Source organism: Adiantum capillus-veneris, chromosome 11 (assembly GCF_014529385.1).
Source record: "Adiantum capillus-veneris isolate H3 chromosome 11, ASM1452938v2, whole genome shotgun sequence".
NCBI lineage: Eukaryota > Viridiplantae > Streptophyta > Polypodiopsida > Polypodiales > Pteridaceae > Adiantum > Adiantum capillus-veneris.
The window spans coordinates 162,737,368-162,809,456 of record NC_140941.1 but is presented as its reverse complement, the minus strand read 5'-3'; the positions used below and the strand labels follow the sequence as shown (position 1 = coordinate 162,809,456).

At 40.7% G+C, this 72,089-nt stretch overlaps 3 pseudogenes; 2 read left to right on the top strand and 1 right to left on the bottom strand.

Moving 5' to 3' along the window:
* Positions 1-19,641: 19,641 nt before the first annotated feature.
* On the bottom strand, positions 19,642-25,635 carry LOC147448339 (uncharacterized; annotated as a pseudogene).
* Positions 25,636-29,725: 4,090 nt separating this feature from the next.
* LOC147448338 (uncharacterized) lies at positions 29,726-30,513 on the top strand (annotated as a pseudogene).
* A 212-nt stretch (positions 30,514-30,725) lies between these two features.
* LOC147448337 (uncharacterized) lies at positions 30,726-33,408 on the top strand (annotated as a pseudogene).
* Positions 33,409-72,089: the final 38,681 nt, after the last annotated feature.

Sequence of the window (72,089 nt, the reverse complement as noted above, 5' to 3'; positions counted from 1 at the left end):
CAAACACACAAGAAAGAGAGAGATCTTTGTGCAAGAATTTAGCTTCAATTTTAATGATTGACGTGGGTGTATGAACAGCTTGGAGGAGAGTCAAGAGACACGATTAAGCTTAATGATGTTGCAAACTACACATTATCTTAGGGTTATGGAAGACCTCTCACCATACAACCCTCTTATAATGTTTTCCCAAGCAACAAAAACAAACACAAGAGCTCTTGAGTCACATACAAGCAGATACTACAAAAGAATCTCAAAATGAAAACGCGTCACCTTAAACCAAACGAGATGAGGTTGCCAAGCGTAAATTGGAGAGACTCAAGAGAGTTTTGACCCGCAATTTTCACCCAAATTATTGATTAAATTGATGCACAAGAGTAGGTACAACTTTGATTGGAAGTTATGAATCACTCACTCCCTTGCAATGTTACAACTAGCTCAAAGAAGCTTTCCTATACACCACATGTAATGGTGCATAGAGAGCTCACTCTCACTCCCTAAAACTAAGATGGTGAATGGCATGCTCAAAGTAGTGAGCAATAGTGTAGGGATCCTTGCCATTTACAAAGGGAGAAGATCCCTATTTATAGGTGAGGAGAGCCCTAATTAGGATTATACATAATCAACATTTTCATAGAAAATCATGTTTATGAAATTTTTTATATGTTCTTATGAGAGTGGGGCTCTCTTGTCTCTTGAGTCACATGGATGTGGGCTCAAGAGGAGAGAATTATTGAGGTGAAATAGAGAAGATTCTAGAGAGGTGAGTGATTTTTTGTGTGAGGTTGCCTACTCCACCGTAGAGTAAAGTGGGTGCAATTTACAAAGAAAAGGTTAGCAGTTAGTGTTAGTAGTTTGAAGTCAGTAGGATGGGGTAAAATTACATGGCATATGCACTCAAGGTTCATTATATGATTTATACAATGATAAAAAGTAAGAGAAGAATGAGAATATACACAATTTGGTGGAAACCACAAGATGTAAATGAAATTTTCCACCTTCTCCTCCAGTGAATGAAGCGGTTGTAGAACTTTGTCGGTGCAGTTCTTGTGACCATGGGGAAGTTGAATTCTCCATGATCAAACTCCTCCTTTTGCAGGGCTTGAGATTGGTTATTTGCTGATTTTTTCTCTTTTATGAAAGGATGAAGAGGTTATGGTAATATGAATTTGATTCTAGAGAGAGAAATTGAGCTATATGTGTGTAGAGATGATAATCTTTTGAGCCATGGAGTAAGGAGAGATGGAAATGGTGAAGAAGATGAAGTAAGCCATGAAAGTTGCAGGTTTGAGTGAGGGATGGAGAGGAATGAGTGTATGTGTGTGGAAGTGGGAAAGGAGGTGAGAGAAGACTATGGGTTACTTTGTGAGAAAAGTGGGCAGACTGGGGTCCACTCAAAAAATCATAGCTCACCGCTGGTTGCTCCAAAAATCACCAAAATTTTGGAGATGATTATTCAGCTTTTGTTCAACATTTTCTCTTTTGACCACTGCTTGAAATTCGGAGTGGAGATGGGTGCCAAAAATCCTGTTTTTTATGCCTTCAAAAGTCTTTTAGTGGCCCCCTTCTTTGTTGAATTTCTACAATGCATCCAAGAGTGAGCCTCTCCTTTGTCATATCATGATACAAAGCATTTAAGTTGCCCTTTACACATGCATGGAGGAGGATTATTGGTGAATAAAGAAATATATATATGGTGGGACTAGTGTATGGACTATTCATGGATTTTAGCTCAATGAGCACATAGGGTTAGAATATTGAGTAAAAAATAAATAAATAAATATGGAGGAATTATGGATATGGAAAGATATGGAAATCATATGATATAGTCCCTCATTATTTTGGGTGAAAGAGGAAAAGGTATGCAAGTAAATGAAAATAATATAATAAACATGACTAAGAAAGTAGAAATCAATTTTTTTGTTTTCACGAGGGTGAGGGTGAAAATGTGGGGGTGATTTGTATAAAAGAAAAATATGAGGTTAGAGTATGTACACCTTGGCAAAAAATACACTTATGCTGCAAGAGGATGAAAGAAGGCATACATAAGTTTAATAAAACACACACCTAGGTATAAATATTTAAATAAAATATCAAAATAATTATAAAATATCCCTATATTTAGGCCATATATATAATGAAATATTTACACACAAAGAGGCCATAATATACCTTTTTTAATTATTTTTTTATTTTTTTGGCTCAACTAGCCCAGTGACTAGCTAATTGAGGGTTTTTAAGAAAATACGAGAAAAGTCCCCTAACTCACACACGCCTATATACAGTGAAATGGTAGGAGTAGCCATAGTGTTTGGGTGAATTTGGTAGGATGAGGTATCTCACTATGACAATTTATAATAGCTGAAAAATGGTTATCATTAGCCCTCCCCCAGGATGATGGTATATTCATGTACCATCATAGAGCATCTTTTCCAAAGAGAGTGCTTCAGAGTCCTTGACGAGATCTTCATTGTTTGGCCCCCCAGAATTTTGGTTGGAGTTACACTCATGCTTCATGTAACAATACTTACATGAGACAGCGGCCTTTGGATAGATCTTTGGTAGATCCTTTGGTAGAAGGCGATTCAAATAGGGCTTCAAGCGATACCTGTTTACCTTCCTAGAGTGCTCTTTCCCATTCAAGTCCATAAGTTGATAGTAACTTGAACTTAAAGCCTTCTTAACTATGTATGGCCTCTGCCATCTAGTTTCAAATTTGGCATCAAAACGATTATCGAGTCGATTGTCATACCTTAGCACAAGATCTCCTTCATTGATGCCTTTGTCCTTTAGTTTCTTGTCAATCTTTTCTTTCGCTTGAGTAGCTTTTCTCTTGTAGCACTCGTAAGCTGCTTCTCTTTTCCACTCAAGCTCCACTAACGTAAGAAGTCGATCCATCCATACCTCTTGATCATCTTGTGCACCTTTTCCATGAAGCCGCATTGTTGGAATGTTGAGCTCGATAGGTTGCAAAGCCTCTTGACCATAGACCAAGTGAAATGGTGTGAACTCCGTGGCTTCCCTATATGTGGTTCGATATGCCCACAAGGTACCATCCAAGAAGTCATCCCATAACTTTGTTTTGTTTTGCACCATCTTTCTAATGATGCCTGCAATGACACCGTTAGCCTTCTCCACCAAACCATTTGATTGTGGGTAGTATGGTGTGCTATGACGATGTAGAATGTGAAGCTCTTCACAAACTTCTGTGAGTAAACCCTTCTTGAATCCCGGACCATTATCCGAAACAATCTCTAGAGGTGTGACAAATCTACAACAAATATTAGTGTAGACAAACCTGCTCACTGTTTTTCCATTTACCCTTGCCACACTTTGTGCTTCCACCCACCTAGTCATATAGTCTACAGCCACTAAAATGTAGAGTTTACCATTTTTTGTCCTAGGCAGAGGACCCATAGCATCAATGCCCCACTTTTCAAAGGGTCCATTTGCAAGCACTATTTGCCTTGGGCCGTGCACCAACCTTCTATTTCCATTTATCTGACAATTGTGACAAATTTTACACCAATGTTGAACATCCACATGCAAACTTGGCCAAACATACCCCGCAAGCAAAATCTTCTTCACAATTAATTCTTGGGCAAAATGACCACCATATGCCTCTTCATGCAAACCTTTTAGAATGGCTGGAATTTCCTCGATAGTTGGTATTCTTCTGCACACTTGATCCTTCCCTCTTTGATAGAGGGAGCCTTCTAGGAAGAGATACAAACTTGCCTTCTTCATGAGTCTCATTTTCTGAGCTTTAGTGAAGTCTTGTGGAAACTCGCCCTCCAAAATATAGCCAATAATGGGAGTCAATGACTCCAATCCCTGGTATCTCGGTTGCTTGATAGCTATTGCCACCATGATGACCTGCACTTCTTTCTCAACACGTGTAACTGCTTGTTGTGCAAGTAAATCGGCATCTTCATTTTGTTTCCTAGGAATATGATATAGTTGCACTTCTTCAAACTGATTCAACATCCTACGAATGGCATGAACTTTTGTCCTTAAGCTTTCATTCTTGCATGCCCAAATGCCTAAAATCTGTTTAATAATGAGAAGTGCATCTCCTTTTACCATGAGACGTTGTATACCTTGGCCAATGCACATCTTCAAACCATGAAGTAGTGTGTCGTATTCTGTTGCATTGTTGCTAGTTGAACCTTGTAGATTGACCTTCTCTTTCATGACCACCTCTCCACTTGGGTTGAGCAACACTAGCCCTCCCCCTGCTTTCCCTGTGGCTCGTCGAAAAACTCCATCAAAGAACAAGGTAAAAGCATTAGGAATACTTTTTGGTGGTGGCAATGATAGGGTCTTTACTTGAGGCACCTTAATTTCCTTCTCATGTACCCTATAAGTGAGAATCCCTGCCAATTGTGCACGCACACTATCTTCTACCTTGCAACTCCATAATCCACTTTGAGATCCTAGTACTAAGATTCATTTGAGATGACAACCAAGGGAACAAATTTTCTGCAGTGAGAATTACAAAAGGTTTGGGTAGCAGGTAGGATCTAAACTTTCTCACCGCAAACATGAGAGAAAGCATCATGAGTTCTGCTTCTATGTAGCCTCTCTCCAAAGCATTCATGACCCTACTAGCAAAGTAGATGGGTCGCATCTTGGTACTGTGGGGATATTGTTGTAGCAACACAGCACCAATTGTTTCCCTTCCAACACTAGAGCTAACAAAGAATGTGTACTCCCAACAAGGAGGCATGAGTGTTGGTAGCTCTGACAAAATGACTTTAATGTTACAAAAGTACTCTTCAAGCTCAACAGACCATGAAAATTCTACTTGTTGTGTCAACTTTTGCAAAGGATGAAGCAACTCCGAAGCTAAGTGAATAAAGTGTGACATATACTTCACCTTTTGAATGAATGAGATGACCTCTTTGAGATTCTTGGGTGATGGGAGCTCAATAAGAGCCTTTGTCTTTGAAGGATCCACCTCAATGCCTTTATAGGAAACCTTGTGATCAAGCAAGATCACTTCATCCTCACCTATGTGACACTTGTCAGGGTTGAGTTGACCTCCCATGTCGTAGAGCTTCTTTAAACCTTCTTCTACCCTTTGTAGATGGAGTGATTTTGAGCTATAAATGCAAAAATCATCAATAAAAACCCTAATGGACTTTCCAAAGAATGATTGAAACACCATATTCATGAAGCGTTGGAAAGTTGCAGGAGCATTTGTCAGGCCAAATGGCATTACTCTAAAAGCATAACAACCCCAAGGAGTGATGAAGGTTGTTTTCAATTGGTCCTCCAATGCAATCCCTATTTGAAAGTAACCTGAGTAGCCATCACACACAGTGTACTTCTCATGACCAGCTACCTCATTCAGTATCTCATCCTGAAATGGGAGGGGAAAATGATCTCTCTTTGTTGCCTCATTGAGGGGACGGTAATCCACACACACCCTCCACTTGCCATTTTTCTTAGGAGTGACAACAACGGGACAGACCCACTCTGAATTCTCCGCTGGATAAATGAAACTTGTTGCTAGAAGCTTTCTTACCTCCTTGACTAAAGCCTGCTCCTTGATGACTCCTGGCCTTCATAGCTTCTGAGCCTTAGGTGTGGCCTCTGGCTTCAACTCAATTTTGTGTTGAACAGCATCTACGCCACGCACATCGGTGTAGTCTTTAGCAAAAAGCCTAGGAAATTTCCTTAACACACCTTTGAGCTCCTCTCTTTCATCCTTTGTAAGTGTTGTAGATAACATACCTTCTAGCATTCTTTCATCTTCCACTTTTTGGCTCTCTTGGGAACCTACCTCTTCCAAACCTGGGCAAGAGGTCTCCTGGTTGTTTGGCTTAAACCTTACCCCCATGACTTCGATGGAAGACTCCTCTTCAGTAATGCTGCCGCTACTTTCTCCTTCTGAAGTGCTATCGGTCCAGCCTTCCTCCGTCTCACTTTGAGATGATTCTTCATGGAGCTCCTCTTGGCGTTGCTCCTTCGTGTCAAAGACAACCTTCTTATGATTGTCATTCCTGCAAATTAGCTTTCCACTCTCCCAATCCTGCAAAGCTCGCATTTTCATTAGCCATGGTCTCCCTAGGATAAATGGGTAACCATTTCCTTTGGTAGACATGACATAGAAATCCACTGCCTTCTTAATGCCAAAGGCCTCCACAACTTAACATTTTTACAAATGCCTACGCACCTAGCCTTTCTATTGTTTGCCATCTTCACTTTAATTTCAGGTGTCTCATGGATGTGCATGCCTAGTTTTTGCATGAGTCCCTCTGTCATGATGCAAATTTGTGTACCCCCATCCACTAGACCTTTCCTAACTAATCTTCCTTTGATGTAACAATCTAGCACAGGTGTAATATCCTCATTCATTTCATCATGTGCAATTTTTACAACACGCACACTCTCTTCTACCTTTCTCCTCGTGCTAACTGCATTTGTTAAATCCCTCCTAACTTGTGGACATAATGCAAGAAACTGAGGCCATGAGATATCAGGACCCTTACCTCTCATGTCTTCCAACAGGTTGTATGGAGCCATACCATGTCCAAGAGGGAAGTCTTGGATGTTGATACGACGTCGAGTCCTCTTAGCTTCCTTGGTCTCCTTTGCCTTCTTTTCTCGTCCATGGTCACTTTGTGATGTAACTCTTTCTTTCTCCTTACCTTTCCCTCGGGCACGCTTAATGCCATTTGCTTCCATGTCAACCTCTCTTGAATTTGTCACCTCTACCACGTGCACATTTGGGTCTGGCAAAAGTGGAACTCCTTCCACTCCTTGTGGAGGTGGTCTTGCTCCATTTGGCCTTTGTAGAAGCCGTGGTTGCTGACTAGTTCCTTCACCTGCATTCATCATTGGGTAATTCAAGTTAGGTCTCCCTGGCTCCCCACGGGGCCAAGGACAATTATACATCCCATGTCCAGACTCACCGCAATTCCAACATTGCAAGACTCTCCTAGGTCGTGAATCTCGCTCTTCAGACTTCTTTGCTTGTCCCTTTGGACCTACAACTTGTGTAAGGTGAATTGAAAGGCTGCTTAAAGATTCGTTTAACTTCTCAATCACTTCCGCCGTTACCTCAGGAAGCTCCCTAGATGTTGATTCTTGTGACTTACCTTTGGGTCTAAGACCTTCTATTGGAACCTCCCCCCTTAAGCACTTGAGTTTCCTATATTTCTCAGCAGCCCTAGTTTCAGCGGCATCAAAGGTAGCAGGTGCACCCGCCTCAACTTTTATCTTAAGGTCAGGAAAGAGTCCGGCTATGAACCTCTCCTTCTTTAGGAACTCTTCACCATCACCAGGGTTAGCAACATTTCTCACCCATACAGCCCAAAGACGTAGAAACTCTTGCTTGTACAAGTAGTAGTCATCTAAGTCTTTTTGCTTATGAGAAACAATGTCTTGCCATAGTTTTTGAGTGTTTTGGGGATCAAAGAAGTATTTCTTGAAACGATTCAAAACTTCTGTGTAATTCCCCTTAACTTCCTCAGGCAAAGAGTCAAACCAAGTGCTAGCATCTTTCCTAAGGACCACCTCAAACATTTCTATACGTTCTTCATCAGTTACTATCCTCTTGATACGGCAAGACATCTTGAAATTCGCCAAAAATAATTATGCATGCTGTCCAGGCTCTCCAAAGAAAAGAGGATATCCAGACATTTGGCGTTGGCTCTCCATTGAATTGATTCCAAAGTGACACACGTTTTTGTTTTTTTCAATAATATTTTCTAAATTGCAATCTATTCTACAACAAAATAAAAATATTCACATCAAATGACCTATGATAATCAATAAGAGGTAGGATGAGAGGGTTTGGTGATGCAAGAATTTCTCCTACTCTTTGGGCACCAAAAATAAACACCATACGCTGTTGAAAATGGATTTTTCTATTAATTGCAATGTTTACTCTAATGTGTGGAGTGAAATGGAAGGGGAAAACCTCTATTCCTGGGCCATTATCCATGGTCTATGCATGCCTTAATTCTTAAAACAAAACAAAAATATAGACGTCCAGACCAAGGTCGTACCTAATGACAGGCAAAAAAAAAGGATTCACTGAAGTGTTTATTTGAGCCAACCTACGAGGGCCCAAAATTCTACGAATTACTCGTTGAAATTGTAACTTAGTACTAACAATTATGTGCACCTTTTGCCTTGAAATGGGAATAAAAGGATCATACAAATTCTCGTGATTCATGCAACCTACTTGACTATGCTAAATGTTGAAACTACACAAAAATATACACAAGCCCTCCTCCGTGGGGGCACCAAATTGAGGCGGTCCGGGGTGGGCAACAAGAGAGGCGACCTCTAAACACCCCTCAAGGCTCCCGTGCTGCTCAATTGGGGCTAGGACAACCACAAGCACAACACAACAACCAATCCACAGCCAAACCCAAACAAGATAGGGGCACCACCTAGTTAGAGAGCAAACTAGGACGCAAAAGAGGAGAATCCCTTAGCAATACAAGCAAGAAGGAAGGGTACACTATCACTAATTTAAATGCTACAAATACACACACCAAACACACAAGAAAGAGAGAGATCTTTGTGCAAGAATTTAGCTTCAATTTTAATGATTGACGTGGGTGTATGAACAGCTTCGAGGAGAGTCAAGAGATACGATTAAGTTTGATGATGTTGCAAACTACACATTATCTTAGGGTTATGGGAGACCTCTCACCATACAACCCTCTTATAATGCTTTCCCAAGCAACAAAAACAAACACAAGAGCTCTTGAGTCACATACAAGCAGATACTACAAAAGAATCTCAAAATGAAAACGCGTCACCTTAAACCAAAAGAGATGAGGTTGCCAAGCGTAAATTGGAGAGACTCAAGAGAGTTTTGACCCGCGATTTGCACCCAACTTATTGATTAAATTGATGCACAAGAGTAGGTACAACTTTGATTGGAAGTTATAAATCACTCACTCCCTTGCAATGTTACAACTGGCTCAAAGAAGCTTTCCTATACACCACATGTAATGGTGCATAGAGAGCTCACTCTCACTCCCTAAAACTAAGATGGTGAATGGCACGCTCAAAGAAGTGAGCAATAGTGTAGGGATCCTTGCCATTTACAAAGGGAGAAGGGCTCTATTTATAGGTGAGGAGAGCCCTAATTAGGATTATACATAATCAACATTTTCATAGAAAATCATGTTTATGAAATTTTTTATATGTTCTTATGAGAGTGGGGCTCTCTTGTCTCTTGAGTCACATGGATGTGGGCTCAAGAGGAGAGAATTATTGAGGTGAAATAGAGAAGATTCTAGAGAGGTGAGTGATTTTTTGTGTGAGGTTGCCTACTCCACGGTAGAGTCAAGTGGGTGCAATTTACAAAAAAAAGGTTAGCAGTTAGTGTTAGTTGTTTGAAGTCAGTAAGATGGGGTAAAATCACATGGCATATGCACTCAAGGTGCATTATATGATTTATACAATAATAAAAAGTAAGAGAAGAATGAGAATATACACAATTTGGTGGAAACCACAAGATGTAAATGAAATTTTCCACCTTCTCCTCTAGTGAATGAAGCGGTTGTAGAACTTTGTCGGTGCAGTTCTTGTGACCATGGGGAAGTTGAATTCTCCATGATCAAACTCCTCCTTTTGCAGGTCTTGAGATTGGTTATTTGCTGATTTTTTCTCTTTTATGAAAGGATGAAGAGGTTATGGTAATATGAATTTGATTCTAGAGAGAGAAATTGAGCTATATGTGTGTAGAGATGATAATCTTTTGAGCCATGGAGTAAGGAGAGATGGAAATGGTGAAGAATATGAACTAAGACATGAAAGTTGCAGGTTTGAGTGAGGGATGGAGAGGAATGAGTGTATGTGTGTGGAAGTGGGAAAGGAGGTGAGAGAAGACTATGGGTTACTTTGTGAGAAAAGTGGGCAGACTGGGGTCCACTCAAAAAATCATAGCTCACCGGTGGTTGATCCAAAAATCACCAAAATTTTGGAGGTGATTATTCAGCTTTTGTTCCACATTTTCTCTTTTGACCACCGCTTGAAATTCGGAGTGGAGATGGGTGCCAAAAATCTCACCAAAAATCCTGTTTTTTATTCCTGCAAAAGTCTTTTAGTGGCCCCCTTCTTTGTTGAATTTGTACAATGCATCCAAGAGTGAGCCTCTCCTTTGTCATATCATAATACAAAGCATTTAAGTTGCCCTTTACACATGCATGGAGGAGGATTATTCGTGAATAAAGCAATATATACATGGTGGGACTAGTGTATGGACTATTCATGGATTTTAGCTCAATGAGCACATGGTGTTAGAATATTGAGTAAAAAATAAATAAATAAATATGGAGGAATTATGGATATGGAAAGATATTGAAATCATATGATATGGTCCCTCATTATTTTGGGTGAAAGAGGAAAAGGTATGCAAGTAAATGAAAATAATATAATAAACATGACTAAGAAAGTAGAAATCAATTTTTTTGTTTTCACGAGGGTGAGGGTGAAAATGTGGGGGTGATTTGTATAAAAGAAAAATATGAGGTTAGAGTATGTACACCTTGGCAAAAAATACACTTATGGTGCAAGAGTATGAAAGAAGGCATACATAAGTTTAATAAAACACACACCTAGGTATAAATATTTAAATAAAATATCAAAATAATTATAAAATATCCCTATATTTAGGCCATATATATAATGAAATATTTACACACAAAGAGGCCATAATATACCTTTTTTCAATTTTTATTTTTATTTTTTTCGCTCAACTAGCCCAGTGACTAGCTAATTGAGGGTTTTTAAGAAAATACGAGAAAAGTCCCCTAACTCACACACGCCTATATACAGTGAAATGGTAAGGATAGCCATAGTGTTTGGGTGAATTTGGTAGGGTGAGGTAGCTCACTATGACAATTTATAATAGCCGAAAAATGGCTATCACTGTATCATGACCAGCATTACGTTGTTCTTGACGTTGAGAGTATTCAATTAAAGACATGCAGACTTGGTCGAAATCAAGACCATCTTTATTAGAGAGAATAGTAACAATGTTGTCATAAGAGGAGTCCTTCACCGTATCAAGGAGAAGTGTAGTCAGTTGCTTTTGTGGAACAGGATCACCAGCAGCAGCAAGTTGATTAATAATAGATTTGAAAGACTCAATACGTCCCGTCATGGTAGTACCAGCTTCATATTGTAGTTTTTTAAGCAACCCTCTCAAATAAAGTATTTTTGTAACAGATTTCTTCTGAAAGTTTGCAATAAGGTACTTCCATACGTCGTGGGAAGTAGGCAGTTTATACATATCAAGCAAAAGAGAATCACTAAGAGCAGAAAGAATATACCGACAAGCTGCTTTATCACTTCATTGCCAATCCGTATACGCAACATTCCAATCTTCAAATATAGGTCCTTCAGTGATAAGCATGTTATCATGATCCGTATCAATAGGCTGAGGCAGACAAACATGATTTCCAAGGACAACATCAGAGAGTTCATCGCCTTCAAGAATTAACAACATCTTTTCTTTCCACCCTGGAAATCCTTGGCCTTGGACAGGAGGAACAGAACGCTGGCCAAAAGGAAATCCGTTGATGAGAATAGTCATAGCCATATCTGGTTGCGAGAAGACGTATAAGATAAGATCGCAAAATCTGCACACCATATATGGTGAAGGCTGCAATTGAGAACGAGAGAAGTATGACGACTGTGTTCTATCAACGATAAACGCAAGAAGGATGCTCAATACACGTCCAAAGATTTGAGAGACGTCATTCAAAAAAAGCAGGGAAAAGGAGACGTCAATAATAAAAGAGTCCTCAAAATAGAGTGACGTGAGATGCAAGATTGACGGCCACAATATGAATAAAGCTAAATTTTCTCGAAAAAGTTAATGCCAAAATTAGAAAAACGATTGCGGACGCTTCATGAAGACGCACGACGAAGAAAGCTGCGTCAAGCTCAATTTGCAGTAAAAACAGCATAACTTTTTGCTGCGAACTCCAATTGACGCAAACCTAGAACTCAAATCGAAGAGCTCGAGGAGACGAACAAGTTTTGGATAAAAAGTGCCATTGTGTCATTGCGCTTTTTCCATTTCTCCAAATTTTGAGCAGAAGACCCCCAAAAATTGAGACAAAGTTCAGGGTGTCAAAAAACAAATCAACAAGAAAACGTAATCAATGATTTATTATATCGACTAGCAATAAACACTATAGAAAACACTAATCATATTCTTCTTAACACAAAACAACCACAGTTAAAAAGAATCAATCCTCAAAAAATAAAATTTGTATCAATTTTGAATCTTACATGCGAATCGCATACACATATTGTTTTGTCACCATGAATTGAATCGGCGCGTGATTGTTATCACTGTGATACCATGTTGAGATGTAGAGAGAGAGAGAGAGAGAGAGAGAGAGAGAGAGAGAGAGAGAGAGAGAGAGAGAGAGATGAGGCAAGGAGACACACCATGTACGCTCCCAAAGACTGATTCATATTGAGGACAACATACAAATATATAGGTGAGACCAAGTTGAGTAGAGTAAGCCATATATAGCTCTAACAACATAGACCTCAAAAATGCAAACAGATTTCAAAAAAAGACTTATGTCAAACCCTGATATATAGGCATTGACTAATAAAGACAAGATAATTACCCGGTGGTCTTGATCTCCGTGTACCTTTAGATCGAGGTGTGTGGAGATCGGGCATGGCTAGAGAATGTGAGGTTGCTAGAGCTAGCAACAAATGGTAGAAAAATTGCAAATGGACTTCAAAACTACAACGGTCTTCAAAAACGGCATGTACTTCAAAAACACAAGCAAATTTCAAAAATGCAAATAGATTTCAAAACTGACTTACAAGGAACCCTAATATATAGGCATTGAACAATAAAGACAAGATTATTACTCGGTGGTCATGATCTTCATGCACCTCTAGACCGAGGTGTGCGGGGATCGAGCATGGCTAGAGAATGTGAGGTTGTTATGCATTGACATGTAGTTAGTTTATTTGTTGCATTATTGGTAGATAAAGTATGGACGATAGGATGGCGTGTCCTTGTGTGCATTGCAAGCATCAGATCTTTCAGAACCGAAAATATTTGATCACCATATACACAATAAAAGGTCTCTTTCCCATAGAGCAACTACAAGATCTACGTTATCAATCTCATGATGCGGAGGCAGTAGACCAACCCCTACAAGTAGATATTACTCCAATTTCATCCCAGAGAAGACAATTATCAAAAAACAAATAGCCATCAACGGAGTCCACCCACCAATACCCGATTCCACATTTCAAGAAGTTGAGATGGAGCAGATGTTAGATGCGTCCTTTGACATGGATCCTATCACTAAAAACTATAAGGCAACAACATTCAAGGCAACACTGCAAACCAACCTCAATCATCATGTCCATATCGATGTCATGATAGAAACAATAAATAGGGCGAGATGATGCAGACTCTTGCACGTATGCCTCTTTATAATGGTGCAAAAATCTCAATTCTCCGTACCGCTTTGGTAATGCTTAATCTGCAGTCTGTCTATGGGTGGTCTGATGCCTCCATCACAGAGCTTTTTAGGTAAGTATTGTGTATCCTAAGCATACCAAAGTCCAATTTCTAGTACAATAATATAATCATTGTGTTCACTTGTAGATGTAATGACAGGTTGCTCAACGAGCAAATCTTGTCGAAAGACAATCACATGCCCCCTACCCGTCCAACCGCTAAAAAGATTATTACTTAGGCTTGGATTATCACAAAATACATGCATGTCCTAATGATTGTATACTCTTTCGTAATGAGTATGAAAATTTGGAATAGTGTCCCAAATGTGGATCAAAACAAGTATGGAGAGGACACACAAGGAAAATTTGTCCCTGCAAAGATCCTTCGGTACTTTCTTATGATTCTAAGAATCAAGAGCATATCTAGGTGTAAGTCTATATCCCTCAAGGGATTCACCATTCAGTAACCCCCTATATAACGTGCATTCGCGGGGTATTAAAAAAATCCCTCTTTTAACATGTCTGAATGAATAAAATGACCTCTTTATTTTAGGAATTCTTTCCAAAATTGAATATAAAAATTCCTTATTTTAATGTATCTCTGTTAATTGCCGAAAAGTTTTGCATTTTAAAACCCCTCCTTTTAAGCTCACGTTATACATTAACATGATTACATAGTGCACCCCCGAGCTGTAGCCGCTTTGATGACATGGAACTCAAATACTAGGTGAAGAGTTGATGTGATGCGGGTATCTGTTGACTTCGTGTATGAAATCACATAGAGGAAAGATGGCCTATATTTAAGGATGAGCCTCGATGTATCCGTTTTGGTCCGGCAATGGATGGAATAAACCCATTTGGTTTAGGGAGTTCGTCATGGAGCACATGGCCTATCTGCTTGGTTAATTATAATCTTCCACTATGGCTAGATATCAAGAAGGGCCATTTGTTTTTGTCGTTGATCAGCCCAAAAAAGTACAAAGCAAAGAACATGGACTCCATCAAGCACCACTTATAGAAGAGCTCCAAATCTTGTGGACAGAGATTGATGTGGTTGACATATCACAACCAATCAAATGACGATATGTACATGTGCAAGGCATTCTCATGTGGACCATGCAAGATTGGTTAGTGTACCATGCTTCGGTGAGTGTTAAGGTAAGTACCTTTGAAACCCTCACGCATATGCTATTCCTGGTATGACAATACTTATATTTTAATTTTATGATTTTTTAGGCTTGAGCTACTCGATCAATCATGCATGTCTGAAATGTGGTCCTTGACTTGGCTTCCGCCACTCTGATCATTTCAGCAAGACAAATTACAAGGAGCATGGTATATTTTTGCATGAAGGACATGAGCTACATGGACCAAACATATGCAAACATGAGATGCATCCACTGAAAGCGAGTGATTGGAAAAACATGTCGCTAGAGAGGGGAGATTTCATGCCACCAGCATGAAAAGACTATCTATTTTCCATGAACTCGCATATTGGAGTGACCTACTGATTAATCATCTGCTTGATCCAATGCACATCTTCAAAAATGTGAGGGAGATCCTATGGAAAACCATCAGTAGAAAAAGGGAGAGCAAGGCCCAAAGAGATGACCTACAGTCTATGGGTTGAATGCCAAAAATGTGGCCTCAACTTAAACCCAGTGGAAATTTTTCTATACCAAAAGGTCCATGGGTTTTGAGTTGTGCAACAATGAAAGAAGACTATATCTTCATTCAAGACTCCACTGGGTGCATGTGATGTTTGAAAAGTGATTTTACTGGAGATGAAAATTTTAGTGGTCTTAAGCTCCACGATTGGAACAAATTTTTATAGTTTACCTTATCAATTTTCATAAAGGACTGTCTAACATATGACATTAGAAGAAAAATCTATAAAATCGGTGAGTTGGTACATTGGACCAGTTCAAAAGAGATAAGAAAAGACAGCATAGATGTAGCACGCTTAAATGCTATTGAAGCAATGTGTATGGTGGAGAAGTACTTTCCAAGAAACATTCTCACCATCCAAATGCATCTACTTGTGAATGTGGTTGAAGAAGTTGCAATTGTTGGGGTAGTCCATGGCAGGTGGATGTTCTTCTTGGAGGGATTCATGAAGACTTTAAAGGGTCCATATGTCAAATGGCTCGCCCTAAGGGTAGCATGGCCAATGGATGGCTTGTACAAGAGTCTCTTGTTCTCATCAATGAATTTTTGGGCTCAATTGATAAAAGATGCCCCAAATGTGGACTATTGAGGTCAACGTACTCAAGGTGACAAGGGACAAGGCATCATTAGGAAGATGGATACACAATGCGAGAAAATATTATGAGATTGTGTCTTCTCAACTGAGACGTCATACAAAAGTGGCTAGAGAGGTACAAAGGGGAAAAGCAACAATGCTTAACAGATTGCTTGCAATTCAAGCATAATTGTGCCACTAGAAATATTCCTTTTGTAAACCATCTTCAAAAATTACCTGACTTTCCTATTGGGCAGTGGCTAGATGCAACAATCTCAAAGGCAACGAGGAACGGAGTGTTGATTACTAAAGAGGAAGAGGAGATGTCAAGAGGTTGCAATTGGCATGTAAATATTTTCAGAACTTTCTTTTGCAAATCCACACAATCAAAATACTTTAGTAGCTTTTTCATTTCAATTTTGTGGCTGCAATATCACAAATATGGAGCTTTGAGGTCGCATGGGAGACACTTTATAGTGCAACGGATAGAGTAACAAAGGGTCACCTTTGACAGAGGTGTTAGGGCAAGCTTGATCCAAGAAAGTAGGAGTAGTGCCAGGGATGAGAACACAAAGACTAGCCAGCTTGAATACTTTGGCTACATCCGAGACATCTTAAATATTAGCTATAGGAAGCTTGATATTTTTATCTTTGATGTCAAGTGGTTTAAAGCTATTACCAATGGCCTTAATGAAACTGTGCGCAAAGATAAGAGTGGGCTGATTCAAGTGAACTCTAGGCGGGTCTGGACAGATGCGCGGGATACATCCGTACTTCCGTAGCATTCTGAACAAGTTGCGTTCACAATAGATCCACTATGGAGAGAAAATGATGAAAAATATTTGTCTAAACAGCACTGGCTCTATGTTATTCAAGTTGCTCCATGGACCAAGAAAGTGTATGAAGGATTGGAAGTTGAGGTCGAAGAGCTTCATGAACAAAGTGCACGGCCAACGGATAATGTAAGTGAGGATTTTGAGCTGGAGGTCAGTGGTGAGTAGATACTTGAACCTAGAAATGAGCTTTCAATTATGCAAGTTGATGCAAAGAGTGAAAAATAAGTAGAGTTTGATGACGAAGATACAAAAGTACAGATTGAGATAGACATCTTTGGTGTATCATCTCTCACAGAAGATGAGAGATTGACTACTGATTTTTGCTAGGAACTCTTTTGTAAAACTCTTTTAATTAGTCTACAACACTGGATAGAAATAATGAGTTGCATTGCAGCTTTTTTTTTTTGTTATTTGCATGATGGCTTAAGCTTTTCTTTTGTGAACTAACATATTGTGTCTATGTTATTTGTATATTTGTAGCCATGGCCAATGACGACGATACATACTCTCCTAGTTTTAGTTTTTGTGGCTTCGACCGGCATGTCACCCGAGATGGGCTCCTTTTTGTCATAGTTTACACCAAATAAATTTGCTTACACACAGAACCTTTGGGGAGTTGGTTCCTCTAGACCTACTACAGCCGCCCCTACACCTAGGACTATGGTACTCCCTATGTCTAGGACTAGTGTGTCCCCTATACCGACGACTGTCTCTTCTTTGAGACGAGATAGACGTTGTTCTAGAGGTGGTGGTTGTTGTGATACCGTTTCTATCAATGCATCCATACCACCAAGAGATGTCCACCACTCTCTTCAATAGATAGTTCACCAATAGGCACACCATGTATACCTTAGGGACATGAGCATGATCCTAGCAAGGTGTATAATACTACCCGGGATGGGACAATTGTGGGAAATATGCTATGGATGTGACTTACTATTTCCTACTCACTTTGTATAATTCTTGGACTCATTGGGAGTTCCAAAGCTGTATATTCTAGTTAGAGGACTCAAGCTTAAATCCATAGTAGAAGGGATTGTGGTGAAAGCCTTTAAAAGGAAGTCTTTATGCAAGGAGGCTTCATTCTTGAGTATCCACTCTTGAGGATCCAGTTTTGAGAGCTTTCTCTCTCTTGAGTGTTCACTCTATGGCCTAGCCTTGAGCTTAGCCTTGAGCTTAATGTCCATGCTTAAGAGGCTAATGCTAATCATTGTAGTTAGACTAAGCTCTTCTTGATTAATCTAATTCCTATTTTCTCATTAGTCTACTTCTTCTCTACATTTCATTATGTCATGAAGTAGTATTACACTCTCATTATTCTAGACTTGAGAGAGGTATGTACTTCTTGCTATTAAACACTCTTATTCTTCTATAAGCATTCGATTTGTGATATTTAGCATCACTAATTAGGTTGATTAAGTTGGGTCTTGATCTTGTAATTAGTGTGTGTGCCCTATTGTTTGCTTGTGTGTGGATAGGTTTTATGAAACCCTAGCACCATTCACCTCATGTGTGTAGCTATTGATGAAGTGTCGTGATTGTCAAGTGGTGATTGGAGAGGCCAACACCAATGTAATTAGTGTGTGCTTATTATTAGTGTACTTAGGGTTTCTACTCTATGATAAGTTGGACTTCGGTGGACTTGGTGTGTGTAGGAGTTAGGTCATGAAGCGAGCTCACTGGAGCGAGCTTAGGAGCGAGCTTTTTTTTTTTTTTTGCCGCCCTCCTTAGCTCTACTTCCTCCTCCTTCCTCCTCTTGCCGCCCATGTGCCTCCTCCCCTCCACTTGCTTCTCCTCCTCAGCCTCCTCCTCCAACATCCTCCCTCACCTCCACCTTCTTCCTCCATCACCTCCTCTAGCCACCATCCTCTTCCTCCTTACTTATCCATCTCTTCTAGCTCATTCCTCTCTCTCTCTCTCTCTCTCTCTCTCTCTCTCTCTCTCTCTCTCTCTCTCTCTCTCTCTCTCTCTCTCTCCCTCCCTCTCCATCTCTCTCTCTCTCTCTCTCTCTCTCTCTCTCTCTCTCTCTCTCTCTCTCTCTCTCTCTCTCTCTCTCTCTCTCTCTCTCTCTCTCTCTCTCTCTCTCCCCCCAGACCTTCACTCTTTTCCTTTTTCACACTATTCCGCATACCGCCCCCCACATTGAAAAATGTTTTTTATATAATTGAACCAAAAAGAAAACAATTACTCTGACTTGGGTGCATGTTCACGCTATCGCATGCTAAAATCATTTAGGCTACAATATTCGCACACTCTCTCTCTCTCTCTCTCTCCCTATCTCTCTCTCTCTCTCCCTATCTCTCTCTCTCTCTCTCTCTCTCTCTCTCTCTCTCTCTCTCTCTCTCTCTCTCTCTCTCTCTCTCTCTCTCTCTCTCTCTCTCTCTCTCTCTCTTTGCTCCTCCTCAGACCTTCTCTCTTCTCTTTTTCCACACTATTACGCATACCGCCCCCCACATTGCAATATGTTTTTCTAACCCCTATACCCCCCTCTCTCTCTCAATCTATCCATCTGCTACTACCCTCTCTATTCTCCTCTACCCCACCAATCCCGACCCCTACCCCCACTTTGCCATGTGGTTTTTTATGCAATTTACCAAAAAAGAAAACAATTACTCTGACCTGGGTGCATGTTCACGCTATCGCATGCTAAAATCGTTTAGGCTACAGTATTTGCATTCTCTCTCTCTCTACCCTCCTTTCCTCCCATGTATCTCTCTCTCTCTCTCTCTCTCTCTCTCTCTCTCTCTCTCTCTCTCTCTCTCTCTCTCTCTCTCTCTCTCTGTCTCTCTCTCTCTCTCTCTTCTGTACATATCTAAAACCAAATAAATTAAAACAAAGATAGAGAGTGGATAGTAATAAGTGACCCAAATAACTGTATTTATTTGATGACGTTAACAGCTAAACAATGCTGTGTCCATAATTATCTTGGTCCCTCATCACATGTACATATCTAAATCCAAATAGATTAAAAAAAAGACAAAAAGAGGAGACTAAAAAATGACCCAAATATTTTTATTTATTTAATGACGTTCAGTTACAATATAACAGCTAAACATTGCCGTGTACACAATGTTCTTGGTTCCCTCATCACATTTTAGGATGTGCCATAACCGCATCTCCTCCAAGACCAAATGTCGCATCCATTGTGTGCTCAACTTCCCCACCATGCACTGCAGAAACTACAATCACATTTTGGTTAGGGACAATGCTCTTAGCAAAAACTACATTAATACTAAAAGTTAACTAAGAAGCCGTAGAAGAAATTATTTGAAACCAATCACCTATAAAATGAATCCTATGACACACATTGTGTAGCCTGTTTGAAAGGCATGTTCTTGATATAATCCGTTGCTAACCCAGGATATGCATGAAGACCTTCTAGATATGGGAGTAAATTCATGAGGAGCACATTGTCGTTGCTCGCTCCATCGTAACTCCTTATTGTGACAAGCGTATGTGGTGGGTTTTCAATTGCCTTCTCAGGATTGTCATCTACTAGAATGGTGTCCAGAGGGTCCTTGATGTATGAGTTTACCAATTGAGATCTAAAGTTCTTCACAAACACCAAATTGAATTTTGGATGCTTGCCTTCGCAGTGCCTCTCTTCACAATGTCCTTGATGCAGACAAAACTTGAAAAATGTCTCACCATACCCATCCTCTTTGTATTGACTCTTAATTAAATTGATAATGGGGGTCAGATTTTGCTCTTGCATGGAGCTCCAAATCCCTACATCAAATAGCTCAAACACCACTCTCAGCAATCGCAATATCCCTGGTCGCAATGACACACCCATTCGGCCTACATTTAGAATATTTGTAGCGTGGGAAGGAGCACTTTTCCACCGCCACCGTTTCAACAGGACACCATTAACATCGAACACTATGAGTTTCCTTTTTGCATGGCAAGAAGGAAGTGTGCCTGTGCCTTCACGACGATCAATTACCAAATGGATCTTACTTAGCATCATATTAGGAGGGATACATAATTCAGTCTTTCACACTAATCGAGGAAGAAAGACACTTACCATTACATAGATGTTGCAATTCTTCCATTGACTCTTGTCGATCTAGCAACAGTACATGTCGACCCATTCGTAGCCCCGGACGTGCCAGAAGACCTACATTTGTAATACTACATTACCCTCCTCTATATAGAAAGAGAGTAGCTTCTCGTGTAAAGTTGGACTTCTCTCCATGCCCCCTGAAGAGATATTATCATTCTAAATGTATGTCTGGAAATTTAGATAAGCAAATACAATGGAGGTGAACTTTTTGAAAACTCACGGCATACCTCGCCAAGGACAGCCATCCGTTTTGAGTTGCCAATGACTGGCATTGTAGTAATCGAATCAGGCTTTCGATTCAATCTGTAGGCATCAATTTTGCGGAATACAACGATTTCCAAGCATCGCATCTGTGGGACTTAAGACTCATAATGAGGAGACAATCTATCACACACTAATTTTCCAAAGCAAGCAAGTAGTTTTACCTACCGTAACACCACCATGGACGTTGAATGGAGTAGCACACAGGACGATATTTGTATGGTCAAGATAGTACCCATTTCGATTTTCTAGGCTCGATAATACCCATGCATGTTCTCGACGACATATCAACACTAGATTTCCCTTCTCATCAAGATACTCCCTAGCAATACCAAAAACCTTTTGGATTTGATTTATTTCAAAATGGTTCCATTTGGGGATATTGGGTGATGTTATCCCGACGATGCTTGTGTTGGTTGGTAGATGACAAAATATTGCATCGCAACCTACATTTGTTGTCCCGCCTCGCACCCGAAAGCTTCGCGTAGCTACTATAGCAATTTTTGTGAGTAGGGCACCTACATCTCCCTTGCCCGTCTCGTCAGCTGCTCCCATAGGATCAATAGCTAAAACCGCTGAATTTGATTTTAAAGAAATGAATATCCAGTTAGTAAGGTGAGACAATAATACCAGGAGTACCTCTGGTTGTTAGCATACCAGAGCTATGTGCCATTGAATTCTGCGCTTCATCGTGAGGTGGAGTGTTGCATTGCACCATGACATCTAGGTATAACAAGCAGGTAAGTGACTGTATTTTAGATACTTAAAGATATCGTCTCTTTGTTGCTACACACTTGCTCATCTCCAACAAGAAGAGCAGGCTCTCCGCGATGACGAGTCTCTGCTACAGTAGACAATCCTGTTGAAACTTCGGTTATTGTGACATTCGCATCATCTGCCTCCACCCACTACAATAAATACATTGCTTACTGCACAACACATACCACAATCAATCATTCCATACTTACGAGGTAGACCGATAATTGTTGCCATTTCATTAGAGCGTATGGCATCCTGCAATCCTTCACTTTCAGTGGTCGCCTAGCGGTGTAAATGAGCAGGCTCTATATTAATTACAATCTCTGTGCACTGTTGTTGTGCCTGCTCATGTGCCTCGTCATGCGAAGGAAGAACATGAGGGTCTGAAATGGAATGAGATGCTGGTGGAGCTTGTTCTGGCTCTAGGAAATGACTATGAGCTTGGTTTTTTAGGCTTCTCGGTGTTAATAGGTTCTCTCCCATTGATTGTGTGTCTCCCTCTTGACGTGCTTTTGGACTTGATGTACTTACCTTGTTTAGAGGCATTGGAGTATCTATGTCCATTACTTGACCTTTACCCTTCTTCGCGCTGCTCCCCTGTCGAGAGCATATAAATTACACGAGTACTATTAGTTCAACCTTTCCATTTAAGCAACAACAAGGGTGTGCGAAAACTTGCCTGGGTAGTTTGTGGGGCTCTTGTAGGTTTAGCAGTTGGAGAAGGCGGCACATCACTTTTGTCTTCATCGTCCTCAAACTCCAAAGGACATTCACCGTCACTGTGCCTTGGTTCACGATCCTCCTCCACCTCTTCTTCGTTATCTGTCTCCTCAGTCACAACATCTTTTCCTTTTAGGGAACGTAGGTTCTTACCCTGGCAAAATTAATTTCACGTGTTGCAGTTAAATCCTCACATGACTTGAAAATAGTTTAACTATGGTTTTGTATGCTTTTACCTCTTCTTGCTGTCTTTTAACTCTACCGGTCTCTGCCTCCTTGAACTGCTCCCGCTCGTTGGGGGGAAATGTGTCTTTCGCAAAGTCAATGAAAAGAGGACACTCAACATAAACTTTTTTGGGCCACAATGTTGCACGTTGTTCTACCGTATACATGCATGCAATGTGCTTCACATTGAGCCACTCTTTTGTAACTGAAACTTTATCTGTCCAATCCATGATCCGCACCCATCTGGTATACGTTTTCCAAAATATACTTATTGTCATCCACTCAAATTTTTTTAAGATTTAGAAATCAAGTAGGACAAGATTACATACCTGTAAAATGCCTGTTTGGTGGCCATGTTAGTACCCTCCTTCTATTTTTGCTTATTACCTTTGAGTCCACCTTTCAATCTCTTGCACTCCACTTCAAACAATGTGCCACTGTACCTCGATTGCCACTCCCTTATAGTTGTCACTAGGGTGTCATTTTCAGGGAGGCGGCACGATTTCTTCAGCAACGCATACTGTCTCGTAGCCTCGTTCACAAGTCGATTCCACCATGTCTCTCGACGTAACCAAGTGCGAAATATGGAGTGGTCGTCTACATTATTAAACAACTACGTTATTGTGTACTATACTCTTTTTATTTGAAACATTTATCAAAAAATGACCTTACTTAGCGTTGATTTTAGGCTTGGATATAATGTGGTTGGATCATTGCTAACCAAGGCCCTTAGCACATTGCTACGATGATCGACTAGTAGATCGGCGCATGCAAGACTGTATATTCGATCATCTGTCAACCACTTTGGTCTCCTACTCCAATCTATGTCCATAAGCAATCTAGTAACAAATGTTGAAAATTTTTAAGCAACACGTCAATGTAAACTTAACTCCAATTGAAAGAAACCCCTATTAATCTTACCTCCACCACTCCTCTCCTAAGTTAGGATCCGCAATTGCGGATGCCCGTTGCATATTTTTCGGGCTTTCTTGTCATCCATATAGAATGCGTTACGGTAATGGGTAGTGAACTCCTCCGTTGAGAGCTCATTTCACTTATTACTCACAGATTGCAAATCCTTTGTATACTTTGCCTGAATCGTGACATTAGTTCATTCTTCGTTTGATCCACTACATTGTCATGGTGAGAATAACGTAAAGGACAATGAAACTTACCGGATATAGAAGTTGGGATAGCACGATAAGAGGGACCTTGTACCAGCGTCTTTGCAACCCCCCACGCTTATTCATTTCAGCATCTAATTCTCGTTGCAACCATCCTGGAACATCGTCCTCCAAACCCTTAAGCAATGTATCCATGTTGGCTGTGCCCATTGCTCTTACCATACATAGCATATCTATGAAGGAAGTTTTTACGTAGCCTTTGTCATTAATGCTGTGGAAAAAAAACTTACACCATTAAAAGACTAGGAAGCGATAACCATGCTATAGCTAAGCTTATCAAATTGACTAGGAATCAATACTCATGCTATGGCTAAGCTTATCAATTCGACTAGGATGCGTTAATTATGTTATAGCTAAGCTTACCGATTCAAGCATGCCACCACAGTGAGAACTTCTCCCTCGTTCTCTTTACTGACCTTAACCATGCAAGCTTCCACACAGCAATGGTAATTAGGCTCCTCTTTGTGAACTGCAGAGCAAAATTATCTTGCTTAGTTTCACAAAATTCATCTCATCTTGATATTGAGTCAGAAACATAAGTGTATAAAGTAATCTACCTGTATCAATTTGTGCATTCCATGCCCGAAGACGGTGATTCCCATCCCATGTGTACAACATTTTTCCTTTCACATCCCCCCACCCGGATTTATGCAATTGTTTCTCAAAATCCTCATTAAGTTGCATCCAGATTGGATCCCAGGTTTTTCAAATTGCATGACTAACTTCTATTGAATCTAGATCTGGAGTCCTTATTGAAAGCATGAACCTGGCACGATGTGGAACATATCCATTTCTAGAGAACTCCAAAGCTAGATTGTGCACACGATCTTGCACTGGCCGTACCACTAGATGTGGTAACAAGAGGCACAATGGCACTGGTGGCAGTGGTACTTTGCGAGTATCCTGTATAACCGTACTTGAATAGATTTTGATCTTGTAGTTTGAAACAGGCAATATTAGAGGCGCATACCATTTTAGAAATTACCAACCTGAAGGCGGTGAAAAGTGTCGTCGAGCAAATCCCATTTGAGCGTGGATTTCTCGGTAATAGTAAAAAGACCGCGATATTCATCCCCCGCATCCTCTCTTTCGTCATCTTCTTCACTTGAGTTGTTCGCAATACGGACCTTGTCCTTTGATGGCGCTGGTACCTCGGATTGTGTAGTGCCCTCTGCATTGGCTTTCACTGGCTTTTGAACTACTTTCACTTTGGTGACTTCTTTCTTTGTGCTAGCACCTTCCTTTTTCAAAGGAATTCTACCCTTTTTCTTCGGGGGCTCCCAGCTAGGGTCCTCTTCTTTATGTGCTCGTATGACCCGCTTGCTTTCAACGACTTCACTTGCTTGATCTGCACTTCTTTTCTTGACACGCGTCGACTACTTGGCCGTAGGCAAATAATTATTGGGCTAGGTTACTGGCAAACAACGATTAATTTCATGAGTAAATACTGCAATAACCTCCGGTGTCTTACCTCTGCAACAAGAGTCTTTGGAGGAGGCTTTGAAACGCTTGGTTTGGGCATAGCACCCGATGCTATGCTAGTGGATCTTGGAGCGACAGGTACTGAACCCTTGCCTCCAGAGGATACAGTTCGTTGCCCTTTTGCCTGGACACAAAATGTTCGATGTTGCTTTCAAAAGAGAGCATGTAAGACTGAATAAAATTAAGAGGTCTCATTACCAATTCTCTTATCGGCCACGCCACAATTGTACCCATTGTTGCACCTAAGGTGCACACATCATCGTCAATGGGTGGAACATGTGGCAGCATGAGACCGGGATCTGAGGCCGATTGGACGGCTACTCCCAACGTGCCTCTAGGAAACTCTCTTCCATGTAGCTTTTCGTGGGGTAGAGACTGTATCATAATTCCTTTCCCAACTTCCTTGCCCTTGCTTAAGAGCACCACATGCTCATTCTTGCTAAAAGACAAATTTTTCATAGCCATCTGTTTTCTGCAAGAAACTGAAATTGTCATCAATGCACAAATTCTATGAAGATGGTAAGTTGTAGATTAACTATACTAGATTGCATGTGAATAATGAATCTCAAAAAAATAGAATGCTTCGGCATTTGTTCAAAGTCTGACCTGTACAGCCGAATGTGGATGAATGTCCTCTAGATTTTGTTTTCTCCAATACTGCAACACCTTCAACAAAGTAAAGTGGGTTTTGTTTAGTCTTACATCAACATAAAGAGAGAGAGAGAGAGAGAGAGAGAGAGAGAGAGAGAGAGAGAGAGAGAGGATGGCCGACGGATAGGACAGGGATGGAGAGATGGAGAGAGAAAAGTAGAGGGTGAGGGAGGATGGCCAACAGAGTACAGGGATGGAGATAGAGGACTAGGAGGAAAGGTGAGGGAGAGCAATAGGAAGAAAGAAAATTGGTGGGAGGGATACAGGAGGAGGGAAGAGGAGAGAGGTGGAGAGGATGAGGGATAGAGAGAGGATAGCTAAGAGGGGAGGAGATGGTGAGAAGGTAGGGGGTATAGAAGTAGGAGGATGGGATCAGGTGGTAGAGAGGGAGGATGAGGAAGGAAGGGAGGACCATATCTGTCTGGAGAAACAACATAAAATGGTCCTCTCAATCTTTACTCTTCTTTTTATACTATAGAGAGGGGAGAGAGAGAGACACACATATAAAACACACTCACACAGACACACAATAAAGGCGAACATGCTTTGCTGCAAATTCAAACAGCAGCAAGCGTCGATCTTGATCAACACACTGTGGTCGTGAGGGGTATACATAAGGAGACATTTCACAAGGGTTATACCAAAAATGCCATATGGGCAGCCAGCAGGCAAGGGGGACAAGGTAGGCCATAGTGAATTTTCACCTTGTTACAGAGGAAAAGAGGGCCCTTTTATGAAGTTTCCATCTAGACGGTCAACCCCACATCAAGGGATCATTAGGATGGGAAAATGGCGTGATCCACAATGAAAGTAGCGAGATGTAACTGACAGAAAAAGGGCTTTACAGGGAGTCCTTACCCAAATACATCTCAAACAAAAACATCATACCACAACATAGAGTGCCTTCGTAGTAGAAAAGCACGTTGAGCACCATACAAATGAGAACACATGGTTGAGTAAGGGGGGATCCGGGAGTTCCATCACCATTTAAGGCTCCAAATGCTCATGTGGAGCCAAATTCAAGCCAGAGAAGGATCAAAGTAGCAAGCTGTTGAGGCGAGTCAAGCACCTTTACAAAGATCTGGGACTACGACGATTGTTGCCATCAAGGGGACGACCCCTACCATGAGCCCTACACTCACCACTTGCAGCAACAATTGTCAAGAAGGGCAACACCACAAGTCTTAAACCCAAGCGCCAAGGGCAACACCACAAGTCCACCAATTAAGAACCAAGCACCACATCACACCCTGACTTGCTCTTTCTCCCAAAAGGGACCTTGAGTGTAGGCTTACTCTGCAAGAAAAAAATAATGGCTCTAGCCATGGACAAAACCAATGAATGTAGGGAAATCAGCCAGACAGGCTACCGCACCCAAGGAGATGCCCCACGTCCCCACCTTCACATCCGACCTTGCCACCAGTAGGTCCTAGCTCCTTAACCATCAACCCACCCTACGAGCCTCCCTACTCTCGATAAGTGGAACGAGCAGAGCGGAGTCTACAGATGACTCCCAAAGCCGTCTACCTTGTCCCCCTTGCCTGCTGCCTGCTACCAGAGCTCCCCCTTGTTGAACACGCTCAGCCTTGTCGGCTAAGGCCGTTTCTGGACAGCAATCGTGAGAGAGAGAGAGAGAGAGAGAGAGAGAGAGAGAGAGAGAGAGAGAGAGAGAGAGAGACAGAGAGAGAGAGAGAGAGAGCTCCCCCTTGTCGAACACACTCATCCTTGCCGGTTCGAGAGAGGACCGCTTGGCCGGAGAGAGAGAGAGAGAGAGAGAGAGAGCTTACCAGTGCGCGACGCCTTGCAGGAATTGTTGGCTTTTTTAAAAACACAGGGAGCAATAGTGATATCGCTATTTCTCCCTCTATTTTTGACTTAAAACAGGCAAAAAAAATAAGGGAGCAACAGCGATATCGCTATTGCTCCCTTTTTTTTTAACTTAAAAATTGGGCAAAAAATTCACTTTAACTAGGCAAAAATCCCCAAAGTTCAAGATTACATCATCTTTATTCCCTGTTGACAATTGAGATTGTTTTTTGCGATATTGTCTAAAATTAATGAAGCAATTCATCTTCAAAGCCTACGTAATCCTACGTAAGCTCCACTTTTAGCTCAACTTAAAAAAGCCCAAAAATAATCATATTTTTTACTTTTAAAATGCCAAAAGATCATGTCCACAATTGACATCAGTTTTTGCGATCATGTCTAAAATTCCAGGATCAATTGATCTTCGAAGCCTACGTAATCCTACGTAAGCTCCACTTTTAGCAAAACTTTAAAAAGGCCAAAAAAAATCATTTTTTTGACTTTTAAATTGCCAAAAGTTCAAGTTTTTCTACTCTTTTCCCTGTGGACAATTGAGTTCGGTTTTTGCGATAATATCTAAAATTAGTGAAGCAATTCATCTTCAAAGCCTGCGTAAGCTCCACTTATAGCTCGACTTAACGATAGCCAAAAAAATTCATTATTTTTACTTTTAAAAGTCCAAAAGTTCAAGATTTTCTACTCTTTACTCCCTTTTGAAAATTGACATCGGTTTTTGAGATCTTAGCCTGCAGTTAAATTACCTCACAAAAAGGAAATCATGTCTAAAATTAATGAAGCAATTCATCTTCAAAGCCTACATAATCAACTAAAATTCTAGTTTTATCATCTTGTATTGATAGACATTCGGCCTTCTTATGAAAACCTACAAGTTTTATCATCTTGTATTGATAGACATTCGGCCTTCTGATGAAAACCTACAAATTTTACCATCTTTGACCATCTTTTAGGGGACGTTGGTTCTTACCCATTGCAGCTCGACACTGAAAGCTCCATGTGTTGCAATAGTACCACCACAGCCTTGGAGCAACATCAACGTGCAGCATCAATGAGCGTGCAATCCTTCTAGAGTTTTTACATGTTTAATGGAAGCCACAACCCAACAAGAGCCCAAAGGTGAGGGAAGGTTGCATGAACAAGATATCGTACCTTCACTATGTGCATGTGTGTGTGTGAGGGAGAGAGAGATTAACAAGAAAGAAAAAAGTGTGTGTGTGTTTGTGTGTGTGTGTGTGTGTGTGTGTGTGTGTGTGTGTGTGTGTGTGTGTGTGTGTGTGTGTGTGTGTGTGTGTGTGTGTGTGTGAGAGAGAGAGAGAGAGAGAGAGAGCGAGGACCAAGTTTTAACGTGGTATGAACAGACTCCTCTTGTTTTTTTTTTCTTGTGACCATTTCAAACTCCACCCTCCCTACTCTCAACATTTCACTTGTATCAAGGAGTTATATAAAGAGATGGCTCAATAGAGCTTACCATTTTTTTCCATCTTTCCTCCTCCACCTCTCTACTTACCTTCACTCACCATCTCTACTCCTCTACCTCTCTACTTAGCATCACTCACCATTCCTCATTTCTACTCCAACCTCTCTCTCGGCTCTACTCCAACCTCACCCTCCCTTAACTATCTATACAAACCTCTATCCACTCTACCTCAATTCTCTCCCCCAACCTCTCTGTCTCTTGACTATCCATAACATCCTCTATCTACTCTAGCCCATTTCTCTATCATCTTTCCCTCCAGTTGTCCCTCCCTTCACTACATCCACATACCTCTCTCTCAACTGTACTTACATCCCATGCTCAGGACACCTTCACTACTATCTCTTGCTCTTTCCTCTATCTCCCCTTCTCATCCTCTCCTCCTATCCCTCACTTTTCCAACACATTCCTCCCACCTCCATCTCTCTCTCTCTCTCTCTCTCTCTCTCTCTCTCTCTCTCTCTCTCTCTCTCTCTCTCTCTCTCTCTCTCTCTCTCTCTCTCTCTCTCTCTCTCTCTCTCTCTCTCTGTGGAAAGCTCTCATTTCATCGTTCACGTGGGTGGTGTGGGGGTTGGCAAACCACACCACCTATCATCGGAAGGATCTTTGTTGGTTCTATCTGGAGCTGACATAAATGCACCAGCTGGTTATAATGTGTTTGCCCTAGCAAAATCTCTTGAAGGTGAACCGTCAACATTTCCTTTGCAAAATGCAGGAAAAGGTAATATCTCTCCTCTTTATGTTTTGGATGCTGAGGTTTCCACAGAGTATGTTGTATTCTTGGATTCCCCTATGAAAGCTACTACAACACTACAATCTACCGAAATACTGTTGCTTTCTTCTGATGAAGAGAAAGAAGACATTCACTTTGACCCCACCAACAAAACACCCTAAAATGTGGTGGTCGACCTAGATTCCCACTACAAGAGGGATGTAAGAAGAACCGGGCACCGATCGGTGATTCCTTTAGTATAGTGGAGCTAGCGTTAAATCCCAATATGAGATCTCCAAAGCTGAAGACCTTGATTGCAACATCGGAATGGGAGTGGGTGGAAGAAATTCCATCAAGCTACAATGGAAACATGGTGTTTGAATTTCCACCTCAGCCTAATATCGAGAGGTCAGCTATGGATGGAATGGAGCAATCAGTGGATGGACATGTGTGGACAAAACCAACAACCACAAACATCAAATTTCCAGCAACTATAAGGAAAAGCTATTGCGGAGGTGATTTTGAATATGTGTTTGCAGAGTGCTCGCAAGTGTTATCTACAGGAAAACCCAACCGTTCGTCTTGGACAGGTATTCATTAATTTTTTTTTCATGTACAAGGGAAGAGTGTCAAAATCACAATTGTAGGCATGGAATAACAGGTAAACTAATTGAGAGACCAATGCTAAATGGTGACTTGCAAAAGTATGCAACCTTGAAGTGCTTCTATTGTCAACATGTGCCTGCTATTCAAAAAACCTGTGACTGCCAAGTATACTACATAATGCCAACCAACAAACGCTATTCTCGAGCCATGGTGCACCAAGGCTTCCATGACCATGATGTCAAACTAGGTTCATCCAAAAGTACCATTTCAAGGGTGAAATCTTTGGTGGCTGAGGCCGTTGATTCGCTTGGCATCCAAGCTAGGCCGAGAAAAATCCAAATGGAGGTGGTTAAGCTTATTTCCCAATCTGTCCTTCAACCTTCTTCAGGTGAATGCAGTTTTCTTGGACAAGTAGAGTTGTCAGTTCTACTTCAAGAAATATTTCCTCTTGTTAAAAGCCAAAGGTATGGGAAATGCATTTTAATATACGTTATAAACTTAGAGTCTTATATATTTCTAAACTTTCATGATGTTCTACGCAGAATTAAGAACTGGGTTCATAAATTTCGTGGGGAGTCGAGTGCTCGTGGAGAGGAGTCATTGATAATTAACTTAAAGAGACGCTTGACATTTGTGTTTATCCACGGAATGCTTTTTCCCGGTCAATCTAATAGAGAGGAGGATAGATGTTTTGTATTCAAGATGTCGACAACAGGTCTTGGCTGAGGCATAGATCTTGTCAATAGAATGTGAAGAAATGGAAATGGAGATCTAAAAAGAGTGTGGGTTTGCTTTGATCACGTTAGACAGGTAGAAGGATGGACAACCATGGCAGCCCATGTTTACAATCCAAGGCAAGTTTTAATTTAATTCTTTTAATTTTATGTTCAATGCATCCTACAACATATTCTAGAACAAATTCTAGAATACTAAACACATATTGACACATACTTAAATGGTAATGTGGCTTTGTGTTGATGTTCAGTGTCCAAGAATTAATGACAATTGCCATATGTGAAATGAAAGAAGAGGACACTACAACACAGATAATATTTTGGCAACAAATGATCATCGTGCTAGAGCGCAATGGGGTGCCCCCACCAGATTTTGTTGGCTTTATGGCAGATGAAGCCCAAGCAAACTGGAATGCAGTGTGCACAATTTTCAATGGAGGTCTGGATATGGTGATGAAAGGTAGGGAGAGATCATGCCTTTTCCATTGGGCACAAAGTCTAGGGATCCACACCACAAAATATGTTCTCAATGCATTTCAAGACGAGCACAAATGACTGTGTCGACTGTGGCGGTGCGCGCGTAGCAGTGAAGATGCAGAGGCCCAATATTGGTTCATTCGAGCTTGGTGGGCAACAGGAAATGTGGCAAATGGGAATCTAGGCCCAATGGAGTGCTGGTTGAGTTGGTGGCATGTGAGGTACCCTCATTGGAGGAAGGAAATTGTTGGTGTAAGTTTTCAAATTTATTCTACAATAGTTTGTAGGATGTCCATTTAATTAGACCCTTCATGGTATCAAAGAAGTAAACTTATTTATTTTTTTGTAGGATTTAGATGACTATTGCATCGAGGTCGTCCCTCAAACAAATCTCTCAGAGTCATGTCACGCTTCATGGCTAGCAGGCGAAGGTCACAAGCCTAAAATTTCTTTGTACGATGCAACAGTTTCGGATATTGGGAACACTCTTCTTCAACAATCCAAAAGAATGGCATATACAGAGGGTAAGTATATAGGAATCGGACCAAGCATAAGCAAGATGAGAGACAAGGCAGCTTCACGACAATTTCACACACCTACTCCATCACAGAGTAGCCATGCTATGAACGATGCAATTAGAGGAACTGATCTTCCAAAGGTGCCAGAGTTTTTTGGAGACCGGGTTACAACGACAAGGCGACGCAAGACATTTGGCAATGTTATAGGCGAGGAGGCAAATAGTTCACACAGGCCAGAGTATGTCACTCAAAATGTTTCTCAACAAAGAAAGGCTCGAAAGTTGTCATTTGGAGATGCATCACAGGTAATCCAAGATCACTCTATGGACGAGGAGAATGAAGGGGTGACAATTAGGGCCATCGAGGTTGACATAAATGACACCATGTGGGCAATCCGCAGGTGCAAACCGGGGTCTAAGTTCACTTGCCAAGGAAAAATCAAAGGAGGAAAGTGCAAGAAAAAGGTGAATTTATGCAAAGAGGGAACAGCGGCACCAAGTTTCTGGGGAAACGCAACTGGGAGGGGCGTAACAATGAGACATGGGTATGGTTTTGTAGTGATGATGTCAAACATGTGTGGGATGTTTGTCCATATATTGTAATGCGGCCTCCAAGGCCTCCACTTGAGTGGCCAGTGGCACAGGGCACGAACTTAACAATGCATGAATTAAAGTCTTTGTAGCTAGCGGGGTTTCATATCGCAACAGAAACTATGGAAGTTCAAGGGCAAAGGCGTGCCGGCACGTATAGGACAAGTGTTTTTGAAGAGGCAACAGTGCTTTAGGACTAGAAATGGTCATCGAACAAGTGGAAATGGTAAAGATCGGTAAGCATGAAGTCTTCATTGCAGTAACACCAAACTCGAAGTTATGCGGTGAGAAATATCGAGTCACAATAGCTAGGAATCCTAGTTGTACTTGCAGAGACTTCCAAAGGAGGTCAGGGGAAGGAATGATCTATGTGGCTTGCAAACACTTATATTATATCTACTTGAGAGTGTTTGGAATGGACATAAACAACAACATGTTCATCCATCAGTCTAGTCTGGCTGATAATGAGCTCAAAACTTTACTGAGTGCAAAAAGACTGTTGTAATAATGTAGCATTTGTTGTGCTATCACATTTACCTTGAGTTGTGCAAATGATGATATTTTGTTTTGAGTTTTCAACAAAATGAATTCTTTCATTGTTGTCTTTTGATATGCAATTAGTGAATGTGTGATGAGAGAGAGAGAGAGAGAGAGAGGGTAGAGATAGACAAGTGAGAGAGAAAGAGAGATTAAATCAAGAAAATAAAGAGAGAGACAGATTGATAGAGATAAGAGAGAGAGAGAGAGTGAATTCTATCATTGTTGTCTTCTGATATTCAATTAGTAAATGTGTGATGAGAGAGAGAGAGAGAGAGAGAGGGTAGAGATAGACAAGTGAGAGAGAAAGAGAGACTAAATCAAGAAAATAAAGAGAGAGACAGATTGATAGAGAGAGAGGGTGTGTGTGTGTGTGTGTGTGTGTGTGAATTCTATCATTGTTGTCTTCTGATATTCAATTAGTAAATGTGTGATGAGAGAGAGAGAGAGATAGAGATAGACAAGTGAGAGAGAAAGAGAGACAAAATCAGCAAAATAAAGAGAGAAACAGGATGAGAGAGAGAGAGAGAGGAGGTCCTTGAGTAGCGAGAAAGAAAGAGAGAGGGAGGGAAGGAGAGAGTGCTAGAGAGAGAGAGAGAGAGAGAGAGAGAGAGAGAGAGAGAGAGAGAGAGAGAGAGAGAGGAGGTCCTTGAGTAGCGAGAGAGAAAGAGAGAGGGGGAGAGAGAGAGAGAGAGAGAGAGAGAGAGAGAGAGAGAGAGAGAGAGAGAGAGAGAGAGAGAGAGAGAGAGATAGAGAGAGAGAGAGAGAAAGAGAGAGGGAGGGAGAGAGGTCCTTGAGTAGCGAGAAAGAAAGAGAGACAGAATCAGCAAAATAAAGAGAGAAACAGGATGAGAGAGAGAGGAGCTCCTTGAGTAGCGAGAAAGAAAGAGAGAGGGAGGGAAGGAGAGAGTGTGTTGGGGAGAGAGAGAGAGAGAGAGAGAGAGAGAGAGAGAGAGAGATAGATAGATAGATAGATAGATTTTATTATCGTCCTCGGAGGTCAAATATGACCTATGGGACCAAAGTTACAAGTGATGTAGTATGTGTATGACTGATGAGTGACTCTCGATGCTCCAAAATTGTAGTGATGAGAGTCGCAATGGAGAGCCCACACTTTGGCTGGGAGAGGAAAGTGTGTAGGTCTAAGTTATGGCTGAAAATGTGAGAGAAGCAAGTTCGGATGTGATCAAAAGCTGAGCACTCTAGTAGTGTGTGGTACTCAGACTCTCGAACTTGCACTGAGCATAATGTGCACAATTGATTTGACTCTTCTCCATTGCCCCACGTCCTATCTCGCATCGAAGGAAATGGGAGCTAAGCCGAATTGCTGCGATAGTGCGTATCGCGGACAAGGGAATAGGCTCAAGCATGTAAGTGTGAGTACGGTTTCCTCTCTCAGCGAAGAACATGGTTTTGTAGTTGGGGGCAATATAGGCGGTGTAATGTATGAAGAGTGACCCACCGGATTTCTCCCAAGCCGTAATACATTGGCGTTGTAGAAAAGCTTCATTCACTTGAGAGTCAATTGAAGCATCATGTAGCAAGTGTAATGCATCCCATCTCCCAAACCACTTCTTTATGTCTTGCATCCATCCCGTGCTCAAGATCTTGCTTTTATGCGTCTTTTGAACTTTTTTGCTTGCTTCCCATGCAATTGTAGGAAGTCGATGTAAGGGGTTTTGACGCATCTTTATCATGTACTCCACAACCCTTTCCATGCCCATAACCTCAATTGGAAGAGATCCCGAATCAAGAAGTAGGAGCATATATGGTGTTTGTGTCTTAACTTGGAGAAAGTTTGTAAGAAAACGCTTTTGGACATTCTCAAACTCTTTCCAAGTAGACTTTGAGATGCTCCCGCCCCACACTTCAACTCCATAAAGAAGAACCGGTGTCACCAATGCATCAAAAAGATACTTCTTGAGAACCCAACACTTGATGTTTCCCGCATTACACATGTTCTCAAATGCATAATATGCTCTCTTTCCCGCTTCCAAACGACGCATAGCACATTCATGCCACTTGTGATTGGATGGAACCTCAAGGCCAAGGTGCTTAAATCTCTCAACAACTTCAAGTGTCTCGTTGTTGTACACAATGCATGGATTCTCCTTATGGTTGGTTTTCACAAGCATAACCTTTGTTTTGGATTCATTTACAATCAGCCCACTATGCAAGCAAAAGTTCTCAAGGACAACCATAAGCTTTTGTGCATCTTCTAAAGTGTGTGCTAGAAGCACTACATCATCCGCATACAACAAAAGCATGATTACCGCATTGCAAATAGTGACCTCTTCAATGCCTTCTTCTTGTATAAAGTCAAGTACCATTTGTTCCAATTGATCGATGCATAGACCAAAGAGAGTTGGTGACAATGGACATCCTTGTTTAACCCCAATAGTGCTTACAAAAATTTCTGAAATTTCTCTTCCCATGTGCAATTGACAAATCACCTTCTCATAGATTCGAGAAACCGCAAGCATAAACTCACTTGGCACTTGGAGTTCTTCCATCCTTCTCCACAAATTGTTACGTGGAATCATATCAAAGGCTTTCTTAAAGTCCACAAAACAACAATACAATCGCTTGCCTTTCAACCGACTTTCCTCCATGAGAACACGAAGAGTGACAAGATGATCAATGGTGCTATGGCATCGACGAAAACCTGCTTGTCCCTTTGCACGCTTGTCATTCTCTTCAGCCCAATCACTCAATTTCATCTCCATTATGCACCCAAACAACTTTGCCATAAGAGACCCAATCATTATAGTCCGGTAGTTGCTTACATTCTTTACATCCCCTCCTTTATGCAAAGGCTTAACCCAATTAGTACTCCAATCATAAGGCATACCATGTTGAAGTGCAAGGTTGAACATATCACACATCCACTCATGGGTAAAATCTCCCATCCATTTGATCATCTCCGGCTTGATACCTTGAAGATCTCCCGCTTTGCGAGTGGCCAACTTTTTAAGCCCACCGCATACATCCTCAATAGTAAAAAAAGACGGCATACATGGGAGTGAACCATAAAATGGCATTTTTTCAGTATTTGCTTGCTCATATAATTGCCTACAATGTGTGTACATATCCACTAGACTCAAGTTACCAAAATTCTCAACCCGCTTGCCTCTCAAGTTTCTCCAAAATCTTCCACATGCATGTGCCTTTTCTTGGACTTGAAATTCTTGTTGCTTTACTTCCCATCTTCTTCTCTTCTTTTGAATCAATGCCTTGTATGTATGCAAATGACTTTGATAGTTGTCTTTGTCCATAGTTGCATCAAGCTTTATCAAGGACTTTCGAGCATCTTGACATTCTTTATCAAACCACCTTTTGCGTGATCTATCTTTGTTGATACCATGGAGATGCTTTATGGCAAAGAATTCTTCCGCACAAGAACAAATAGCTTTCTTGAAAGCTTCCCATTTAGTTTTCAATGGTGCATCACATTGAAGCTTTGTCATCCATAATTTTTGCTCAACCATTTCAATGTACATTGGTGCCCATTTGAAATCCATACATAGTGATAACTTCTCTTTCCTTTGGCTGAGATTATCATGCTTGGTTGCTTCTCCACATGAAAGGTCAATACATAAGGTGCGATGGTCAGATTCCGGGGTCCATTGACCAAACATAAAACTCTTTATGCGATACATGATGGCTTCAAAGAGTAGCATATAGTCAATCACACTATCCCCATTATGTCTCCTACATGTAAATCCATTGGTTCCACTCCACAAAGATACACCATTGGCAATGAGCATACCCGTGCTATTACACATGTGTAAAAGTAACTTTCCATGGTGATCCGGCTCTTTCTCATCCATTGAAGTACGATCATACAAGTGAACTTCCTCCAACTCCCTTGAAATGTATGGCATATCAAATTGTTGAGTATCATGTTGCAATGTTTTTGTGCGAGCATTCATATCCCCAAATACAATAACATCACCTTCACCTTTGAAATAAGCAATGTCCTCTTCCAAATCAGAAAATGGTTGATCTCTATCCATGCAAGCATAAAAGGGAGAATCATGATGAGGAATGTAGCAACCGGCTACAAAAATGGGTGTTCTTTTTGGTGTCATAATTTTCAGCCATACATAGCGTTTGTACTTGTCATCTTTCACAATTGATACAAAATCTTCCAATCCTTTCTTAACCATACATGCTAACCCTCCTTGTCCTCTTCGTTGCTTGAGATTCTTTGACCACATCAATGAATGTACATTGTAATCCTCCAAGCCGTTAATCCTTTGTGTATCATGCTCCCAAGTTTCAACAAGAAGTACAACATCGGCTTTGCTTGTTAGTTCATCAATGCCAACCCCCACATTCCATGGGTATCCATTACAATTCCAAAAGCATATTTTCAATTGTAACTCGGTCTCATAGGTCACACATCCCTATTTTCTTGAGAGACTTGCCTCCTCCTTGGGCACATTTTCTTCATGAGAGATCTCCTTGTTTTTATTATTCTTTTCCTCATATGCCTTGCGACGCATGTTTTGTTGCTTAATAGTGCGATCTTCACATACAAAACATTTTGTATCCCTCAAATAGATCCAACTATTATCAAGGATAATCTTTCGCTTGGTCTCATCCGGCATGGTGCATACAATTGGCCGTTCTCCCGAGCGAGGAGCTCCTTGCTTCCCCACTCTATGTGCTCCATAGACCATAACTCCGGACATGCCAAAGTGGGTTTTGAATAAATCTTCAATAACAATGGCAAGAGAAGGAGGTGTCTCTAACTTCTCTTCAGGAATTCCACGAATAACAATGTTCTTGGAACGTCGCTCCCATTCCTTCAACTCCTCCACATCCACATTCTCAACATTCTTTGTTTGAACCATAGATTGCATGAGTGAGGAATTAGAAACCACATTGCTACCACATACATCAGCCCAAGACTTGTTTGTGCATACATTTTTCATGTCGCATACATCCCGGCTCATAGTGTCAAATTTCTCCTCTTTCAATACATGGCCATGCTCTACTTTGCTCATCCGCTCCTTCAAAGCATTCAAGGAGAGAGAGAGAGAGAGAGAGAGAGAGAGAGAGAGAGAGAGAGAGAGAGAGAGAGGGAGGGAGGGAGGGGGAGAGAGAGAGAGACGGGGGGGGGGGGGGGAAGAGTGAGAGAAAGAGAGAGTGTGTTGGGGGGGGGGGGGGGGGGGGAGAGAGAGAGAGAGAGAGAGAGAGAGAGAGAGAAAGAGAGAGAGGAGGTCCTTGAGTAGCCCACTAAAATGAAGAGTGGGAGGAGAACCATCCGCAATGGGCGGTGGTCGTAGGAGGAGGAGTGGCAGATGGTGATAGTGAGCTAACACCACCAACCACCGGTGGTGGACTAGGGTGTTGGTTGTCATGGGTGGTAAGGGGCAGCAATGGGCGGCAATGGGAGGTATAGGTGGTGGAAAGAAAAAAAAAAAGCTCACTCTAAAGCTCGCTCCATAACCACCCCCGTGTGTGTAGGAGTTGTTTGATTAGTGATTAGAGTATGTTTGGGTGAAAGCATGTATAGGTGGCCTGGAAAGTAATGTCAAGGACATTGCTTTTTTGCCCTTAAAAGTGGGTGTTTTAAAAGTGCTTCAAATCTCAAAAAGAATATCACTCTCCTAAGGTACGTCAATCAAGTCTCCTAATGTACCACAATTAATGAGACTAAATGTAATTTACTGCTTAACGTTGCGCCGCTTCTTTCCCAATTCAACCTGTCTGAGCTTTCTTTGTCTCTGAGGTCTCCCTTAGAGCTCTATCTAGCTCCTCTCTGTCTCTCTCTCACAGAGCTCTTGCTGAGATTTCTGTATCTCTCAGTCCCCTCTCTCTCTCTCTCTCTTTCTCTCTCTAAGCATGGCTCCTCTTGTGTCTGAGCTCGCGCTCATCTCTCTCTCTCTTAGCACTCTTTCTCTCTCTCTCTCACGAACTCTATCTCTATCGGTTCCTCTTCTACTTGATGATTCTTGAGGTATGTAAACACTTATTATGCTTTGTTAGTATCTTGCTAATTAGTGCTAGAAGTGCCATGTATTAATTAAAAGTATAGCGTGTAGTTATGATTTGTATTGTATTTCTTGTAGAGCAATCCTTTGAAAGTACTGCAACAATGGAGCACAGTGAAGAACTGTCTATCAGCTCATCGTCATTGAGTAGAGAAGCTCAACTTTAGTGCATAATGGAAAGCAATACAGGGGAGATGGATGAAAGAAAGAAACGAAGGATATGTCAATCTATGGTACAACACTTTGATACATTAACCATGGGAATGGATGCAAGTGGTAGGAAGGAAATCTTTGATGAACTTCTTCAACATCCTTGCTTCCTTACTATGCAGAGTAAATCCAAAGAGTTGGAAGCAATTATGTTGAGAAACATCTGCAACACTTTGAATCATGTGAAGGTCCCAAGATCTTTAGAACGAGTTTTTTGTGAAGAAATCAGCACAATGATGATGTTGGTGAATGGTGGAAGCAAGGAGCAAAACACTGACATGAGCATACCGCAAGCTGCCAAACTTATGGGGATCCACAAAAGAAACTTATATTCAGCCAAACATCACTTAATAGTGTCAAGTGAATCTGATGGTTCGTTCCCTGCATCTACGTGTCATAGAGATGATGCACGGAGAACTCACATCACTCAAATTGTTAAAGACATAGTCTTTAAACTTTTGTACGGATGAGACGAGGGTGTCCCCCAACAAGAAAGATGTTTGCAGTAAGAGACTAGCTAGATGTTCATATGTAAAGCATCCAATCCACCTTCTTGAGGAGCCTCAGGTACGTGATATATTTTTTTAGCACTTTTTATTGGTGCTACAACTCATATTCCTGCTACAACATTATGTTTCTATACCACTTTTTATTGGTGCTACAGCTCAGTACTGCCATACATTATGTTTCTATACTTCTTTTTATTAGTGCTACAACTTGTTTTGGTGTTTTGCACCACTTTCTAATGGTGCTGCAACATTAAAAAGTGGTGAAACATTACTATACTGGTCTCTAATAGTATCTGAACCACTTCTAAAATTTGATCAATAGTTCTAAATGTTTTTGAAGCACTTTTACTTGTGTTTCCACACCACTTTTTAGTGTCTTTGAACCAGTTTTTAATGTTTTGCAGCAGGTTTTAATGTTTAAGAAACAGTTTATACTAGAAATGCACCAACACTTCACCGTAAACCCTACAAAGTGGTGTTCACCCACTAAAAAGTCTTGTTTACCCAATGCTAACAGACGCGTTTTGCAAACTGGTAGGGGTGTTACAGGTGCAAACGTTTTTGGTGGTGCAGTTCACTTTTTCCAAGTGATGTAGCAGCTTTTAGTCATGGTGCAACAGTTATAGTAGTGCCATAGACTTTTTACTGCTGCTGCACGAATGGTGCCCACCACTTTATTATGGTAAACAAAACCATATTAGTGGAGTTTGAACACATTTTGTTAGTAAACACTTACAAGTGTTGTCACACCACAATGAAGCGGTGGACACAACACTTACACGTATAAAAACCACTTTCACGTGGTGTCTGACCGCATTCAAGTGGTGAGAAGCCACTTTCATGTGCTAAGTCACTACGTCAGTCCATCACTCCATGCAAGTGGTGAGGCACCACTCCCAAGTGGTGTGACACCACTTTCAAGTAGTAACTAAAACCTTATCACTACAATCAAGCGGAAAGTTCCCGCTTTCAAGTGGTTAGACACCACATTCAAGTGACAAGAAAACGCGTTAAAGTGGTGACTGCCCACTTTGAACTAGTTTCTCACCACTCTCAAGTGGTCATCAAGTGGTGAGACACCACTTTCATGTGCAAAGTACTACATTAGTCATCACTCCATGCAAGTGGTGAAACACCACTCCCAAGTGGTGAGACACCACTTTCAAGTGGCCGAACACCGCATTCCAATGACTTGAATCCGCGTTCAAGTGGTGACTGCCCACTTTGAACTAGTTTCTCACCATTCTCAAGTGGTCATCAAGTGGTGAGATACCACTTTCAAGTGATAGCTTAAACCTGGTCACTGCAATCAAGCGGCAAGCTCCCGCTTTCAAGTGGCCAGACACCGCATTCAAGTGACCAGAATCAGCGTTCAAGTGGTGACTGCCCACTTTGAAGTAGTTTCTCACTAATTTCAAGTGGTCATCAAGTGGTAAGACACCACTTTCATGTGTTAAGTCACTATGTCAGTCATCACTCCATGCAAGTGATGAGGCACCACTCCCAAGTGGCAAGACACCACTTTCAAGTGGTATCTAAAACCTTGTCACTGCAATCAAGCGGCAAGTTCCCGCTTTCAAGTGGCCAGAAACCGCATTCAAGTGACCAGAATCCGCGTTCAAGTGGTGACTGCCCAGTTTGAAGTAGTTGCTCACCACTCTCAAGTGGTCATGAAGCACTTTTCACAAGAGCTCCTCCACTTCCAAGTTGTGTTGGACCACTATCTAGTTTTGATACTGGTATGTCGCCTAGTATTTTGTCCCTCCTAGCTACTTTTTAAGTGCTAGATTTTAATTGGTGACTGGCCACTTTGAACTAGTCACTCACCACTCTAAAGTGGTCATCAAACACTTTTCACAAGAGCTCCTCCACTTTCAAGTTGTGTTGGACTACTATCTAGTGCTAATGCTGGTCTGTCGCCTAGTATTTTGTCCCTCCCAGCTACTTTTTAAGTGCTAGTTCTGAACTTCCCCACAACTTTCATGTCCTTACTCACCACTTTTTAATCGTTTCCCACCATATTCAAGCAGTGCACACCATTTTTTATTGGCGGTTCATCACCATCAAGTGGTTTGAATTCACTTTTAAGTCGTGCCAAACCACTTTTTAGTTACGCTGAATGCGGTTTCTCACCACTATTAAGTTGTTCTCACACAACCTCTTAATATTCTACCTTTTTGTATGGTTACTAGTTTCTACACTAATTTGTATTTGTGGTGCATTATTTTCACAGGTAAAACAATACTATTGAATGTATCATTACTAGTTTTTAGTGGTGCACACCAGTTTTTAGTGATATAGAATCACTTTTTAATGTTTTGAAACAATTTAACCAGTTTTGAATGCTAAGTTTATTTTTAACATTTGTATACATGTATATTGCAGGTGGAGCTTTATTTAAGATTCAAGACAAAGTATGCAGATATTCAGATTTTGCAACGTTTCTTCGAGTCTATGAAATTGTTCTTTGTCCGAAAATTGAGGGATCGCTACACCTGCTGTTGTATTGTGCATGTACAAATGATTTTCCTTAAAGAGGCAGTAAATCACATGCGGACTCGAAGTTTTGATCTTCATGGTTCTTAATGCATGTGCAGCTGCCCTATATGCCTTCATCATGATGAAGCTGTCAACCATGGATGTCTTGCATACAAAAATGCAAGTATGAGTACCACTTCACTGTTGGAGTCTATACTCTGCCCTATACTTGCAGAACATAGTTTCCATAGCTACCAATGCTTAATGGGAACATGCAATGCATGCGGTGTAGGTAATATTCAGATCTGTCCAAGAGAAGAAGTTGAGTAGAGTAAGCAAGTATCTGTGAAGTTTTTTGAAAATATAGTGGGTGCCACTGGATTAAACAATGAAGCTAGAAAGAGCACTGTGAAAGACATTGTCCACAAGAAAATGCTGCCTAGAGAACTTTTGCGAGTGTACCAAGACCACTTGAAGAAGTATGTCACTCACAATTTTATATTTAGGTGGCAAGCACAACAGTTCAAGGACTGCATTTCTTTGTTTCCAGATGATGTGGTTGTCTCCGTTGTTGACTTTGCAAAGAACTACTCCTTCAAGGAGCAAAATGAGATCCAGTCAATGCATTGGTACACTAAGCAGGTCACTATCTTTGTCCTGATGATTACTTGTTTCCGCATCGCATCAGGTGCAATAAAGAAGACCATGCACTTTTTTGTCTCAGATGATAAACAACATGACACCTTATTTGTGAAGCAAACTTTTCTCTCACATGCTCAATGGTTGAGAGATCAAGGGCTAAGCTTTAAAAAACATTGGGTTTGGTCAGATGGCGCAGCTTCACAATTTAAAGCAAAGCGACTGTTTTACTTTGTTGCTAGATATTGGATCCTTACTGGCATGGAAATGAATTGGATTTTTTTTTGCTCGGGACATGGAAAGGGGGAACATGATGGGGTTGGGGCTGTCATTAAAAGGGCTCTAACTCATGAGCAATTGAAGCAAAATAGCGTGCGGTTGACTTGTGCAATTGAAGTTGTCTCTTTTTTGAGAATGCATCTCAGTACTGGAGCAACTACTATGTATGACAAGCAAAAGAGGGACGTCAGTAGGGTGTTCTGGGAGGTCAAGCTAGGCGATGTTCAGCGATCCCATCAATGGGACTGCAAACCATTGAAGGGCTCAAGAGCAATGCACTGTGTGAATGGGTATTCTGAGAACAACACTTGTGCATTGCGATCAAAACGGTTGTCATGCTTTTGTTTTCCTTGCAGGCTTGTCCATTGGAGAAAGTGTATGAATAGATCACATGTGGAGATGTGGCAATATCACACTTTGGAGCCACTTTCTAATGATTCCCATTCATACGGAGACTCAGACGATGAGGAGTTCCATGGTGCCACTTATGCAGGTCATTATGACTCCTTAAGCGATGCTCTCACACCTGGAGACAATTTTGTTGTCACTTCTGAAGAGAATAATGAGGAGGCTCTTGACTTCTACATTTTGAAGTGTGTAGTAGCTAAGGGCCTAACAACTAACGAGAAAATTGATGCATGGGGCACCAAGCATACTTATGTGGTCACGGGCCATTGGTATAAATCCCTACAAGCAAACTTGTATGAGCTGTGGGATAACAAGCCAGTAGTTTTCATATATTCCCACTTGATAAGGGCAATAAAGTTCCCTATGGAGCCTGTAGTTCTCGATGGCATAGGATAAGTGTTCAAACTTTCCAATGAAAACCATGAGGCAATATACAATAGCATGCCCTTTGAATTGTAAATCAAATCTAATTTTATATCATCTAGTGAAAGATTGAACAAGATGGAATTGGTGTAAACGTACAATGGAATTGACATGTTGGTTTTTAAGAATGCTTCACCACTCCCCCCTCCCCCCCCCAAACATCACCACTAAAAAGTGTTGCAGTTTCAAAAAAACTCAATACAAATTTACCACTTTTTAGTGGTACTAAAGTGGTTTAGCACCACTAAAAAGTGGTTTAGCCCCACTAAAAAGTGGTTAAGAATGCTTCACCACTCCCCCCAAACATCACCATTAAATGGTGTTGCAGTTCTAGAAAAACTGTTGCAATAACATAATAAAAATTTAACCACGTTTTAGGGGTTTAGCACCACTAAAAAGTGGTTATGAGACATTTAGAAGTGTAGAGACATGTATAGTGCAGAGACAGTAAAGTGCCAGAACTTCTGTATATTACAAAAAGTATATTACAACAATTATCCAAAAACGTCTACATATCCATCAAGAATGTACAATATATAACGTTTCTGGCACTTCCGGATGTACAATCTCATTCATCTCCATTTATAACAAAGTGCTCAAAGACTAGACTCGAAAGTTCATCTTTGGGATTGCTCATGGGGTTTGTCTTTGTATACTCCAGGGTATTGGGGGTTAGTGCCCATCTGCACAGCAATGGCAACAGTGTGCGCGTGAGGTAATCAGGGTCTTGTTCTTCATCAAGAGGATCAAAGGTGGGTGGACATACAGTTTTCCCAGACATTGCGCAGATTTTTATATCTGGAGTCATCTACCAGCAATGTCCGAGAGGAGTCGTATTCTGGAAACTTGTTCCAAACATGGTAAAGGGGCTTGAAAGACACGGGTTCACCTACAAGGTCTCTTGGAGCTCCAGCAATCTCTTCAAAATACGACCACTTTTCACATTGCCAGTTTGAGAAGAGATCCCTAAAGTAATAAGTCCTATGTTCCCAGATGTCTTGCCAAAATGTACTGAGGATATGCTCAATGTTAGCAGCATTACAAGTGCTCCAAATCATTGCATCTGCTATTTGCCTCAAATCCCAAACAAATTGCTCAACATCTCTACGGTAGTAGATCCACAACTTCTCGTCCACTCTTTTTAGTCTAACTCTGTCGGAAGCTGGACGTGGAGGGTGTTTAAGTTGTCCAGTCTTTGGATCACGTTTGGTTACATCTCGTTTCACGAATAGTCCATCGAGATCAAGGATGATGAGCTTTTTGATCTTGCAGAAATTCGAAACAAGATATCCCCATCCAGGGCAGTTTGGCGAAATCTCCTCAATTTTGGGGCAAAGTGTTGGTTCCTGGTCTTCCTCTACTTTATCTGGTGTTACATCTGCATCCTGCTTAGTTTCTATGTCTTCAACCTTCTCATCTAGTTCTTGAACATCTCCAATCCAGCTAAGTTCTGCCATAGACAAGTAGCATGCCTTAAAAACCTCAATCAGACTAACATATTAACCTTTTCAAAATACACTTGAAAAGTATACCTTCCAGGCTATTGATTTCCATTTCATTAATTTCCTGAACTTCTATGGCAACAGTCCACTTGGCAGGAGATACTGGAGAGAAAAAATAAGCTCTACTTGAAGATGCTCATGATGATGTCGGAAAGAACAATACAAGTACAATAAATAGACAGTCAATGAACAATATGAGTACAATAAATAAACAATCAATGAGCAATAAACAACTAGTGAACGAAAAATAAAGCCGTCATTTCATTATCATCAAAATGAGGGTACAAAGACAAAATTACAAAGAGGCTACAAAGCACAAAAGGTTAATAGGGGCTACAAAAGTTTCTTGCGGGACTTTGGTTTGGGAGGTTTAAGGTTGGGTGCTTGGAGGTTAGTCTTTTTCCAAGCAGATGAAGGTTCCTTGGATTTTGTACCTCCTGGAGTAGGCTCTGGAGGCTCAGATGCAACCTTAGCTTTTTTCTTTGGTGTGGCGCGCTCTTCAATGTTGCTCCTCTTTTTCCTACGCCCCAAAATCTCTGCACAAACCTGTGAAATAAGAAGTTCTGAGTCCTCATAAGACAAGTTCACTGTTGTATCCTTTTCAATTGGCTTCTCAAATGATTTTTCAGCGTCCTCTACGTCCTTGTTCATTGCAGGTTCTGGCTTCAAAGGCACCTCGGCTGACTCCTTGGATGCGTCACCTTGAGCTCCCACTACATTTGCTCTTTTTTCATCCCTTTTTTCTGCCTTTTGTTGGTCCGGAGTGTCTTCACCTGCTTGTTTCTGGGATGCATTCTTATCCCCGCACCCACCACACATGCTATCAATATTGGGCTTGCGTGATGACCCATCTTGGGAGTGTGCTACATAAAAGACAATGTAATAATACTCAATATTAAGTTATGTGAACATTCAAAGAGAAGAATGTTCCACAACATATTACCAATTCCATCCAACACGAGATCCAAAGATGCCTTCCATTGGATCTTTCTCTGCAATTACATGGAGAAAAGAAACAAAATGGTCAAGAAATGAATCTACAATCAGCTTCATATCATAAGGTATAAAAACATTGATTACCTGTACCAACATGCTCATCCATGTTTGCCTCTCCAGGTGCCAGCAGCTTCAAAGCATCTTTTAAAGGTTCCTCACATCCATGAAATAGACACTGGCCGGCAGACTTACAGGCAGTTACAAAACAAAGTGGGTGATACGGATGTTGACACCGGAGCATGTAGACACCGGTAACAACAGACTGCATGATAGACATCCAACAACCAACACAATCACCTAACTGCACACAGCTATTGTCCGATCCCAAATGAACAGGCGGCCTGACAAGAAGGATAGGCATTCTTGACTTGAACAAATTAATAATCGTTTCCACAAATTGAAGATGCCCTGTCGCCACTTCTACTTCCCATAACAAAGTGTCATGCTGACTCTGTAAAAAAATAGCACTGCGCCTAGGTTATAGAGATTGTGCACTTCAATATCAAGTCCCATGTCTTTGAGAGCCTCCTTTCTGATTTGAATCAAGGTCTCAAGCTTTGTCATTGCTTCCTCGTTTGGTACAAGCCCAGCCTTATGCAACTTGAGTTCCTCGCATCAAACCAACCTGCTCATCTCTCTTTGTCTTTGATTGATCTAAAGCAATTTTTATTGCTTCGAGACATTGCTACTTCTCTTTTAACTTTTCAGCAGCATTAGCCTTCATGTTAGAAATAGCTGCTACATCAGCCGTTGACACAGAAAATGTAGTCGACGAAACATTTGACATTCCAAATGTTCCCATCGAGCCAAAGGCCCGCTTCTTTAGAAATTCCTCCTTAGCCTGCCCTGAAAATTGATGTCCACCTGAGTGATGTCCACCTGAGTATGTCTGCCAGTCAAAGTCTGTGCCAGTACTATCAGTGTAATTAGGCATATTTTTTGCATTAAATTTCCACTCGCTTCCAAGACATGGACCGTTTGTGGACCTCCATTTCTCCAATTTCCTATTTAAAGTTTTCTGTTGGCGTAACATTTGGATAACACCTTCAGCATACACATCCCATGCAACTAAACCTTCAGAATCTTCAGCGGCCTTGCACTTCTGCCAAGTAAATCCATGTCCAAAATGCACGCCTACCTCTTGTTTGGGGGAGCTCCCTGATATACTTTGTGGTATAGCAGGAGACATTCTTCATACATTTCAGGCCTCAGCCCCTTTAAATGCATCTTCTCCTTTTGGTGGTGCTTGTAAAGCCATACACTTAGCCACTCCTCATCTGAGAAATCATCATCACATAGGAGCTTCGGATCCTGGCCAACCGAGCATAGCCCATATTCGGTATGAAAATCTTCCTTGGTGAAGCAAAATTTTGTTTGAGTGGGTAAGGCCACTCGTGGTACTATCCACCTCCCTGTAAAAACATATAAGAATGCATGTTAGTATGTAATGGGCCATAATTAAACTTGTTTTATCAACAATAAGAAGTGGTGGAAATGATTTCTGCACCATTCTCAGTGGTACTGCAAAATTTTTAAGTGGTGGTGTACCACTAAATGATTCTCAACCACTTAAAACTAGTTAGGTAACAGTAAAAAGTCCTGCTACACCACTATTTTCTAGTGATACATCCCCTTTTGGTGTTTCTTCACCACTTTAAAGTGGTGCTCCAGCACATAAAAGTGGGCTGAACCACTGTTCAGTTGTGCTACACCGATGTGAATTGTTGTACACAACTTAAAACTGGTGCTACACTCCTAAAAAGTGGTGCTACACCAATAGAATGTGGTATCTCCTTGTAAAGCTTCATCACTTAAAAGCACTTAACCACCACTTTTAGCAAAGATGCAGAACTAACGATTATTGCACTTTTGTAAAGCATCACTAAAAAGTGGTTCTACAGCACTGAAAGTGGTTGACCATCACGCACCACCACTTAAATGTTATTTGAACCACAAAAAGTGGTGACCACCACTTTATTGGTGTTTACCACTTTATACCAAATAACGTTCAGGTTAAGAAACACCACTTTTCAGTGGTCCTACACACTTTTAAGGTACCGAATAACGTTCTAGTTAAGGAGCACCACTTTATAGTGATGTTCACCACTTTATAGTGGTCTTCACCACTATAAACACCACTTAAATGTGATTTGAACCACAAAAAGTGGTGAGCACCACTTTATTGGTGTTTACCACTTTAAACCAAATAACGTTCAGGTAAAAAAGCACCACTTTTTAGTGGTTTTACACACTTTTAAGGTACCGAATAACGTTCTAGTTAAGAAGCACCACTTTCTAGTTGTTGTTTACCACTAGAAAGTGGTGGTTCTTAACTAGAACGTTATTCGGTACCTTAAAAGTGTGTAAAACCACTGAAAAGTGGTGCACCATTGTGATGCTTCGCTTAAAAGTGATGCTTCACCACAAAATAGTTAGGGTTTTCCACTGGAAAGTGATGCACCCATTGTATCGCCAGTTTTTACTAGAACCTTTCCTCTTTTTAGTGCTACCCAGCACTTTAAAGTAGTCTAGTATCACTTTTAAGAGATGGTGCACCATATCAGCATAACTATGTAGTGATGCAACCATGGTTTCTGCCCAACTTTAAAGGGTGCTGCAGGTGCACCACTTCAACACAGCCTATCAGTGGTGTTGTACCCATAAAAAGTGGGGTTCACCCACTTGATATTTACTAGTGGTGTGCACACTACTTTTTCCTAATAAAGCAACACTTTAATTGAATCCATGGGGGAAATACTTGCATCTAACCTGCTGAACATTTTGCTTCTTAGGTGTACCCTTGGGGGACTCGAAAGTTCTTTTTGAAGCATGCATGTGCAAAAAATTGAGAAATTTTACAAGACATAAAACCAATTTTAGAAATGCATACATGATGCATCTAACCTGTTTTGATAGGGGACTCCTGCGTAGAGCTCTTTCCCTTCCTAGGTGTACCCTTGTCAGAGTCTAAAGGTCCTTTTGTAGCCTGGTTCTTCATCCTGAAAAAATCACAAATGCCACATAGATACAAGATCAATAGTTAAATGTATTCATGCTTGAACCTGCATGATGCATTCGTATAAGCATGCACACACAATTGATAAAATCTGCATTCATGCTTCAAGCTGCATGATGCATTCTTATAAAGCATTCACAAGGGTGATCAATTAGATGTGCACAATGCATATACATTCCAGAAATAAATTCTAAACTTACACATGCATCATTAATAGTTACAATCCATGATTATCTTGCCACCCAACAGGAGGGCAGACCATATCGCCAGGGGTTGAACCTGGGTCCTTACGCACCCACCCATTCACTTTAACCACTAGGCCAAGCCCCCTTTGGTTATCTTGCCACACATTCAGAGACAAGCATACAGCGCTTCTACATCTGCATGAAGCACGTTAAAACATGGATCAATGCTACCTAGAAATGCTACCTAGGAAAACCAGCCACATTCAAATTCAACCAACATTCGAGATAGAATGCTTCAAGCTACATGATGACACATACCTGTTGCTGCTGATTTTTACTGAAGTTGATGACCAGCCCAGCAAAAAGTACTCCTCTGAATTTGCTTGTTGTTGTTGTGATGTTGTTGCTTGTTGCTTCGGCTAGCAGAGAAACACAAAGGAGGGAGGAAAGAGGGAATCAGAAACCTGAATGGTGCTGGCGAGACAGAGAGAGGGGGGAGGAATGAGTGAGACAGAGTGGGAGGGACGAGACTCGAGAGAATATTTGCATTAAGTGCTTGAACGTACCTTGAGGTGATCATTAATGAGTAAGCACTTTCACTTAGTACACGTCAAATTTAACCCTTTTTTTCCATAAATTTTGAATTTAATCCCACTGTTTCAAACGCCCAAACCACCCATTTTCTCAACCCCAAAAACCATATACTATATAGTGGCAAAAGCAGTCCACCTATACATGCTTTCACACGTTTAGAGTTAGTCTTGCCATGGCTAATCTCTACTTGCATTGGAGAGGTGATCTCTTGAATCCTCTATTTCTATTCATCCGATGCTCGTGCTTCCATGCCCTAGCCGAGTTACCGATCCATGGATTTGATAATTTTGTGTGGGTTGCAATTAGGTCATTGCTACAATGCCTTCCAACATTTGGCGCCGTTGCCGGTGAGAAGCGGAAGTGAAAAAAATAAACCCAGTGGCCTCTACACCAAGACTATGCACAATAGCCTCATCATGGGGAATACACAATAGGGGCACCACCTAGCAAGATATGCGGCTAGGACGCATACATATACACAATGAAGCATGCATGGAAAACAATTTCAAGATCCACGCCCAAATGTGGAATGGGGTGGTCGGAGAATAAGGTGAGAGGAGTGGTGAGTGAGTGAGAATGGGCTCGCTACGCGTGCATGTAGTAAGGAAGATAACGAGGTCAGGGATACATGCAAGTATGCTCACTTCTCATACAAAAGGTGGCGAATCCGCACACCTTAAGATGGAAGTAGCAAGATGATAGGAATATGAGAGGGAGAGAGAGTGTGTGTGTGTGGTGGCAATTTGCACACCTTAACATAAGCAAAAAAAAAAAAAGGGCAAGGAACAAGAATATACCATACTCACAATGAGATGTATCCAAAGCGACACAAAGTATGGCACCAAGATGGAGTGTGTTGATTGCTTGCAAAAGATGAATACAATAGGTAGCGTATGGCAGGAAAATGGGAAGGGAACAAGATCGTAGGAGGCATAATGGAGAGATGGGAGTTGATGGCGAGGAATATCATGAGTGTGTCCACCCTTCTTCTTCTTGAAATTGTGCCTTCAACCCTTAATTACAAGTGGTGTGGAGGTGTGGTGCTCATCTTTTGTGCATGGTGATGGTGATGATGATGGTGTTGTGATTATGTGATTAGGGTTCATGCTACAAGCATGTAGCACAAGAGTGTGTATGGATAGGTGTGTGTTTGTGTGTGTGTTCTCTCCCCCAAGTGAGCTCTCATGGCCTCCTTATATAGGGAAGGAGGGAAGGATTTAGCAATATTTCTATTTGAGGTGAGTGTCCCACTTTGGTGACTAGGAAAATGGGGTGCATGTGACTGTGGCTCCCATCTTGTCTCCTCATTATTTAAAATACCAGAGTCAATAGAGAGAGAAGAAGAGAGAATGTGGGTAGGATATAGAGGATAGGAAATATTTACAATAGTCTAGCTTTGGATAGACATAAGCTTATTAGGGAGAGAAGAGAAAGGTAAGAAAATTATAAGAGAGGTTGTCGAAGGTGGATATTTGTTGATGAGGATGGATCCTCCAAAAATGGTGATAGAATTACTCTAGACTAACCAAGACCTCATTAAAAGAGCCTTGTCTCTTGTAATCATTCTTGAAGACTTGTAGAACCATAGCCATTCTAGAAGGAAGAAAAGTGGGGATGGCTTGTGTCACCATTACACGAGAAAACTGGGGTCCACTACAAAAATCATATCTCCGTGTTCATAACTCCAAAAATTCTGAAAAAAATTGAGCTAAAAGTTGAGATCACGGGCTACATCTTTCATGTTGAACACTCCTTCAGATTTGGGGTTCTTCTTTACTTAAAAAATTCAGCCAAATAATGTATTATTTGTGGCTGCAAAAGTCTTTTGGTGGTCCCCTTTGAGTGGACTTCTCTCTTGCTTTCAAGTGTAAGATCCTTCATGTGTATGAAAACATGACCTAGAGTGTTGAAAAGATTGGCAATCATTTAGATGGAGGTATTATTGAAATTTGAAAGTGGGGTTGAGGTTTGAAAATGAAAACTAGTGAATAAAATATTTGGTAGAGTGGAATAATATACATACATGAAAAAAATATATTAAAAAATACTAGAATATATATATTTAATATTTTTAAGGTCAAAAGAGAGATCAACAAAGAAAGCTTACTTATTATGCTACATCGTGATTGATTAGCATAAGTATTATTTATTTAATAAAGGCTAAAACGTTTGTGAAAAAGAAAGAAAAAAATCAAAAGTAACTTATATAATGGGAAATATTTTGATAAAAGGGCAAAAATATATGGGGGGGTTCCCATGCATGGAAAAGCTTTCCTCACCGGGGATCGATAACCTAAGCTAGTGAGTATAGGATGTGTAGAATAGAGTAATTTCCTTACTAATTTCATTGGTTTTTGAGTGTGTGTAACTCAATTTTTTGTTTGATTTGAAGATGATGTGCAAGGAATTGAAGCTAATCTTGAGTTATGAATACCCCAAACCTCCAATTCCACCCCCAATTTCACTAATTTCCATGCTAATTGTACTAATTTCATGATAATTTTTGACTAACTTTGTTAACCTAGCCGCTAATAATTGAAGTGTAATGTATGTTAAATCCCCTTGTAAGAGGTGGAATCATCACTCTAATCAATTTAATTGTGCTAATTTATGCCTAATTTGATAATTTGAGTGTTTGATTTTTGGCCTACAATGGTCAATTTTGGAGCCGATTTGATGGTGCACACATTTGTGTGTGCAATGATGCGTCTTCGCGTGGAGCAAAGGAATATCTTGGAGTGTGATTACAATGTAAGTGAATTCACTTGCTCATGTCAATTCTTGATTGATTAATGTGGTTCAAAGCACAGTGAGAGCTTTCACATGATTAAAGCAAGAAGTGACAATAATTATTTGCTAAAATTAGGTGTGTAATTCAATTGACCTACACTTTGCACCTAATTTGATACACTTGGAATGAAATTTATGGTCAAATTGTGACTAATGAACTTTGTGTGTATCAAAATAATGCTTAATTCTCATCGAGCATTCATGTGTATGCATAAAAATCATTGTGTGTGATGCACCAAAGAGGGAAAAAACTGTCAAAAAATTCAAGTGTGTGTGCACCTAATCTTGAGTTTTTGCATGCATATAAAGTGATGGAATTGATGGTATATGAGTATGCAATCATGTAATTGATGTGTATGCTAGGCTAATTCAAGCAATGGATAAGCCTAATTGCCAACAATTGGGCAAAGATTGAGTGTGTGTGCCCATCCAAGACCACTTGATTTTCAATGATTGATGGTCAATTGGGGCACCTAAATGATTTTTGATTGTGAAATGTTCATAAAAAGTGTGTGAAATCATTAGGTGTTAGCCTAAATGCATTGCCAATTGAGCCAAATTTGATCTTTTGTGCTTAATTTCTGAGTGTGTGCATTGTTTGATTGGGTCAATATAGTGTTAATTTTTTAGAAATTGAGCATGAATTAAATTCATGTATGCTTGATTGAGTTTGCAATTTGAGCATTGTAATGTGGAATTGAGGTAATTTTTGCATAAAATTTTGGTTTAAATTTTAGTGTGTCTCAATGGAATGTGCAATCTGGTGCTTGAATGAATAATTGGTATTTTTTACCAATTATGATAATTGAATTGGCCAAATAGTTGATATTGGTATCACAAATTGGGTCAAATGTAGAGATAGATTGCTCAAATTAATGTCCAATTGTGAAGGATTTTATGTGTTTCCATGCTAATGACTGATCTAAATGATGAACATGGCAATTTTCCATTCATTTATGTGCTTAATTATACTCAAATTCACTCATATATAGCCATGCAAACCATAATGACAAATTCAATTGAATTTGGATGATGAGGGCCATTAGACATGAGCAATTTAAGATTGCAATGATGCCAATTGGGAATGATTTTGCAAATGGGAGAATTAGGGCAATATGTTGTGAGCTATGCTATGCCTCATAGAGTATAAGATGCATCAATTTCATATGGTTTACCCATTTTGATAATCAATGGATCAAACTTTTGATATGCATTATACCAAATGGCTAATAAACGCTCAATGTAGACCAAAATGTGGATATTTTTATGAGCTTGTAACCAATTTTTTGATATCAATTGAGGATTTGAACATAACTTTGAGATATTTGCACTTAATTGATTGAAATAAGCATGTTATGATCGAGATGTTTTTTGCACTTAAAATTCATTATTGAGTGGCATTGGGAGGTTAATTCGAGAGTAAGGACAAGCATGTGTTGGTAGGTGTTAGCTTTAAAAAGATCATGAGCATAGGGGCTATGTGGTAAGAGGGATTGCAAGAATTATCTTTAAGGGAGCCATGAATCATGTCACTTGCACTCAAAGGAATGGTGGGAATGCCCCCTAAGTGAGATTTTAATTAAAAAAATGTTAATTCAAATTCCTCACACAAACCCATTTTAAGGAAATCACCAGCTCAACGGATTCTCCCTACCTGGCTTGGCGCTAGCGAAACGACACACACACTCAACTCCTCATGCACACTATGGCCCGCCACTTTTGGCCTTGGTGCTAGTAGTCGACCCCACACTTACTCTGCCTGGAATAGCGCTCGTCGCTACCCACTTGCTTTCAAGCTAAGACCACACACACACACACGCCCTTGATCCCACAGCTCCCGCCATGCTATTTTTGGCATCAGATTTCGTAAGGCCTTAAAAGGCATTGTGCCTGCTTTATTAATGTTTAGCTGCATGATCTCGCCATGGCAAACCATTGGCCTACCTTAACTGCTCTCTTCAGTGCCCATTTTTGTCACCATCTATGCTTTTTGTGCCGGATTTCAACAAAACACACACACACACACACATAAACGCATGCATTCTGCTACTAGGCTGTAGATCCATTAAAAATAAATCCTGAATCCCCAGCTTCGTCGCTACCCACTACCCACAAGTAGTTGTATGTGGATGTGTTGCCCGCGCTATGCTCCACTTGCAATGCCAGATCACCTTGCTTTGGCTCCTTCATCTGCTCTTTCCCATGTGCCCACACTGAGGTACCACACACAGAACATTAAAATTGAGCCTATTTGATAACCAAAGGCAAATCAAAGAAGGTCATAACAAGCGAAGGGAGACCTTGGGCCGCCACCCAACCCCCTATTCGCCTAGTCTTGAACCCGCTGCAAATGGCGTTCACCAAAGGCATATCAAAAGAAGTCATAACCAAGCGAAGGGAGACCTTGGGCCGCCACTCAACCCCCTATTCACCTAGTCTGGACCCCGCTGCAATTGGCGTTCATACTATTTGAGCCCACTCATTTCTTTGATATGTATGTCATGCGTATGAAGATATTATGAGCACTCCTATGCATAATTGAACTTCACTGCACAAAATGTTTTGACTTATGCATGATCTGGTTCTTTGCTTAATTGAAAGGTACTAACTCCAAAAGTTAATGATATCTTTGGGTATCTTTTGAGAATTACATTGCACATGCAATAATGCTTGGTCAAGACATTCTATGTACTAAAATTTGGGCTTGACATTGGCTATGCATTTTAGTGCTTGCTCTAAATGAAAAATCCTTGCATAGCACTTAAGTTGAGATTCTGTGAATGATCATGGGAGATCAGTAAAATTCAAGCTTGTGATTGTCCTTTAGTGCTTGTGTTGAATTTCCAAATGCCTAAAAGCACTAACATTTGAGTTGTTTTGAAGGGATGTGGGCAGACATGTGCTTTCATTGTTAGGTGCAGCAGGCTATGGAGGTTGCCACCATGGAGCCATGGCGAGGTGCTCGACTTGCAGAGAAACCAGAGAGAGAGAGAGAGAGAGAGAGATCAACACTGCAGTAAAAACAACTCACGCTTGTATATATTGTATTATTATGAAGAAAGCCTTTACATATATAGCTTTAGGCAGCCATGCAAAAATCCATACAAACTCCAGTGGTGCATATCTCTTGTGGAGAAATTGTGTTCCCACGGTATAGACAAACGGGCTTGGAACTCAACATTCATTGATCCAAGTAGGGGTCATCATTGCAAAAAATTGAAAAATTTGGCTACTTAGAGCCATTCCAATTATTTGGATTAAAAGTTGTATACCTGCTAGCTCATAGCTTGGTCTAAAATGAAAATGTTTTCATTGTGCTAGTATTTACCCAGCTTTTTTGAGCTTTCAAGTACATAATTTGGCTATTGAGAGCCATTCATTTTCATTTCATCATGTTGCAATCATCTCTAGCTCATAGATTGCTCTAGAATTGGAAATTTTATATGAGCTAGATGTTAGCCAACTTGTTTGGAGGGCTTCAAATTGTAAAATTTTGCTTTCAAGATCCACTTCATTTCATCAAAGTTGCATTATTTTCAGCTCTTGAGTTGTTTTTAAAATCCATATTCTCAAGTGAGCTAGAAACTAATCAACTTTTGAAACATGCATGAAAGATTGTAAAAACAGCAAAATTTGCTTATGAAGAAGCATTTTTTTCTCTCATTGTTGATATGTATGCATAAATTTGCTATCAAAGAGCATCATGTGCATAACCAAAGGCATTTTTTTCCCTTGGGTTTTTTCCCTTTGGAAAATTTGGGTATGCAAGACCCTAGCTTTAGGTTTTCATTAATGTTTTTGTGTGTTTTTTGTGTGGCTTTCAATAAAAGGGCTTTGGAGCTTGTGTTTACACTTAGCTTCAAATCATCTTGGGTTGTAAATAAAATATTCAAGAGACTTCTCTACAAAGCGGATGCTTGCTCAAGGATGCTCAAAAGAGCATGAATACGTGTAATCCTTCCATGATTTTTCTCTTTTGTTTATCTCTCCATTCTCTTGCTTAGCTTAAGTGAAATTTTGCTTCTAAGCTATGGTTCTTTCATGTTCAAAATCTAGGCATACTAAAGTTTCAACACTTTGCTTTCTGAATATTAACTCATCAAAAAAATATGTTTTATGTGTGCTAATCATAAGTAATTGGCCTTGACCTTAGGTACGGTTAATGTAGGTTCATTTTTCATTAGTCCTAGACTCTTAGTGATAGTCTTAATACTCCATTCATTTTTAACATGACATAGGGCTATAATTAGGCTTTAGTCTCTTTAGTCCAATTGCTATAAACATCTAATATTGGAAGAAATAAAAAAGTGCTAAAAAATGAAACAATGAAGCGAAAAAGTATAAAGAAAAAGTAGCAAAAATGCTACTAGACACATGAAAAGAAAATTTCTATGTTATGTTGTGACTTTGTGAGGCCTAGCGTCTTATTGGCACTTGGCAGGCAAGGGGAATCACCTTGGCTCGCTTGGTCAAGGCCCTCAAGCGATGCCCGAGGCTGATAGGGGTTAGGAGCTGCCTTGGTAGGCTAGTAGGCTTTTGGAACACCTTCTTGAGGGTTCAAGGAGCCAGGAGTCGCACCTAGACTTTCCTTGGGGTGGTAGCCTTGTATTGTGCTTGAATGACAAAAAAAAAACTTCCATGAGCTTCAAAAATCTTTGACAATGTACTGATAGATTAGGAGCTTTTTTATAGCATGTAGACATGATAGACTTGAATAATTTATTAATATTGGTCACATAGTTTTTAGGCTAGTAAGTTTATGAACTTGCATTAACCTAGGGTCTTAATTGATTGCTTGTGTTTCATGCCTAAAACTAAAATTTCAAGTGGTTTAATCTTCACGATAGTATAGGTGTTTTTTTACTTTATGTTGTCTAGTTTTTAACTATGATTCACCCATCTTTTAGAAGCAAAAATTCACTTTCATGATTGTTCATTGTGATTCATGTTTTTATCCTTGTTGGCCTTTGATGCTCATTACTTTTTCTTATGTTTTGCAGCTCAATATTTCTTCCATGTACTTGCTTTCTACCATGTTACCGTGTTTTTCTTCACCGGCACACGAAGACGTGCACCAAATTAGGAAGGGGGTAATGTTAGCAGCGGCTAACATAGGTTACACCGGTTATGCATCAAGCGGGAGATATGCTATGGATGTGACTCACTATTTCCTACTCATTTTGTATAAGTCTTGGGCTCATTGGGAGTTCCAAAGTTGTATATGCTAGTTAGAGGACTCAAGCTTAAACCCATAGTAGAAGGGATAGTGGTGAAAGCCTTTAAAAGGAAGCCTTTATGCAAGGAGGATTCATTCTTGAGTATCCACTATTGAGTATCCTCTCTTGAGGATCCACTTTTGAGAGCTTTCTCTCTCTTGAGTGTTCATTCTATGGTCTAGCCTTGAGCTTAATGTCCATGCTTAAGAGGCTAGTGCTAATCATTATAATTAGAGTAATCTCTTCTTGATTAATCTAATTCCTATTCTCTCATTAGTCTACTTCTTCTCTACATTTCAATATGTCATGAAGTAATATTACACTCTCATTATTCTAGATTTGAGAGAGGTTTGTACTTCTTGCTATTAACCACACTTATTCTTCTATAAGCATTTAATTTGCAATATTTAGCATCACTAATTAGGTTGATTAAGGTGGGTATTAATCTTGTAATTAGTGTGTGCACCGTATTTTTTTCTTGTGTGTGGATAGGTTTTATAAAACTCTAGCACCATTCACCTTGTGTGTGTAGCTATTGATGAAATGCCGTGATTGTCATATGGTGATTGGATAGGGCTACACCAATGTAATTAGTGTGTGCTTATCATTAGTGTGCTTGGGGTTTCTAGTCTATGGTAAGTCAGACTTTGGTGGACTTGGCGTGTGTAGGAGTTTTTTGATTAGTGATTAGAGTATGTTTAGAGTTAGTCTTGTCATGGCTAATCTCTACTTGCATTGGAGAGGTGATCTCTTGAATCCTCTATTTCTATTCATCCAATGCTCGTGCTTCCATGCCCTAACCGGGTTACTGATCCACGGATTTGATAATTTTGTGTGGGTTGCAATTAGTTCGTTGCTACAATGCCTCCCAACATTACAATTCATCTTTGGCCACTCTATGATGAAGATTTGGGATGATCAAGATGATTAAAGAAAAAGGTACATCGTTGAGGCCATTCATAAAGAGTACAGGCCGGCAAAGGGGTACAATCCAATCTCGAATGACAATCTTGAGTGTGGCAATTGCCACAATCTCACACCATCGGTCAAAGGTGAGAGACAGGTACAAGGTTGACGGTCCAAAGTTGGCATGGTTGGATACAGAGGAATGGGTGGGGATTGCATGAGAGACACAGGACAATCCTCAGATATTTCAGCAGCAAAGAAATGCAGCTAGAGAACATTTGGAGTATGGTGGAGCATCACATCTTGGGAGTGGGGGCTACAACACACTTTGGCATGAGTTTGTAAGTATTATACATATGCTTTAAATTGTCAAATATGTATATATTATTTGAAGATTTATCTTATGTTGAATTGTTTATTTTGTAAATAGTTATCGTGAAGCACCCTCTGACACGCTATTTTGTAAATAGTTTCCATGAAGCGCCCTCCGAGACGCTGGGAGGATAAGTATAGGTACAAGCATGGACTTGTGGCCCTTTTGACCCGACTACTGGAGGAGGAAGATTTTGTCGATTGGGAGGCATTACCATGAGGGTGACATCCTCCATATATGTTTTTTTTGTAGTCGTGGTCTTCTTGATACAATTGTGATCATTCATTGTATATATGTACAGTTTCACGCTTATGTTTATGATTTACATTTAGTTTACAATTATGATTATGGTATGGCAATCAAGTTATGGTTATGGTTTTGGAATTATGGTATTGCAATCATGGTATGGTTATGGTTATGGTTATGGTTTGGCAATCAAGTTATGGTTATGGTTTTGCAATGATGGTATGGAAATTATGTTATGGTTATGGTTTGGCAATCAAGTTGTGGTTATGGTTATGGTCATGGTTTTGCAATGATCATATGGCTATTATGGTTATGGTATAACAAGCAGGTTACGGTTATGGTTTTGCAAGTATGGTTTGGCAATCAAGTTATGGTCATGGTTTTGCAATGATGGTATGGAAATCATGTTATGATTATGGTATGACAAGCAGGTTATGGTCATGGTTTTGCAAATATGGTTTGGCAATCACGTTATGGTTATGGCATAGCAATCATGTTATGGTTATGGTATGACAAGCAAATTATGTTTATGGTTTTTCAATATGGCTTGGCAATCACGTTATGGTTATACTTGCGGTTTTCAAATCATGTTTTATTTATGGCTAGAGAATCTTCATGTCCACGTGCATATGGTTTGGGAGTCGAGGTTATGATTATGCTTTTGAAAACATGTCATGTTTAAGCTTTTGATTTTGTGGTTTTGTTAACCTTACAATTTTTCTCATCCGTCCTCACTCCCTCTTCAATGTCAAACTATAGGTGGAGTGCGGTTGCATTTGCACTCTTCTTTTGGGCAACGAGGGCTATTTCCTAGTGCTGCAGTGCATGGAGCATCAATCCCAGCCCTCTCTACCCAAATCTTTTTACAGGTTCTGGCACCGGTACAGGTATCTCGAAATGCACGTCGAAATAGGCATCAGTATTTGAAATTAATTTCTAGCACTTATTCCAGTGTTTCTACGGATGCGCATTTCGTTACCTATTTCAATGATCTTTGTATAGATGTGTATACTGACGATACGATGCCGATGCTTATACTGACACTTATACCAAGGTTTTTAATTTTTAAAATAATCTTTGATTCATCGGTATCTCTGTCAAATTTCACGTGATGTGTTGTAGTGAAAGTGGGGAACCCAATAAAGTACATGAACGCTTTTTCAAAACCCTATTAATCAACATATAATTGGAGATCTTAGAAAGTAGGTTCTAAATCCCCAAACTTTGACAAATTTATAGTTGATTTGTAGAAGTTACGGACTCCCCACCGAAGCTAAAACGTGGGGAGAGATTCCATTTATAAGACGGAGTTGTCACATCCAAAAAAAAAAAAAAAAAACTTCTAGCATATAAGGAATTTGATGGCATGCTATATATCAATGGATAGATCTTAATGAGTACATTTTAAATCCAAAAGGTCCAATAAGTTTTGCTTTCATTCGTAAAAATTTACCGCGCACCCGTTTTGGACAAGAGGGAGAAAATCAAAGTCCTTATAGGGCCCATTTGAGAGTCCAAAAATTTCCCTAATGACCCTAAAGACCAACGATCTTGCAACTAAATATATAGAGGTCCCCAATTGGACGCGTTGGGTGTTATTTATTGAGCCACTGGGGGGGGGGGGGGGGAGAGAGAGAGAGAGAGAGAGAGAGAGAGAGAGAGAGAGAGAGAGATCAACGACCTCCTTTGCAGGTACTTCGAGAGGAGAGAGGAGGTCGTATGGGAGCGTGCTTTATGTTACAGTGCAAGGTGTCAATAGAGTACCTAACCACACGACCCTGATGTGTGTGTGTGTGTGTGTGTGTGTGTGTGTGTGTGTGTGTGTGTGTGTGTGTGTGTGTGTGTGTGTGCGCGCGCACATTGGGAGACAAGTGTCTTTTGTCATATTGCATGGCAATCATAAGGTACCTTATCACACAATGTGTGTGTGTGTGTGTGTAAGCTGTTCTACAATACAATGCTTACCATGGGGGCATCACCTCGGTTACACGGGGAATATGGTGTCCTTGTGATAAGTATTGGCTCACTGTTTGGGTATTACATCGGTAACGCGACAACATTAGTATCATTATGGTGAGTCAACTTCCCTTCCCCTTGCCATAAAAACATATGGGCATCGGTTGATAACGTGGCCATATGATGGTCGTATGTAAACCATTATTGCTCTTTAGATTTGGATGGCACTTGATCCATAACACACCTATAGAGTGTCGTTTGTTAGAAGGATTTGTTTTTTCATAAATGTGTCATTCAAGTCGTTAACCCAACCGTATGAACGCCATATAACTTGTATGTTCATGTGAAATTCATTTTTTTTTAAGTATTAAGTATATGAAATACTTGGTCTGTAACGTGGTCGTGAAGAGTTTTTCATACACGAATGCCTTACCTATCTGTAATTGTTGTTTTTAAGTGTTCTGTGAAAATATATACTATCTAATTATATTCAAAAGAAATTTTTATTCATCAATCATTGTTGCCATTTTAAATTCTGAGGCCAAGGATAAGTTAATGCTTTAATTTAGCTAAGTTATGTGCATAATTGTGGTGCATAAGGCTCTCTACCTTCATTGCATCATCAAGGTCTTAAGGAACACAAAGCTTGTATTGTATCAAGTCTCTCTTTATGGGAGAAATTATAATACAAAAGCCTTTTGGAGGTGGGACCGTCTCCACATAAATCCGGTCCTCAACTATTGTCATGTTCTTTAATTCTCTCTCTTGCAAAAGTATTGTTCATGCCAAGTTAATATTAAGTATAATTGTTATGTTGCTAACCGCTAATTAAGTTCACCCTTTATGTTCTCAAAGTAGTCTCATAAAATTGCTCACTATAGTTCTTTTAATTCCGCTATTCTCAATGTTCATATGACATTTGCATTACAGGTACTGAGTGAGTTAAGATGACCAAAACAACCCTTGACAAAATCTAATCAATCTTTAAATCAATCGGGACTGAGTTAGTTAAGATGACCAAAACAACCCTTGACAAAACAAAACCCAAAAATCTCTTTATGTGGACCTTTTTCAAACTTTGGAATGAACCCTCAATCCGCCATTTTGTATGTTCAATGTACAAAGAGCAATGGGTATCGGATCGTTGTTTATGAATCTTACCATGCTTGGAAGCTTGTGTTGAGTTATCTTGGAATATTATTCAAAATTGTAGGCGACCTTCTTTCTGAGAGTTTAGGCTATGATCACTCAAGGATTAGTTCCCACTCACATTGCCCAATCAACAGAGAATTTTTCACTGGCACATTTGTATTACTATGCTTAAAAAGGCAAAGTTTTCAAACTATGGCAGTCCCTTGCCGGTTAACTTTCTTCTTATCTCTTGTCTGCACCTTGCTCGCCCTTTCATTACTTGTTTCTACATGTGATTCTTTGAGCCTCTGTACTTGTTGTAGTAGTCACAACCTGTCGAGGATTCTAACAATAACTAAGCCTCGTGTGACCACGCCATTATTGACTACGTCTTTAACTTTGAGACTTTCATTGTAAGAAAATTGCTAAGAAGTAACATATTTGCAATAGGATTCATCACATTTTGAATTGCATAGTTTGAGAGCTTATAAGCTTCAAATCTTAGCTCTTGGATTTGCCTTGATGCTTAGCAAAATTTTGAGGATAAAAGCTATGGATTTAAGTGCTATCTTTGATATCCCTTACCCAAAATTGACAAGGAAAGGATTGGTTTCCTTAATGATGATCAACCATATCACATGCTCGGAGTATTGTTTGCTCAAAAATATTTTCTTGAGGGTTGGGATTCCTCTAGCCTTGATGCATTGATGGTTTTAAAAAAATCTCAGAGTCATGGAAGGCTTTTCTGTAGCAGCATTTCTGAAGTGAACAGGTTAGAGGAAGTTGAATCTCATCTCTTATTTTACATGCAATGTCTTTTGGCACTCTCAGTGGTTCTTCTTCTTCAACAAAGACCACAACCATTGTAGAAAATGATCCAAAATCTCCTAAGTGTGGAGATAGCAACACAACCACTCAACCAACATCGTCAAAAACCATGATCATGTAGTACTTGGTATCGTTGCAAGAGACCGTAAACAAACAAGGTGACTACAAGCACTTGCAATGGAGAATTTCATGCTAAGGGTTCTTGTGGTTGAGAACGATAATCTCAAGAGAACACTGGAGATGCAGCAACACATTTGATGCAGCTTGAAGATGAAGTCAAGGAATGTAAACACTCTCTTGTGGACTTGAATGCTTTGAAGGATCGCATGAGCAAAGTAGAGCATGACTATGTATTGAAAGAGGGAACCTTTGACACCATGAGCCGGGATGTATGCAACATGAATAATGTATATACATGCAAGTCTTGGGCTAATGTATGTGGTAGCAATGTGGTTCCTAATTCCTCCCCCATACAAGCTATGGACCAAACAAACAATGTTGAGAATATGGATGTAGAGGAGTTGAAGGAAGAGGAGCGACCTTCCAAGAACATTGTTATTCCTAGAATTCTCAAATAAAAGTTAGATACATCTCCTTCTCTTGCCATTGTTATCAAAGATTTCTTCAAAATCCAGTTTTTCATGTCAGGAGTTATGGTTTATCAAGCACATAGAGTGGGTAGGCAAGGAGATCCTAGCTCAAGAGAATGGCCAATTGTATGCATGATGCTGGTTGATACCTAACAAAAGATTATCCTTGATAATAGTTGGATCTATTTGAGAGATACAAAATGTTTTGTATGTAAAGATTGCACTATTAAGCAACAAAATATGTGTCTCAAGACATAGGAGGAGAGGAATAATAAAAACAAGGAGATCTCTCATGAAGAAAATGTGCCCAATGAGGAGGCAAGTCCCTTGAGCAAATATGAATGTGTGACCTATGAGAAAGTATGCTTTTGGAATTGCAATGGATAACCATGGAATGCAGGGGTTAGAAAAGGTGAATTAAGAAGAAAAGCCGATGTTGTACTTCTTGTTAAAACTTGGGAGCATGATACAAAAATGATTAATGGGTTGGAGGATTACAATCTACATTCATTGATGTGGTCAAATAATCTCAAGCAACAAAGAGGGCAAGGAGAGGTAGCATGTATGGTTAAGAAAATATTGAGATATTTTCTATCAATTTTGAAATATGACAAGCACAAACATTATGTATGTCTAAAAATTATGACACCAAAAAGAGGATCCATTTTTATAGCTGGGTTATATATTCCTCATCATGATTCTCCCTTTTATGCTTGCATGGATAGAGATCATCAATTTCTTTATTTAGAGGAGGACATTGCTTATTTTAGAGGCAAAAGTGATTTTATTGTTTTCAAGGATATGAATGCTTGCACAAAAACATTGCAACATGATACTCAACAATTTGATATACCATTCATTTCAAGGAACTTGGAGGAAGTTCACTTGCATGATCGTAGTTCAAGGGATGAGAAAGATCCGGATCACTATGGAAAGTTACTTTACATGTGTGCAATAGCAGGGCCATGGTCATTGCCAATGGTGTATCTTTGTGGAGTGAAGCTAATGGATTTATATGTAGAAAGCATAATGGGAATAGTGTGATTTTCTATGTGCTACTCTCCAAAGCCATCATGTATCACATACAAAGTTTCATGCTTGGCCAATGGACCTCGGAGCTGACCATTGGACCTTATGTATTGACCTTGCATGTGGAGAAGCAAGTAAGCATGATAATCTTAGCCAAATGGAAGAGGAGTTATCACTATGTATGGATTTTAAATGGGCACCCATCTATATTGAAATGGTTGAGAAAAAATTATGGATGACAAAGCTTCAATATGACGCATCATTGGAAATTAAATGGAAAGCTTTCAAGAAAGCTATTTGTTCTTGTGTCGAAGAATGCTTTGCCATAAAGCATGTCCATAGTATCAACAAAGATAGATCACACAAAAAGGTTTGATAAAGAATGTCAAGAGGCTCAAAAGCCCTTGATAACGCTTGTTGGACGGATACGTCGCGACGAACATTAGCACAGCGAGAACTCACCTAACAAGATTTCTCAGCTAAGGACGAAGCTCGACCCGCAGGCACGTTGAAGCAAGCATAGGGTGTCAACTTACACTCGACCGACTCCTAACTAATTCCTACAGAGGTCTCTACCCAATGTCTAAGCTACAGTCTTCAGGAGTGCATAAGAGGAAACTTCCTACAACGCTTTCTAGAGCCGAATACCCATCAAACGGTCTCAAAACGCCACAGAACTTGAAGGAGACCCTACTAACACCAATAGGTCGCTCTCCCTAAGGTCTATGAACCAAAATCCCAACCCTAAACACACGGTGCAAAATCATGTAGGATGTCTAGCGAAAATTTACAGGTTGTCATTTCCAAAAACTAAAGTGCCTAATGTGTAGCTCTACTAAATGCGAACGCGTGGATATGCTGAAATGCGAAAACGAATAACGTATACTCACCAAATCACCAAATGAAGCTCATAGGTCGAGCTCGCAAAATCGAACCGTACGCGCACAATGTAGGTATTGGCGCATAGCTCTCGTCGGGGGCAACACGCTGCACTCTCCGCACTCGATTCCAACCACCAGTGCGCGCGTAGCATCAAGATGAAGCTCTCACTCTCTCTCGTACACAGTATGCTCACTCACAGACTTCAAACTTTTTTAAAATGACAAAAGGTTTTTCATTAAGGTCAAAAAGTGGTATAAATACCTTACAACCTCAAACCCTAATGTTCAAATTTAACCATCTACTCAATCTTAATGTCAAAACTGGGATACAATCTGGAAACTTCTGTAAGCCCCAATATTTACAAAGGTGAAATGTCGGGTTTTCTCAATAAATGAATAATTATAAAAAATAATAATCCGCCGAGCAGTCATTTTCCATAGGGTGTGTCCAGCTTCTAACACTCCCCCCCTCCTTGTTCATGTTGTCCCCGACATGGCTGTTGAGCTGCTTCTTCATCGTAGGCTTTCTCTCATCTTGAGCAGTGACTCATATCTTGCATGTTGAGCTAGTAGCGTCGGGCTGAATATGTCTCTGCTGATGGTGAAGAAGCCAGTGTAGAAGGCTTCTTCAAAGGCCTGGAGGTGATAGGATGGCAAAAACATGATCCTTTGATACAATGCATGTATCACCTCGTGGGATGGCTGACTAGACAAATCGTATGCGCATCTATATGTATCTTGAAAGAAGAAGATACTGTCTGTCGCCTTGCCTGGTTTGAATGTTTCAAAGACTGCCAAAAGTGTTTTACAAATCTTTCTCATCATGATGCAAGATAGGTCAGGCGAGCCAGTGAACAATTTGATGGCACCCTTTAGGGTTTTCACCATGTATTGCTTACTTATTCCCTCGCCTGCCTTCGAGCCTGGCAGCTTCGGGTAATTTAGCCAAGTAGGTTGGCTTCTCTGCAGCAACTCGTGGGCTTTCCACGTCCGAATCCTTGGTAGAGGGCAAGGTTATCTCTGATGACTTTAGGTGCCTCTACCAGATGGATTAGATAATGTGGATACTTTGTCAGTCATGCCTTTCTCCACCTGGGTTGAGAGTCGACTATCAACTTTACCCCTTCAGGCTTGGAGATGTCTGCTTTGTACATTGCCACTGTTGGCTCCTCTCTGATCCGCTTGTTGATTCTGGCAGCTTCATATTTCAGCAGAGGATATGGGAGAGAGGGCTGTAGCCATTCACGCCGAAGGTTGCTGGCATCTATCTTCTGAATATTCATTGATTTAAAGACCCTTTGCTCCCATTCCAAAGCTTCTCTGGCTGTGTCTTTGACTGTTGCTTCTATTGCCTTTTGCAGCTTCTCTTCTTCTTCTTGTGTCAGATCTTGTGGCTTTTGTGAGGGTCCTACGAGGATTTCCTCTTGCATGGTGGTGTCGATTGGATCTGCCACATTCTCTATGTCTATTCCCTCCATGGCTGCTGTCCCGGTGCTAAAATGCTCTTTTGTTTGCTGCTGGCCTCTCAGCTCTTCTCTTTGCTTTTGAAATGTCTTATTTATTGCTTCATCTTGTTCTCCCATATTCACAAGGAGGTCGTTTAGATCTCCATTTATCTTTTCCAACTCTTCAAGTTTTCTCTTGATGGCTTCTAGCTCATTTTGCATGGCTGTGTTTTCTTCTTCCATACGGTTTTGCATAACCATTGAGCCCTCAGCCAACATCAGTCTTTGCCGCTTCTCCAGGGTTAACTCTTTTTGGAGCTCCTTCATTTGCTCTTCATGTAAATCCGTCTCAGAAGTAGTGTGAGTCAAGCTAGTAGCTTTGACTCTGGCAGGAGATGCCCGCAGCCATTGGATGGTTTGATCTTTGACTTTCATCTGGTCTTTAAGCTCTATTACCTCATCCTGGCTAGCTTCCTGCTCTATCGTTGCCTTCTCTTTGGCATTCCTCAGGGCTTCCACCTCCTTGGATTCTTCAGCAAGTTGTAGGGTTAGGTTGTCCCTTTCCCTCTCTCCATCTGTCAATGCCTTGGTGAGTTTTCTGTATTCGTCTTCAGCTTCTTGCAGTCTTTGAGCTGCTGCCTAATTTTCTCGTTCCATCTCCTTGCATCTTTGCAATGTCGTGGCTAGACTGGCTTGCACCTCTGCTTGTTTCTCTATGTGCTCTTGGTTCTGTCTTTGTAGCGTGTCTACTTCGGATTTGATAAAAAGTTCATTGGCTTTGAGATTGTCAATCTCACTTTCCGTGGCCAATGATTTTTCCATGAGCTCGGTTAGCTTGTGCATCACGACGTCCCAGTCATTCGTGGGTGGATGTAGGTCCACTGTATCATTGGCCATCTCTTTCAGTTCCACTAACCGCAGGCTCTGCTTCTATTCCTTGGGCTGTGTGCTTGCCAAGTCAAATGCTACTGTAGCTACCTGTTCTCGTGAATATCCTGCAGCTAGTAGATCAAGAAATGTGTTAAACCTTCTTTCCTCTAGCTCTGCCTGGCTGCTCATCTTTGGGCTTTGTTTCTTCTTTTTGCTCTTGCTCTTGTCTCTGTTCTTGCCTTGAATCTTCTTGATCATCATATTTGTCTAGCTCCTCCTTTTGTTGGGTTCGTGGAGGGCTACGAGGAGGTGGTGATGGCGGTGGGTTGGACTCCGGGCTTGACGGTGGAGTTGGTGGCTTCTTCTTGAAGTCCCGGTCCGCCTTGGTCTTCCGCTCTCTTTCCTGCTCTTTTAGCAGTTGCCGCCGTACTTCATCCACTTCTTCTTCTGTAAATGGGATGTTAGGGATGTTTTCTGCCGTAGCATCTAAGATCTCAAAAGTTTTGATGTAATCTTCAAACCTATCTCTGTGCACCCTTTGGGATGATCCCGACATTGCTTCTAGTGAGGGCTTCCACAACTCACTCAAATCTCCTTTCAGTACTCTCTCGACTCTGAAGCTTTCCATTAATCTTTCGAGCCGTGCTGCTTTCTGTGATTTTGTCACTTTAATCGGCACTTGTACAGTTTCCTTCTTTCCCTTCTTCAACTCTGGCTGCTCCACTTGCACGGTCTCTAACCGGCACTTCAATCGTGTAGCAACTCTGGGTGCTTTGGGTGGTTCATCCTCTTTATCTTCTTTGAGCCTTAGCCAGTCATTCTGTGATGGAGGGTCAGGCCATCTTCCCTTAGCGTGCAATTCCCCATAAACCACTTTCGTTATCAGCTCACCCGACACAATGTAGGTGGGGTTCTTGTTGCCCATCTTCACCAGATTGTCATGGATATAGGCAGCATAGTTGATCACCTTTGGCTTGCTCTTCTGCATTGCCCAGGTGAAGGTGGTGGCAATGGCTCCCGGCGGCATTCTGTACTTCTATGGCCTCTTTGTACACATATGGAAGTACTGGTTGTAGAGCTGGCTCATGATAGCCACTTTAGGGTTTGCTATATCTTCAAAGGTGTAGTTTCTCTTCTTTGCAGAGTATACCTTGATTTCATCTCTTCTTTTGGTTACACTATCCCCTTTGTTGGAGAGGTCTAGTGCTGCTGCCACTACTCTCTCTGTGATTACAATCATAGTGTCCGGCTTGCTCTGCAGATCAGTGACTCTGGTCACTCCATCTTCTTTGATTGTGGTTACAAATTCCCACACTCTTTTGATGTCGATTCCTACCGGCAAAGCTTCAAAATAGTTATGGAGATCTATCTTCTCCAGGTACTCTACCATCTTGCTTCTGACAAACTCATTGAGCTCTCGAGGTAGCATGGGTAGCTCTATTGCATTTCCTTCAGTATCTTTGAACACGCCTTGGTAGATCTTCAGATCATTAGACTCTAGCAAGTCCTCTTGAATCCACGTGTTGGTTCGCCTCAGAGTTCCTTCTGGGATGACAAACGGCTCTACTTCTTCCAAGTAATCTTTGATTGTCATCCTCTTCTTCTTTGCCGGTGATTTTGATGCTGCCATGGATCCTGTTGCACTCAGTAGTAGTCCGAAGTTAGCATTTTTTCCATATCAGCTCTGCTGAGAAACTGAGTTTTAACTATCCAAATGACTTGAAAATTGAAAATAAAACTTAAAAGGAACTTGGGAAACCCTGCATGTGCTCACAGTGGCTTTCTGGCCAAAATTTATCATTTAGTCATCCTACGCGTAGGATGTCTATTTCATCAATTTTTGGTGAAACTTGGCATGCTAGTGGTCCTTGACCTGTTGAACTTGGCTATATGATTGGAATTGGGGTTGGGCATCAAAAAGTGCATTTTTGGGCAGATTCAGGCTTTAGGCTCCCAAATTGGGTAGGATGTCCACAACAGGTGGCAAATGATGTTCAAATGGGTTGAAATTTAACATATGAGCTCCTTGCACCATGGTAATGGCTCTCCTGATGTCATTTCTTGCACAGAAGTTCAAAATCATGATGGAGACATCCTACGCGTAGGATGTCTTTTTCATCAAAATTGCTTGAGATTTGTTCTGTGGGTAGCTCTTGGCATGTGGAACATGGTCCTGCTCTTGTATTTTGATTTGGACAAGCATTGGTGTTGGTATGAGCATGTGTAGTGTTTTTGGGCTCAAAAAGTGTATCTTGGAGGTGTTGGGGGCCAAAAGTGATGGGAATGGCTTCAAACTTGATATATGAGCTCTTGAAGGTGATATGAAGAGATCTGGAATTGAAAAACACCATCCGTGGGCCAAAAATGTCATTTAGATATCCTACGCGTAGGATGTATATTTCATCATTTTTTGCATGTGACCACACAGATAGCTTGGCAATGTGCTCATGAATGTATTGTGCAAGTTTCATGTAATTTGGACAAGTTTTAGTAGGTCTATGTCCCATTATTGCTTCTATGCCCTGACTTTGCATTTTTTGGTGCATATGAGGTCAATTTTTGTCCAAATGTGATGAAACTTGGTGGCTAGCTTGTACACGCTATTCAAAAACTTTGTGTGATAAGAGATGTTGGGGTTGGTGCCATAAATGGCCTTGAGACATCCTACGCGTAGGATGTCTCCTGATGAAATTTTTGTGGAAACTGCTACTGTTGCCTGCCCTTAGTCCCCTTGAGTCCCTTTTAAGCCCTATTCCAACAAAAAAGTCAAATAGATAGAAAGAAACTCCCTGTGTGGATTTCAGAGTCTCCAAGCCATTTTTTTGACTTTTGGAGTGCTTTTCGGCGATGAAATTTCTTGATGTTGGTCTCCATAGCTTCCCGATTCCTTGGGGATCCTTGCCATATGGTTTTTGTCGACTTTGGCTTCACCGGAGCTCCGTTTGGCAATTTGTCGCTCTAGAAACACCCGTGGTTGAATTTTCATGTCTTCGATGACTTGTGGTGGTCTACCACCATAGGACTTGGTTGTTGATGGTCTAGGAAAGCCGCTCATGAAGTTTGGTGGCAAACGGTCATGCGGTTTGGCCGCAAGAGCTATTTGACGTTTTGTGCGTCTGATGCCGTTTCTGAAGTTTAGTGCCGCTTCGGGTCACCTTTTGGTCATGTGGGCTACATAGACTTGTCGAGCATGTCGAGATGCTCCTACCCATG